Genomic DNA, 72,089 nt, shown 5'->3' on the forward strand with positions numbered 1-72,089 from the left:
ATTGTAATTGTGTTATGGTTTGTTTTTCTTATATAAAAAAAGATAAGAATCATTCCTCCTTGTCTTATCACAATGTTTTTTGCTCAAATATTGTGATTCCGGTTGTAGCTTTTCAAACTTTAGTGTTCATTTCAAAGATTATTTCACTAGGAATCAAAGAAATATCCCATAGATGGATACATCTACTGGAACTCAAAGATTGGCCACCACCGGATCTAAGTAGTAATTAAGTAGTAAGTGAATTTGTTCTGTTGAATAAAATGCTGCAATTCACATTTGTGTAAGGTTAAAAGCCTCTGAGCATATCAAGCCAATTCTATTCTAAAGTCTATCTGGAGTCATCTTAATCCAAAATATTATCAATATATTCGAGGCGTCTATTTTTCGGAAAAAAAGAAAGACACCAAGATTTGCTTAGCTACCTAGACCAAAAGGTGAGACGCAAAAAAATATATACATTTTCCACGAAAAAGTCACCAAAATTGCTAATAGGGGTACCAAATTAACTAGGAGTGTACCAATTTTCATATAAAATAAAATATTAAATGTCTTTGAAATGGTGCATCCCCAACCTATACCCTATTAGCAGCCATGAAAGCGAAAAATGAAGTAATGTGCAAATAAACATTCACTCATTACAGGTAGCCAAATGCCATAAACCTTAATAATGTTGAGTGACCATACAACCATAACTGAAGTCATTCAGATAATAGCAGTACAAAACAACATAAAAGAAAACACGATATTTTACTGATTTTCTTTCAGTACTCAACCATCGTGGTGCATCACGCAGGTTACATTGGCCAAGAGATAATATTTCATTATCATGGTGGAACACGTCAGTGGTGACTTCCCGAGGAAAATGTTGCACCATCATGGCACATCACTAGTAACTTGCTGAGAGCAATGTTGCACCATGATGGCGCATTATTCAAGTTGCATAGAAAAAACTGAATCTAGATTTCATCCTATTGTGGTATAAGACGTATACCATAACTGAAGTAAGACGCTAAAAATCAACAACACGACAATAGCCACTTCTAGTTAAAGTTAACGAACTTACTCAATCAATTTATAAAAAAAAGAATCCAAGGAAGAGAAGAAAAGTTTGAGCTTATCCAGGGAAGGGCCTAGCAAGGGGCTAACTCAGGCTATAGCCTGTCCCTGCTTTTTGGCTCAAAAAAATTTTACATGCGAAAATTTGTTTAACTTGTGTTGATCCTAGATAACTTTTAGCCCATTATGTATGTTAAATCAGGGAACCTTTTACTCTATTCTATTTATTTTTCCAGTTTTCTACTATAAATCATTTTTTTCTTCCAACCACGATTTATAATCAATTTAATTTGCGCATTTTAGTCGGTTACATGTATATCTATGTATTGGATAATAACCTAATTAGACAGAAAGAAGTTGAGGTCGAGTCATGCGATTGGTCCTGCGACGCTGACTTAGTCAGACGCTAATCTTCTTCCTTATCTTGAACCGAATCTCAGTCAATTTGTTTGAATCAATTATTAGGCTTTGATTATCTGTTAAATTTGAATATTTCCCATAGTTTTTTTGTTTATTTGAGTTATGATTTCGTGAATATAGGAGAACCCTAATTTTAAAACTCTGAAGTTTCTCGATTTGGTTTTCACAATCAATTTTTGGTTTAATTGAATGATTTCTGTTAAGTTTTAAGTTGATATGCCTTCTGTGAAATTGATTTAAACTCTTAATCTCTATTGATTAATTTTTCTCCTATTCTTTTTTAATTTTAGGTCATGAGCTAATGGAAGTGCACCCATAGAGTTTCAGTCCATCATCATCATGAATCTGCAAGGAGAACTGGCCGTGAAAACTTCATCAACTTCTGCTTATAAGGGGTCTTCTTTATTGGGGGTATGAGCTGAATTAGAATCTTTTGATAACTGATAAGGATACCCTGCTTTGTTGATATATGAGTAATATGAGATCCTACTCAGTAGGGATTAGATGCGACCTCAATAGCTTCTGCAATTTATATTTTTCTAGAGTTAAATTTTTTTTGGATTTGAGACATCAAGGGTTGATTCTCTCTCGGAGTTTACTTCTCTATATGGAAAAGTTGAAGAGTAATTAGAGGTTTAGGAAATGATGAATTACACTGTTTTAAAGCTTGATTAATCAATTCATCTCTCCCAAGATTATCAAAATTTGTGTTATAATTATTAATTAGCAATAAAAAGAAATTTTTTATATCAAAAGTGGATGGAATCTTCATGTATGGATTAGGATATCTCTTTACTACCAATTATGCAGATTTTCTCTTACATTTGGCAATTTTTTCTTAATATCTCTCTGTCTATGAGTTAATCTGAATGGATGGAATAAGAATATTTATATTTTGACATGCATTATACTCATTACTCTGTTGTCCATTGGTTTTCTGAAGTGAGTAATCAAGTCATTTTGTCATCTCAATGTAACCAACTCCTTATTGTCAGTCATCAAAGAAGGTGTTGTCAACTTACTCTCTTAAGCATGCTTATCATTTACATCTCCTTGTCTGGTTTTATCTCTACTTTGTTTGATGGCACAATTAATTATGGTTTTTTTGGCAAAACCCAATTATCTCTCCTTATTCATTGTCATGTCTTGTTATTGATACAAAGATAATCACTACATCTTCTTTTAGACCTATATAAATGCTTAATTGTTTTGTTTAAACTCATCACAATTCAGTTCTTATTGTCCTTTGCAATTTCAATACACTGCTTCAACTGTATACTTCTTCATTTATTAGCTCTAGCAATGGCAATGCCTGCTGATCAAGTTAGGGTACTTGACTTAGATGAAGACTTTGAGGAATTTCCTTTTATGTTTTTTGCACTGTTATGTGATGATTCTAAAAGTTACTATAAAAACTCTGTCAAGCATAACCTCAACAAAATCTGGACAATCAAAGCTTCAGATTTTAAGTTAGCTAAACCGTTTATTCAAGGAAATGGAATCCAGAATATTTTTGTTGTGATGTTCAAAACTAAGAAGGATATGGAGATTGCTTTTGCTGCAAGGCCAACCTTGCTCTATGGCAAGCTTTTTGCAGTGCAACCACTTAGAAGCTTGGAGTCGATTTTTGATCTTGTTTGGGATAAGACTTTGATGCCAGTTTTGATTGATATTCACTTAGACTTGGTAAATAAGGGCAGAGCTAGGGAAGTTTTAGATCAAATAGGGACTTTTGTTTCAGCTGAATCTCCAGTTGGGAATCATTTTGAAGCTAAGCTAATGGTCCCTCTTAGAACACCACTGACTAGGAAAGTGGTTATTAATACTCCCAAGAGAGCTTACATTATGCATGCTTTTTATCCAAAGTTGCCTTTCAGGTTCTGTAAGACTTGTTTTGTACTGCATCACAATCTTCCTCTTTGCAAGGATATCCAGATGAGGATCTTAGTAAGATCCCTACCAGTTCCTACTAGAAGGGCTTCTCATGTGGCGGTATCCAATTTTCAATCCTCCTCTGAAGCTGAAGAAAGTGCTTTTCCAAAGGATAGCTCTGACACTGCTTTTGTGGCCAAAGATGCAGCAGCTCACAATCAGTCGAAGCCATCTGCTTTCTCTCTCAGCCTCAAGCCAGTTGCATCTCTCAGAAATTCGGGTTCTTCCTTTTTCTCTCTTGTTTCCTCTTCTGCTAGATCTAAGTTTGCTCCTCTTACCATTAGGGAACCAGTTAACAAAGCTCCTTCAAACTCGGTTCCTTCACTCTCTTTATTGAATCGTGATGTTTTAGTCATTCATGTGAAAATATTTCTTTCGATGCTGATGGTCTCATGCATGATAGGAAAGGGAAAAGAACCAGAACTTCTTTTGAGTCTGTTTTTCATGAAGTTAGTTCAGGTTCATCCTCCTTTACTATGATTCCGACTCCCCGTTGGCCAGCATTATCTTCAGCTCCCCCTTTTAGCCCCCCTGCTGATACTTCTTTCAATTTGGGCTCTTCAAACTTTTCTGCAAATTTGTCTAATGTTGATGCTAACATGGTCTGGTCTACATCGACTTCAGTTTTTGCTCAGACTATATGCTCAACTTCAGGATTTATTTACAACTCTGCTTCTAAGATGAACTACTGTCTGACATGTTTATGCCTTTAAGCTCAGTTGTTGGAGACTCTTCTACTGTTGTTTATGAGGGAGCCCCCATTGTGCCAGTGATGCTAAAGCCTATGCCCTTATCAATGTTGCCACCTGAGCCTGAAATTTCAAATGAAGAGTTTGAAAAGGAAATTGATTTGATGATGATGGAAACTGACTCTATGGATGCGGAACCCTCCGGTGCTCATGACCTGGTAAGTTTTTATATTTCCTCTCTGATTGTTCTTGCTCGCTGATTGGCTTCTAAATTTTTTGCCTTTGATATCTACTTGTTTAATTTCCTTAAATTCTGAATTTTGTTAGTTTTCTAGTTAGAAAGTATGAGATTCATTTGTTGGAACATGAATGGTTGTTGTTCAGATAAGAAATGGTTGCATATCTTGAGCATGTTTAGAAAGTTTAGGCCAAACGCTATTTTCCTTCTCGAAACCATGGTCGACACTGATGTAGTTAATAGATATACGCATCACCTTCCTTTTGATTCTTGGTATATTGTTCCAGCTGTTGGAAAATCAGGGGGACTAGCTTTTGGATACTTTAAAAACTCGAATATAGAAATTATTGGAAATGCTTTTAACATGATACATGTAGTTTGTGACATTACGCCAGCCATTAAGAATTGCTTTGTTTCCTTTGTATATGGATCTTTAAATTCTTTGGGTATTAGGAATCAATGGAACCACTTGAATAACTGGAATACAGATAATAAACCATGGTTATTACTGGGAGATTTCAACTTTATCTTAGATGCTTCTGAAAAACAAGGAGGGAATGCTGATAACTCTCTGGCTCCAGATTTTGTTAGAAACTCCTTAACTCAACTAAAAATGAATGAAGTTTTTGCCTATGGGAATCCTTTCACGTGGAGTAATAGAAGATTTAGGAATCCTTCTGACTTGATTTTTGAAAAACTAGATAGGGGTTTCATAAACGATAAATGAGTGTCTTTGCTGCCTCAGACTAGGGTCACTAATTTGGGAAGAATTTTTTCATATCACTGCCCTATTCTTCTACGTTGTTCATGATCAAAGTTTAGCGATTCCTTTTAAGTATTTTAAATGTTTGCAAGCTAGTCCTGACTTTAAGAATGTTCTTGAAAATTCCTGGGAAAAAGGATCGAAAGGTTCTCCTAGTTTTATAGTTGCCGAAAAGCTTAAATCACTGAAGTATGATCTCAGTAAGTGGAATTTGAATACTTTTGGTCACATCAAAACTACAATAAATAGATTGAATTCAGAAATTGAAAAGCTGCAAAGCATGAACTATACGCCAGCTCTGGGTAGTTTCATTTTGAATTATTCTAGACAGTTGGACTACTGGTATGAAATCGAAAAGTCCTTTTATAAACAAAAATCGAGAATTGAATATTTTACTCAGTATGATAGAAACAAGAATTTCTTTCATAATTATGTTAATCTGAGAAACATGTAAAACACTATTCACATGTTGAAGGATACTCAAGGGAACTGGTTAGAAAGTAGGGAACATGTGGTCTCCCTTCTTTCTAATCACTTTAAAAGTATTTTTTTCCTCTTCTTCTCACATCGCTACATATATTGAAATTTTGCTTAAAGATATTAAGCCTATAATAACAGATGAACGTAATGTTAGTCTAGTAGATGTTCCTACTAGTGAGGAAATTCATTCTATTGTTATCAGTATGGCGCCATGGAAATCCCCGGGGCCTGATGGCTTTCCGGGTGGTTTTTTCAGGGATAATTGGGACCAAGTCTCAGGGGAAGTTATTAATCATGTGCAAAGTTTTTTCCGCAGTAAGTTTCTTTTTAAACAGTTAAATCATTATTTCATTGCTCTGATTCCCAAAGTTAGTAATCCTTCTACGCCTAATGACTTCAGGCCGATCAGTTTAACAAATACAGTCTACAAAATTATTTCTAAAATTTTAACAAATCGATTGAAACCTATTTTGGATTCTTTTATTTCTCCACATCAATCTGCATTCATTTCAAACCGTAACATTCAAGATAACATCATAATCAGTCATGAAATCTTGCATTCTTTTAAATATAAAAAAAGGAAAAACAATAAAGATGGGTATATGGCTGTAAAATTGGATCTTTCAAAGGCTTTCGACAGATTAGAATGGTCCTTCATTTTGGCAGTGTTTAAGAAACTCGGTTTTTCGGATGATTGGTGTCAAATCATCTCTCAGTGCATAAGTACGGTGTCTTACTTCATTCTAGTTAATGGTTCTCCAGGTGAAGTTTTCGTCCCTTCTCGTGGTATTAGGCAGGGAGATTGCCTTTCTCCCTACATTTTCATAATTTGCATGGAAACTTTGTTGCAACTGTTACTCAATGGTGAAAAGAGTAAAGTTATTCAAGGGTTTAAGCTTAGGAAGGATAGCCCTGAAATCTCTCGCTTATTCTTTGCTGACGATTGTATGATTTTCTCTAAAGCTTCTCTTACTTATGCTAGGAATCTTATGAAAATCATTAACACTTTTGCAAAAGCTTCTGGCCAAGCTATTAACTTAGAAAAATCCGGTTTCTTTACTAGTAGTAAGCTGCATCATAAGCATATTAAATTACTGTCAAAAACTTTAGGTATCAAATTTCTTAGCAGTTCTGAAAAATATCTTGGAACTCCTTTATTTGTTAAAAGAGATAAAAACTAAATCTTTTCAATTCCTAATTGATAAGTTTTATTCTAGGCTTAGCAATACTAAGAGAACAAATCTTAATGTAGCTGGGAGAACTGTGGTTACCAAACATGTTTTGTCTAGCTTAGCTGTGTATCATATGTCTTGCTTTCCATTCCCTAAGATGATTACTTCTAAAATTGATTCCATTCAGAGAACATTTTGGTGGTCTAAGAAATATCCTAGAAAAGCGGCTTATTTTCGATCTAGCGGTGACATTGGTAAATCTAAATTGAATGGTGGTCTTGGCATTAGGAATTCTTTCACTGTGAACAGAGTTCTTATAGCAAAACTGGGATGGATACTTTTAAAGAATCCAAATCAGTTGATGTCTAAGTTTCTTAAGGATAAGTACTACCCAAATCAAAATCTCTTGGATATTGATAAGGCTGCTGCCAATTTTTCGTGGATTTGGAAGGATATTTTTAACAGTTTAAATTTTTAAAAGCTAACATAGTGTACAAGATAAATGATGGTAATTCCACTAAAATTTGGTCTTCAAGCTGGATTCCAGGTAGTTCTTCTCTTCCCTTTTCAGCTAATCCTAACTGTGATGATTATAAGTATGTTGGTGAACTTATTGATGTTGTTGATAATAACTGGAATTTAGTTACTCTTTCTTCTCTCTTCTCCTCTGAAGATGTAATTAGAATAAGATCTATTAGAATTAATACAACCAAGAAAGATGAAATTATGTGGACTCATACTTCTAATGGCATGTACATTGTTAATCAGCTTATAAAACCTTCTTAAATGAAGCTTATTCAACTGATGAAGCTTCTTTTTGGAAGAAAATTTGGAATCTGGATTGTTTACCTAAGATAAAATTCTTTATGTGGAAAATCTTCACGCAGATGTTACCTGTTAATTCTGTTCTTAAGCTCTACAATCCTGATATTGATGATTGTTGTCCTCTTTGTAAAAATGATTATGAGTCTGTGATGCATCTGTTCTTTCTCTGTCCGATTTCCTCCCATATCTGGTTTGCTCTTTCTCTGCAACATTTAGAGTATACTGATAAGAACTGGGTTGAAGACATCTTTATATCCTGGTTTGATAATTCTCTTGGTGTTTCTCCTTACTTTGTGGGTTGGCCAACTGTTGGAGCCATTGCTTTATGGTCTGTTTAGAAGCTGAGATCTGATGTTGTGTTTAAACATGTGCAAATCAATCTTGATAGTTGTGCTGGATGTTAAAAGATTTATTAATACTTATATATCTCCTTCTTTGTCTCTTAATTCAGTCAGTATGGAAGTTACTTTCCAAAAGCAGGATTTTGATTATATCATGTTTATGGATGGTTCTTTTAAAAAATTTAACTTGGGTGTTGGTGTTATACTCTGTGATATTGCAGGGACAATAAAGAGTCTTAGAGCGGATTTTGGACTGATTTCTAGCGCTGTTGGGGCTGAGACAACCGCGCTCATTTTGGCGATCTCTTGGGCAAGAGATTTGAATCTGTCTAAAGTCCTCTTAGTTAGCGATTGTCTTCAGATGGTTGGTTATGTAAATAGCGGCAAGGGTGATCTGGATTGGCGAAGTCTTGATCTCTTAGAAGATTTTCGTCTTTACCTAACTAGTTTGTTATCTTGTAAGGTTGGCTATATTAAGCGTTGTAAAAATAAGTTGGCAGACAAACTTGCTCGTAGGGCTAGAAGGTTTAGATTGAGTAACATTTGGGATTCGCCTTCTCTATTCTTAGAAGATGTTATGAGGAAGGTATCTCTAGATGCAGTTTGTAATAGTCTTTTCTTTTAATGAAATAGTGTCTTTCTCAGCAAAAAAAAAATGTATTGGATAACCGAATCCCGATTACCAATTTTGGTAGTATTCCAACCCTACCTTAAGAATATTTCTGAGTCGGCCCTGAATTTATCTACTCCTTCCGTTTCTTTAGGCTGGTTTCTGTGTAAATTCGCACACAAACCAGCCTATTTTTCTAAGGCGGAGGTAGTATTTATGTGGTTCCCTCGATCAATTTTTTTTTTTAAGAACTGATTTCGTTTTAAGTTTAGTTGGGTAATGGGCTTGAGGGGGCGCAAACATTTTTGTGGGCTTTGAATCTTTTTTCCTTTTCTTTTTTAGTTGTCGCGCAAACTTGTATATTTCTGACTTAGGGATTAAATCAAACCAGCTGCAGCTGCTGCTGCTATTCAGTGTGTCCTTACTACTGCTGCGGATAATCTCATTAGTGGACAAATGGTGAAGCTTGCAACTAGCTGGTTTAACCAAGGAATCTGATGTGGGCATCCAAGGGATATTTGTATCATGCTAGAATCATAGGTATAGCTGGTTTTAACTTGACGTTGCTGTATTTCAAACTTTAAATGCTAGTCATTTAGAAGTTGGGCTTCTGTTTGGGATTTGGGTGAAGAATCGAAAGACAACATCATTTGGAAATATTGGGATTTGGGTGGTCGATAGGAATCATTCCTCCTTCTCTTATCATAAGGTTTTTTGCTCAAATGGTGCATCCCCAATCGATACCCTATTAGCAGCCATGAAAGCGAAAAATGAAGTAATGTGCAAACAAACATTCACTAATTACAGGTAGCCAAATGCCATAAACCTTAATAATGTTGAGTGACCAGACAACCATAACTGAAGTCAGTCAGATAATAGCAGTACAAACAACCTAAAAGAAAGCACGATATTTTACTGATTCTCTTTCAGTACTCAACCATCCAGCAGGTGGATTATTTTTTTCATATTTCGGAACCTTAGTATCATAGTACCTTCTAGTTTCTCCTCCTGCAGGAATGAAAGTTTTCAGAGAAAGGATGCTTTCAGCTTGAACGTGCAGCTGTCAATCCGCGTACAGGCGATAACTATAACCATCATTGCCAATACCATTGAAGGGGGGAAATCCATACATCTTAATATCAAAAAGTAAACTACTTTGCTCATCACAGCAGGAAGAGGATCCTACCACATCGACATGTTTTGTCTGCAAATTGTAAATTTTAAGACATTTTCCATCAAACCAATGCAGTAATACCTGATCGGAGACGCTCAGAATTTGCGTAGGATATCTCGCAGTAGTAGTAGCAGTAGTATCAAAGTAACAACAAAAGGGAGCTGGTGGTGAACCTAGATCGCTAACTTGAACACCATAACTCTCCCCCTTGATCCACACCTGCTTTTCCTTGTCCTCCAATAAATACAGTTGAACCATAAAGCGACAACAGCCAGAACAAAAACTGCTCTGACCATCACGGCAACAACAGGCCATTGCCTTTTCGGACTGTGCAACACAAGGATATCCTTTGACCTTTATGCTCCAGAAGATGATGTTCAACTACTACATTCATTGTTGTCGGCATTGGGGCCGTCAAATTACATTCATCCGGGAGTCGAATGAACTGAATCTTCTCCTTGTGAATGTCGAACGAGAGCAACATGCCAATCCTATTATTATTATCACGAACTTCTTCAGTATGATTATTAGCAACGACTGTCGCCTCTTCTTCTACTGCACTGTTAGCAGTTATCTTCCAGAGAAGATCGCCCCCGCAAAGAGTGGCTGCTCTGCGTGTTACCAATCGACTAGGAAAAGGAGAACAACCTGGTGGCGGGGAGATTTGAGCAACACTTGTAACACTCTTTCTCCATGATCTAGTACCCAAAGTAAAGACCATACTTATAAAGTACTCCTCAATGTCTTTGGAAGTAAAAATGATTACAACCTTGTATTCGTCTGTTGATGAATCAAAACCAAAACCATGACATAAATATTGGCATTCCCCTCCATCCTTAGGATACGTATAGGGGAGAGAAAGTATTTCCCTCCTGATAGGGTTGATGATATTCACAAAATTACGACCAGACCCTTTTTTACGAACTAGTGTAATACAAGCAAACCCATTACAGTAACCTACTAGTTCAGCTCTGCTTTGGTTTTCTACGTTCATTAATAATCTAAATTTGTAATCACTGTCTAGACTGAAAAAAGCAGCTCCTCCTTTAGAAGTCCATACATTAAGTAAATTGAAGACTAGATTTAACTTACGATTTTTGTTGTGAGCAAAGTGAGTCTTAGCAAACTGTGCATCATTTGAAATTGAATTGCACCATAACTTACTGATGCAGCTGTATTGAGCTAGAGTCCGAAAAGGTAATCTGGTGAGAATGTTTTCTATTACTAGTTCCTCAGGAAGATATGGCGACGCAGCAGCAGCATCAATATTCATCTCCTCAGGAAGATATGGCAACGCAGCAGCATCAATATTCATCTCTTCAGGAAGATATGGCGCAGGGGCAGGCGCAGGGGCAGGCGCAGGGGCAGCATCAATATTCATCTCCTCAGGAAGATAAGGCTGAGCTGCAGCATCATCAATTTTCATCTTCTTCTTCTGCCTTGACATTCTCATCTTGTTCTTCCTTAAAGCTCTTATCTCTTTCGATGTCATCCCAGAGGATATGCAGCAGCAGCAGCAGCAGCAGCAGTATTATCATTCATCTCTTTCACTCTTCTAATGTTGTTCTCCCTTGACAATCTCATCTTATTCTTCCTTAAATTTTCTCATCTCTTTCGCTGCCATCTCCATAACTTATGGGAATTGAAAATCCTCCAAAATTCAAAATTCATGGGTGGGATGGGTTTAGAATTTCCCCTTTTTGATGAAGGAATACACACCTAAAATAAGAGTAAACTGATAAGGAAAGGTATTTGAATAGGAAATTTTACAGCGGCATCCATTCTTGAAGTTGAAGGCAATTCTATTTCTGGTGTTGTCTTTTTCTTGGTTACGGTCAAAAACCTAGCCATTCCTGAACAAATATGGAGACTGAAGATAAATTATCAAAAACTCAATACAAAACGTAATATACTAAAACCCCACATAATCTTAATTTATATAGAAATTACAAAAATCAAAATTGACAAAAGATGGTACCTGCAACAGTTGCCATGGAAATTTCTGCAAGGAAGAGAAGAAGAAGTTTGAGTTTATCTTTTGTGAAAACTACAGGGAGACCCATTCTCTCATATTTTTCCAATGTCAAACCTACGGAAAGAAAAATTCAGGCGCGCACCCATTTTCCCGTCAAAAATTCGTAGCAGACCCATAATTTATGAAATTCTGCTTCTCAGTTTTTAAAAGGCCAAACTACCCTTTTCTTCGAGCAACGAACAGAGAGAAGCGAGAAGAAAACAATGGTGAACTCCGATTCTTCGTTTTTAACATTTGGATTTTTCCCTTTGTCAAATCTTTTCCCAAATCCTTTTCTGAATAATCTTCTCAATAAAACTAGGGTTTCTGTTTCAAAATCTGCGGTTTAAATCTGGGGATTTTGGATTTCTGTTGTCTTTGATTATTCGAGAAGTAAAAAGAAATTAAAATTGAAGTTGAAAAGGGTAAGAAGTGTGTTGCAGTATTTCGATATCAACTGAATTGGAAATTTTCATACCTTATTTGTCACCATGTTTTTGATCTCAATCGGAAATTTATGATTAGATTTGAATTAAAGATGTTATGCATAATGTCTTATGCATAACATCAGTTTTGTTTAGATGCATAAAACATTATGCATTATTTTGTTTTAGCTGCATAATGTCTTATGCATTACTTTTTCACTTTTCTGGTTATGCATCAATTTAGCTGCATAATGTCTTTTGCATTACTTTTTCACTTTTCTGGTTATGCATCAGTTTTTTTTAGATGCATAATACATTATGCATTATTTTTGTTTTAGCTGCATAATGTCTTATGCATTACTCTTTTTCACTTTTCTGGTTATGCATCAGTTTTTTTTAGATGCATAAGACATTACGCATTATTTTGTTTTAGCTGCATAATGTCTTATGCATTACTTTTCTCACTTTTCTGGTTATGCATCAGTTTTTTTTTAGATGCATAAGACATTATGCATTATTTTGTTTTAACTGCATATTATCTTATGCATTACTTTTTTCACTTTTATGATTTATGGATTTTTATGCACGTGCATAATGTCTTCTGCATCATTTTGTTTAGTGCATAAGACATTATGCCATTATTATTTCTGCACAAAACATTATGCATTATTTTTGTTTTAGCTGCATAATGTCTTAGCATTACTTTTTTCATTTTTCTGGTTATGCATCAGTTTTGTTTAGATGCATAAGACATTATGCATTATTTCGTTTTAGCTGCATAATGTCTTATGCATTACTTTTTTTCACTTTTCTGGTTATGCATCAGTTTTTTTTAGATGCATAAGACATTATGCATTATTTTGTTTTAGCTGCATAATGTCTTATGCATTACTTTTCTCACTTTTTCTGGTTATGCATCAGTTTTTTTAGATGCATAAGACATTATGCATTATTTTGTTTTAGCTGCATATTGTCTTATGCATTACTTTTTTCACTTTTCTGATTTATGTCTTCTGCATGACAATATAAGGGAAAATTTAGCTGCATAACTTTTTTTCTGTTTCTTCTACTTGATTTTTTCTTCTTCGTCTGTTTCATCCATTTTTGTTGAAATGTATTCTAGGGTTTAGTCAAAAATGATTTACTTCTTTGAATCATCGATTTTAAATGATTTATTTCTTTAAATGATGGAGAAAAAATCTTTGCAGATCCGTTACAGAGATTAATGGAGGAATAGGGAAAGAAACCGGCGGAGAGGAAAAAAAATTATGCCCAAAAACGATGAAGGGTAATAGAGTCTTTCAGTACGTTTTAAATATTTTTAAATAATTATGGGTGCGACTGTATCAAACATTAATTGTGGGCCTGGCGGTAAGAATTTTTTTTTTTTGGGCCTGCGCCTAAGTTCCCCATTTTCTGAAAGGAAAGTTTAAGTCTAAATATTTGTGAAACCTGTTTTGAGGCATACTCAAATTTTTTGAGGCATACTCAGTCATTACACCATCTAGGGTGGGTTTATAAAGGGTGTCTAAATGTAGTTCAATTACCTATATATTCTTAAACAATTTAAATTACAAGAACGCCCTTATCCTCAAAAACCTAAAATCAAAAATCAAAATAAACTTTAAACTTAAACATCTTGGACTCTAATTCAATCAAGAAATTGATCAAGTAAAGCAAACACGAATCAAAGTGAGCGATATTGAAGTACGAAATCCAAACCTCAATTGCTCTTAGATGTATTTTAGAATGTATGTGTAACAAACCCATCTTGTTTTTGATTGATTTTATTTTGTTTGATCGATAGAATATGATTTCAAAGATGAAATTAGGGTTTTCAGAAGATCAGTTCGGCTGATCTTGGAGTATCAATTTTGAGCCGAACCTAGTGTATGATTTAGAGAAACACTATGTTCGGCTCACGCGACTTTGCTAAATTTTGTTCGAATCAGCCGAACCTAAATTTTTCAGTTTCAGAGTGAAGTTCGGCTGACAACTTTTCAGCCGAACCTCAATTTTTTAAACATATACCTAGGTTCGGCTGATAACTTGTCAGCCGAACCTAGGTATATTTTCAAAAAACGGAGGTTCGGCTGCAAAGTTATCAGCCGAACTGTTCATCTGGTCAGTAGATCTGGGTTTTAAAAATTCATTTTTTTGAAAGATTCAACTTATAAAAAGAAATTAAACCTCGTATAGAAGTCTACCTCTGATTTGAATCACCCATTTTGGTCACTTCTAATCACTAAAATCTCAAAATTCAAAACCCAAGTTTTTTCACTTCTTCTTCTTCCTCTCAAAAATCCCAACTCTCTCACATAAATTTGATTTATCTATTAATTCACCACTAATAATTTTATTTTTAATCAATCCTTAAAATTCCTAGCTAATCAAATCTAATTATAATCATTAACATTAATTATGTAAGGGTAGTTATGCCATTATCAAAAAGGGTGGATAAGGGGCGATGTTTTTTATTTTGTGACCCTATTTTGGTATTATATAGTATGCCTCAAAAAAATTCAGTATGCCTCAAAACAGGTTTCTTAGTTGAACTACAGAGTTTAGTTAGGAACGATTTTTTTGAGATCATGGTTTTTTTTGGGGGACCATGGTTCTATTTTTAATAAGATATTTAGAAGTAAATCTAGGTAACCCCTTGTGTAGATATTTATACTAATACCTAAACTGCCCTCCTGATTAATTTTGGGTAATGATTAGTTAGTGTTAATATTAGTTAGTATAATCATTAGTGAAATGATTAAGTTAAAGATAACTAGTTAGAAAATCAGATGAGTTTTTTTAAAAAGAAGTGGAATTATTGAGTAAAGTTAGAGAAGACGAAGAAGAAAAACATGGAAAAAAAATTGAGTTCACTAAGCTTGAGTATTCAAGTGATGATTCAATTGATGGCTCATCTGAATCATGTAACCGAACAAAACCGGAGGAAGAGTATTTGGGTACCCAGGTATGCTTCAAACTTAGATAATGTTGGTTGAATTGCTCCAAATTTTCAAAAAAATGTAAATTTTTGAAATAGATTGGCCTTGTTCGGTTACCTTATGTGAAGAACATGTAACCGAACACATCTGAAAGTGTAGTTCGGTTACTTTTTCCAAATACGCAGGTTACCGAACTCGCTCGTTAATGGAGGTTTTTAGTCGTTCGGTTAACAGACATGTTACCGAACTTTGTTTATAGGATTTACAGAGTAGTGTTCGGTTGGTTCGCATTGTTACCGAACTTTAGGGTCTAGAAGTTCGGTTGGTTCGCAAAAAATATCTAACCGAACTTTACGTGAACATAAGATTTTACAAAGTGTACATAGTTCGGTTGGTTCGCAAACTCCATACCAACCAACTATCTAACCGAACTTTACGTAAAAAAAAATTTATACCAAGTGTAAGAAGTTCGGTTGGTTCACAAACTTTTACCCAACATCATATCTAACCGAACTCAATATCTGAGTGAAGTTCGGTTAAAGTAAAAACTTAACATTTTTGCGAACGAACCGAACTTTTGGACTTCTCATTATTTTCGTAAACTAAAGTTTGGTGATATCCTTATTTTGCGAAGGAACCGAACTTATGGACTTGTGTTGTTTTAATACAAGGAGTTCGGATAAAAGTATTTTTTGCGAATCAACCGAACTCTGAGTTCGGTTAAGAAAAAATTAATTCGTGATAACCGAACTTTTCGCGATGAAATCGAACGTTTTGCGATGTAACCGAGCTAAAGGTTCGGCTGTGACTTGTTTTTTTGCGACGTAACCGAACCTTTCTCTGAAAAAAACCCTCCATTAAACCTCTCTGCAACTTCCATTTTCAACTCATTTTGATGATTACTTCTCATTTTTTTCAACCAAAAACAAATGACAAGTAATGGGTTTGTGATAATATCTTTGTTAATGATTTAAATCAAGTTATATATAGAGGTGGTGGTGGTTGGTGGTGGTGGTAATCGGAGGTGGTGGTGGTTGGTGGTGGTGGTAATCGGTGGTTGGTGGTGGTGATAATCGGAGGTGGTGGTGGTGTTAATCGGCGGTGGCGGGTGGTGGTGGTGGGAGGAGGTGGTGATGATGATAATCGGTGGTTGGTGGTGGTGATAATCGTACGTGGTGGTGGTGGTAATCGGTGATGGTGGGCGGTGGTGGTGGGAGGAGGTGGTGGTGGTTATATATATATATATATAGGTGGTTATTAGGTTGATTTTAAACTAAATTAGGTTAAGGATGAGTTAGTCATTTCAACGCTTTAGGATACCCCTTATAACTATAGGGAAGGTGGTCTAATAAAACCATCGTCCCCTCAAAAAAACTATGGTCCCTAGAAAATCGTCCTTAGTTAGTGGACTCAAGTTTTTCCACCAATGCGCCTTTGTCCTAGTGGTGGTGCAGCATTGAACTCTTTCGTTATGGTAGAATCCAAAAGAAAGAAACTAGAGAGTATGAAAAAATTAAGGTGTGGATCCAACATGTTGGGTGTAGATCCAGCATTGAACTGTTGAAAGTTGCATCTAAAAGATCTTTTTTGCTCTTCTTCCTTGTTATGATCCCTATAACACTTGCTGCATGAATTCATATTTGCTGATGTTCTAAAAGTCCCACATCCAGTTGGCAAATCCAATTGGCAAAAAATTGATGTAAGAATACAAAATACAAAATCGGTTTCAAGAATCCGACGTCTTACAATTTAACTAGGCTAGCATCCATGATTTGGCCCAATATAGGTCCAGCACGGAAATTCCTTCGTAAATTCTCACAGTAAAACAAGAGTACCTTCATGTAGTTTACTAGCTTTTGATGATTATGTTGTCAATCTAGAATTTTGTGATGGTCAAAAGGCAGTCTTACACCATGGTTGTTTACAGCTGATTCGGCCGGATCTGACAAAAATCACCAGTCTGAATTAGATCTGACTCAAAATGAAAAAATAAACAATCCGACATCTGATTCCCCAAGGGTTGACTCAGATCAAATCAGATGCAAACGCAAACAAACGTGGTGTTAGATTGTGTTTTTGTTCATTGAACTTCCGTTTCTATTCGAGAACAGAATCAATTGCTACTCATTTTATGCCAAGTTGTCGGCATTTAGAAATTTGGTTAATGTTAATAACCAAAACAAAATGGTAATTAGGAAACCATTAATTATGTAACAGACCTGGTTTAATTAGGAACCTCTTCTTTCCGGACACTAACAGGTTTTGATTGCAAATCTTGAAGCGCGAGTTCCAACATGTAAGTTGAAGCGATTGATTTCATGCAAATCAAGCATAAGAACTTCGGGCTTTGTAAATGGATGTCCCTCAAAGGGTACTAGTAAATGATTACAGAAATGACCCATTCCGAAACCCCCTACTCCATCTAATCCTTTAAAATCCTAAGTCAATGGAGCCCCACGTTGAATGATGAGCGTCACCGTTCTCTTAGAGAGGAAAAACGATCAAAGACGCTCAGAGAAGAGTATTAGAGTATTTAGAATAAGCCTGGAGAGGACACTTGGCGAGACTCTATTGGTCTGGGCCCGGGGTTAAACCTAAATAGCATCCGCGAAGAAACCTAAAATCTTTACCACCAATTCTGCACTTTTCGTCTCCAAGAAAAATGCGACTCTATTCTCTGCCACCATTACTCAGTGATGTATGTAATAATGGAGTTGTTAACAGAGACGATGGCAGTGTGGAGTGGTTAACAGAGACATTGTAGTGATCGATGATGGAGCTCGAGGGAAGTTGATATGTTGGGTTGGTGATAACTGATGAGAAGCAGTAAAGATGGCGACATCAATTGAAGACACGTAATGATCCATCCATGCTGCCAACAGGGAATGCCCCGTGCTCCCAGTATCATCTAAGATGAAGAAGATGGGTTTTAGCTGCTGTTCGAGTTAGAGAGAACAAGGTATATTTTTTACCCAGCGAATATCAAACCTAAAAAAAGAAAGAAATCCTTACGTCTCAATCAGCAGAAATAATTTATCTCCGCAATTAAACCCTAATATTCAATCTATTTTTCTACTGAACCCATTCTCTATTTGTATTTCGTTGTGCTGTAAGGTCTAACGATGTGAAAGAGTATGATCCGTTTATGTTAGGTTTTCTCTGTTATACTGAGAATCATAACTTTTTTTTTTAATACTGTTATTAGATTCAACGAAACCCCAATTCTCTCTCTTCACTCCTGCCGAAGTCTACAGTCAATCAATCCTACACAGTTTTTTGGTTTTATAAGTCTTTGATTTGTTTCAATGTTTTTGATATTGCAGTTGATGATAGGTTAATACGATTAGGGTTTTTGCTGTACAACAATCGCCAGGTTAAACAAAGAAAAGGTTTGCTTACCATCTATCCCCGGGCTGATTTTTGTGTTTGGTTATTTTTTTTATTTTTTTTTCTTGGACAGTGGTTTCACTTATTTTAGAGACGAAGGATTAACTGATGTTTATTAAAATTTCTATGGTCAATACTACCCAATACATGTTGATTTTGTTAGATTATAGGGTTAATAATGAAAATGGAAGTTCCGGAGAAAAATGGTGATAGAAATTCATTTGGTTTATTTTGAGAGGTGCATTCTAATCTCTTATTGTTGGGTATGCAGGTTGATGTTTTGTTGTCCATACACCCTTTCTTACAATGAATACAATGAAGAAAACAGGTTTTGTTTGTTTCAAAGAGTTGAGTGGATTCACAGGGTGATCTATATCCTAACAGGTGCCCAGTTGTTCCTTAATTGACATTTTTCCGGCCTCTCAATGTCTTACAATTATGAACTTATATACTGAAACTCAATTTGTGCTATATCAATAATTACATGCATATGATATATGATATCCAATAGTATCAATAGCATCTTTTTTTTTAATCTCTCTTCATATTGTGATAACATGTTTCAGTTATTATCCTTCCAGATGAGACGTTGGTATGATTAGAGCAGATATAAAGAGTGTGTGCGTACGTGCTTCAATTTGTCAAAAACGTGCAGCAGCTGAGAAGAAGCGGTGGGATTGTTGGAAGCAGAGAAGAGACTAACACAAGCTAGGTTAATGGAAGTGAGACGTGTTGCTAATTTTTTTTATCACCAACGTGAAATCGAGAGGAAAAGAGTCAAGGACCAGTTGGAAGATCGACTATAAAGGGTATGTTATTATCAAAATTCTTTTGAAAACGCCATTCCTGTAAATATTCTGCTCAGATGAGATAATTAAAAAAAGTATTTTAATTATTTTTTTCGTTTTCCACCAGGCAAAGAGAGGAAGTCTTCATACTTCTGTTCGTGTTAACCGGTATGAGATGCACAAGCAGAGAGATGTCCTTTCACCTCTGATTTTCTTACTATTGGCACTAAAACATCTTAATTCTAGGAAAATAGCCTTCTTTGTCTCTTTCTGAGAGAAATCACTAAGCGTGGTGGGATATCAAGCTTGGTACTCGCCACATAGGTCTAGATGTATTTTTTAGTTTTGAGTGGATATGTTCCTTTTGTCCTTAGTCCTCTCCTTTTGTCTAGATGTATTATCAAGCTTGGTACTCGCCATATAATCATGTTTTCTCATATTATTTCTAATGTTTAAGTTTACAGGCCTCTCAAATTTGACATCTTTGAATTTTAGAAGAAGCAATGCCATCACTTCTGCCATTGCATATATGTGGTCACTTAGCTTATACATTTTCCACAGTAATAAAGACGAGTAAGTGATCTTTTTTTGAGAGTACGTCAGTCTGTTACTTAAGCTAATAATTTGAAGTCTTTGATTTCGTTTATGCGCACCTCGATAATTTTCTAAGTCATATAATCATGTTCTCTCATATAATTTCTAATGTTTAAGTTTACAGGCCTCTCAAACTTGACATTTTTGAATTTCTAATGTTTATGTTCTCTCATTTAATTTCTACACTCACGCGTATACTTCATTTATCGTTTTCTCCTTAATGGTGAAATCAAGCTTCTTGGGTGATTTTAGGATTTTTCTTTAAATCTTTGATTTTAGCTTTGAGTTTCAGAGGCCTTGCTCACAATGTGTGAGTACAATTTTATATCTGGTACAATAATATCAGCTGCGATGTCAGACTAGATTGACGATAATTTCAGCTGCGATGTCCAGACTAGATTGACGATAATTTCAGCTGCGATGTCCAGACTAGCTTGACAGTAATTTCAGCTGCAATGTCCGAACTAGGGTTTTTCTTTTTCTTTCTTTGAAGCATTTGTCCGAACTAGGTATCTTGACGTCTGAATATATAAAGTATAAAATGACCACCTTAGTTTTTACTTTTATCCGTTTCACTTTTACCCATTTAAATTTGTATACTTTAATAGGGTACAAGCATATCCCGTCCCAATCAGGCAGAAGAAATGGAAGTGATAGTATGTTAGGGTCAATCACATGGAGGAGAGAAACAAGTCCCATTTCATGAGCATGAACAATGGTAAGTGCTTTGGTTCGATTCTTTGAAACTTTCTAACCATAAGCATTTCAATATTATTCCTTGATTTCATCTCTTCAATTGCATTTTTTTTTCTCACGAAATAGTCTTCTACAACCATTCCAATTGTGGCGCTTGGAGCCTTTGATTCCATCAGTTTAGATTAGATATGTCCACAATGATTTATGTTCGAGTTAAGGGATCCCGTCAAAGTTCTGTAGAAACGCTATTTTAATGTGGCTGCTATGGCTGTGGCGGGGCGAAGTCGAGCAATACCAAATCAAAAATGCATCGGTCCGGGATGAGGCGAAGCCGAGACACACCTAATAAAAAAGGAATTGGGACGAGGCGGGATGTAACCATGCAACACCAAATCAAAAATGCATCAGGACGGGGCGAGAAGAAGCCAAAGCCGAGCCACACCTAATCAAAAAGGCACGGGGCGGGGCGTAGCCGTGCAACACCAAATCAAAAATGCATCAGGAGGGGGCGAGGCCGAAGCCGAGACACACCTAATCAAAAATGTATCGCGACGAGGCGGACGAAACCCTACGACACCTAATAAAAAATGCACGACGGCACGAGGCGAAGCCTCATCACACCAAATCAAAAATATGGCTAAAAGAAAAAAAATTGCCCGAGCGTAGCACGGGCACAAAATCTAGTAGTATAAATACAAGAGAAATGAACTTGAAAGGACTCTGAACTCTCGGAACTTCTCTTTGCTACTTTTCAAACATGAAACATCCAACCAAACCCAGAAACCCTATTTCGTTTCATCTCCAAAACCAATCGTGAGTATCAATCAAAAGCTAACATGAGGCGTGGATCTATAGAAAAGATCCTCCAGAAATCTCGCAGGTACTATTTAATCTAGATTTTTATTTTATTTTTATGTTTCCTATCATTTTCTTTTATTAATATTATAATTTGGTTCCTTCATCAAATTCTGCAGGATGACGTCTGATTTTATGGAGATCATTGATAAGTGTCGTCGGGAGGATTATAAATATTCTGATGCTTACAGGTAAGATCTTGAACCTAGGCTTAGGCTTCTCTGTCGGCTCCGGCTGCATCCGGTCATCTAGTATCTTTACTTCTTGTGTTTGCAATCGGCGGCTAAGTTGTTTTTGATTTTTCCAGGAAGCGTATGAGGGATATTCTGAACAATCCGACAAATTATATTGAGGATGAAAAGATAAACACCCTACTAAGCTTTCACAAGGATATATGTGCCAATCTACTTTTACAACTTTATCCATCCTTTGCTGATAATGTTCTATGTCAGGATGCAATAACAACCTCCAAAATAATAGGATAAAGTACGCACTCACTTGTGACTATATATCTGACATAAAACGCCTCACTGGAATTATGGAAAGGGATTTACATACAAGTACCACAGCTGAGAGCATTGGTGCTCACAAACAACTAGTTGAGAAGATCCAAGGGAATCTAAAGGGTTGTACTGTTGGACAGTTAAAATCCTTTTTAGGATCTCTTAACAGTGGTGGTTCTTCCCCGCAGGATGTCACGAACGCCCTTATTGACGCACTTTTTGGAGGTGTTGTACACAAAGGGTTTTCCAAGGAAGTGACGAAGAAGAAGAAGTACCTTGCTGCTGCAACTCATGATAACGAAGGATCGCAGATTCTTCTCCTGCGAGCTATTGATTATTTCTGTCAATAGGTATAACTTCTTCATACTTCACAAGCATATGACGACATGGAAGCCCCAATGAAGACATGTCGAGACAAATACACACATCACCCGGTTTTTCGTAGTTTATCTCTTTTTTCATTTCTCTAATCATATGTTTTATTGCCCAATGCGAGACGTTGAATTATATTCATTGGAGCAAATTACCATATCGAAAATGTGATGTCATCTTTTCCATTGATTATTTTTGTCAATAGGTATAACTTCTTCATACTTCACAAGCATATGACGACACGGAAGCCCCAATGAAGACATGTTGAGACAAATACACACATCACCCGTTTTTTCGTAGTTTATCTCTTTTTCCATTTCTCTAATCATATGTTTTATTGCCCAATGCGAGACGTTGAATTATATTCATTGGAGCAAATTACCATATCGAAAATGTGATGTCATCCTTTCCATTGAGCTTTTCTCAAAGGCCTTCTTGATCCTATCGATATCGGCCTTAAAGTATTGCTCCATTGCCTCGGTGACCGTAACCATGTTTCCTTGGATGGACTGGATGAGATCTTTAAATCTCCCATGAGCGGACTCCTCTATACTAGTTGATTCATTCCCGTAGTGTCTATACCGATTTGTCCATGCACGCACAAATTTTTCCTTGAACTTATCCAACAATTTATCCCGACAATATGAGACGACACTTGGATACACTTCGTTATATTTGGCAATAAACATGTTCAGTCTCTTTTCATATATATCCTCGTTAAGAGACCAATAAACTTTCTCTCAATCCTTTAGAAATTCCAACCACCTTTTATGATTTTCATCGTGTTCTTTGTCCACTCGCTTTTTAATCTTTCCTCTTTCATCTTCTTCGGGTGATAGTTTCTTCTTGCGAACATCGTCCTCTAGTTGAGCAACCATTCTCTTCTTAATATCCGCCTTAGAGGGTTCAAACAAAGCATGACAATGTTTTATCACATTTTGACCTATATGATATGTACATAGGAAATTTTGCGCATCCGGAAATACGTCGGATATAGCATTCATTAGTGCGTCATCTTGATCGGTTATGATGACCCTCGGAAATTGATTTTCCGGGAATAATAATTTCAATTGTCGTAATGCCCAATGATAATTGTGATCCCTCTCGTTTTCCATTAAACACCAAGCCAATGTGAATGATACCTTGTTTGATGTTTGCCCTACGATGTTGAACAACGACATCTTGTATTTGTTTGTCTTGTAGGTGTAATCCATCATAAGAACACCACAACAGGTATGAGCCAATTGTGAAAGCAAAGGATGCGCGATGAATATTTGAAGGGGCTTTTCGTCCAGCCCTCTTTTAATGATATGTGTGTAGTTGTGATCCCAAATTATCTTCTCAAATTCTTGCATAACGGTCCTCCCTTCCCATTCCACCCTTCTAATGGTTGCTTGTGCGCTATAAATTGTACTTAGGGAAGAAACGTTCCGATTATCCTTTTCCTTTAAGCCTCTGAGAATCACTCTTGGTTTGATACATGATTTGGTCATTATCTTTACATCCTCAAATTCATGAGGTTTTAGATTCGCAACTAGGGAGTGACCAACAAAATATTTCGGATCCTGGTGGTTATGACTGCCAAACCACACCGTACAATCCCATTCCTTTTTCTTTGTCTCTTAGATATAATACAAGCTTAAAGGGGTAATTATCCTTCCTCGTATGAGTCTTGTATACCCTATTAGTCTTCTTTGGATATACGTAACCCTTTCTCTTATGGCTATCCTTCTTATTGTATTGCCCACTTCTCTCACAAACCATCTCAAAACGATTATCTGAATGTTGGGTATTCCTCACCAACACACACATGTTCTTAAGAGCCGTCTTTTTTTCCCAAACAATTGCTTCCTCTGGAGATTTTATTCCCTATATAAGGAAAACAATGGGAGATTATAAGGTTAATTACAAGCAATCCCCACATAAAGTTCTAAAAACTAGGTGTTTGGTAACATACCGGAGGCATTTTATAGTATTCGGACGTATCCGGACCAAGCTTGGAATTTGTTGGATCAATGTATGTCACAATCTAAGGGATGAATGAAAAGAAAATTGAATTAGTTCCAAATAAAATTAAATTACTATGCCGGGTACTTGTTCCAGCATGCTCGACGACAGTACCTCCAAAACAATCAAAGTCGGAAACATGTGACGGCATTCTCGATTAATGTTCCGGCATTCCGGAATTGCACTTGAAAAAGAGGAGTTCATTTTTAACAGTACCGGCATTGATTTTCTTGAACATTAATGTCGGGATTCGCCACGCCGGCATGCTCGATAAGTAAGGTTCCAAGCCGGTACTTTGTGTCGGTTTTGTCCGTAGTTTACAAACCACGCCGGTACATGGTGCTGGCGTGCTCGAAATTTAATTATTACGCCGGTTGTTAAGTTCAAAAATCTTTAACTCCAGGATGTTTTTCTTGTGAAACCGGCATAGTTAAGTTAGGAGTGAACCATGCCGGTTTGGATATTCCATGGAATTTTCGGTGGTAGGTAAAAAGTTAACTGCGTGCCGGCATGGAATTGTTGGGTTGAAGACCACGCTAGCGGTTGATTCAAAATGGGAGATAATTTCCGCCGGCATGAAAATAGTATGAATACCGTGCCGATTCTGTTGGTGCCGCAGTGGTATTCATACTACGAGTATGCCGGCACCAAGCTTTTTCAGAGAAAAAATGGCGGTTTAAAAAAAAAATCAAATTTTCGACCTCTTGGCAGCATTACCTGTGTGTTGGGAATGCTTGTATGTTGAACTTGTTTACTTTCTTGGGTTGGTTCTTCAAAAAACACTTCATGCTCACGAAAATCATATTCCAAGGGTGTTGGTTCATTAGATAAGTCCAATTGTGAGTTGTTATCATTAACCGAAGATTGAAGACATGCTTCTTGTTGTAGTTGAGCTAAAGATTCAGCAACAACAATTCTCTCCTCACAATCATCTTCCATTTTCACAAAAAAGTTTCAACTCAAAAATATTTTTCCCTCCTTCTACTCTCACCTCGCACAAATTCAAATAAAAATATACATTAATTTATCCCCCAAATACTTAAGATTTTACTAATTATTATTAACCACTAAACCAGATTAGTGAGGGCTAGATTAGGAATTAAAAAATATAATTACATAAGGGGTGACCCAGATTTGATATTTGGATCCAGTTTTTGCCATGTAGCTATATCCCCCAATTAGTTTTGATATCCCCCAATCGCGCGTTCTTTAAAATTACGAATACTTATTTATTTAATTATATATAGACTGAATTTTCTACCCTGAACTCAAATATTTAAAACGAATTATACAAGTATATATCCCCGATAACGTATAATTGGCCGAATAATAGACCAATTTTATCTTCCGTCGAAAAAAATGGTTGACCGAACAATGGACCGAAGTTATCTTCAGTCAAAATGAACAATGGACGGAAGTTATCAGCCCAATACATCCCAACGGGCTGGATCATCGTACATAGGTACCCAATAATCCCGAATCTATCTATTCTAGGGTTTCGTATTTACATAAGCTATCCTGAATAAACACTACACATCACAACTCTTGGCTTAGGGAGAGGCCGCCATTGTTTTTCTTCGTTCCAGCAGATTGGTTGTTTTCTCATTCAACTCACGAGGTAATATCAATCTATTGCTTGAACTCTATCTTTTTGATCTGATTAGTCATATGAATCTAATTGTATCTGTATTTTTCTTGTGTTTTCAAAGTAATCTGTTGTTATTGAAAGCATTTAGATGTAATCTCTTTATCTGGTAGTGACTGAAATGTACTCCTGAAAACAATTTTAATCAAGGCTTGAATCTCAGAAAGGGCTAGTTTTCACATAACCATACTGTGGTTTTGGAGAAAGATAAACAAACTAGCCTGAGAATTGGTACTCTTTTGTGCCATACGCCTTTGGTACAGGACCATTTTTAGTTACTTATTGGACTTGGATGTTACATCTATATGTTTTCTATTCGATTCAACAAAAAAAATGATCTTAAATATTTCTTATTTTTCTACATATAAAGGTTTTGAGAAAAAAATTTAATGTGTAGATTTATTCACATCTACTTTGCTAAGAATGTTGTTTAATCTCTATTTGATATGGAATGTGAACATTATGTTGTAGTAGCAATAGGTGTCAAAAAGAATAATGTGATTTCTGATTGTTAGAATGTGGGGGTACTGGATTTGATTATCTGTCCTCGTTGCTTGCTTTTGGAATCAATGTGTATTTGGTGGAACTGGTTATGTGTTTTCTTCATTCTGTCTTTGATCTGACTATGATCCGATTATTTCATTTTTATTACATTACATGTAAATGATCTTAATACTCAGTTTGGTTCTGAATAATGTATTTTGTCGAAGAATGCTTTGATCTTAATCACTCAGTTTGGTTTTGAATAATGAGTTTTGTCGAATTGATCACATGTTAATTTGTAACCTGGTCAGTGAAGGATGTTAACTGAACTGTATTTGATTTGAACTGTTCATCAATTCTTGCTGGACAATGTAAAACCATGTTGTAGTAGTTTGGATCAAAAAGAACAATGTGAGTTATGGTTGATGACATATGAGGCGTAATATTGGTTTCGTCTGCCTTTGCATTATGTTTTTCAACTACTTGTGTGTTCTAATATTTTTTTCTATTCTCTATCGTTTGCAATTTGCTATGTTGATGATGTTTCTTATTTCTTGGTTAAGTACATTTGCATATAGTTTAAGAAACAAGATCCCCGTGTTAAAATAAACATGCTCTGCAGATGTCTCACCGAAAGTTTGAGCACCCAAGACATGGTTCGTTGGGATTTCTTCCTAGGAAAAGGGCTGTGCGGCATAGAGGAAAAGGTTGTTGTTTTCCCTAATCTTTATTTTGTTCAGTGCGTTCTTGGAATTGAATAGAGTAGCTTGTCAACCTTGCAACTTCATTTAGTTTTCATGCTTGTTAATGCGTTGATGCATTTGTTCTTAATTCACGTTTGATTATTTTTTGTCTCCATGAAAGTTTTAATTAGAGCTTTAAGAAACAATGTAGTGGCAACCTTATGCTTAGCTGTGTTCATTACTTGCATTGTTGCTATTCCTCACAGTTTGATGATGTTTGTGCAGTGAAGTCCTTCCCCAAGGATGATCCATCCAGGCCATGTAGATAAACTGCATTTCTAGGATACAAGGCTGGGATGACTCACATTGTTCGAGAGGTTGAGAAACCTGGTTCAAGTGAGTTTTTTTTTTCCCCTTCCATTTTATAATAACAACCTTAGTCACAAGGAGCAGGAGCGAGGTCAGGAACAGGAGCGAGATCGAAATCGAAATTCGTAAAATTTTCAAAAATGAAATTCGAGGAGCGTGTCGGGAGCGTAAATTAGGTTTCATAGATATATTAGTTATACTGCTAATTTTCCTAAAACAACATAGTAAAACATTAGAAAATCTTAACAAAGTGTCTACTTTCTAATTTCCTACAGACATATCCCAATCATTCACTTATTGTTTCGAGCTTTCTGAAGTCGATTTTGTTCTCATGTATCCTGTGAACTTGGGGTTAGTAGTGCAGGTGATTTTGTTCTTATGTATCCTGTGAACTTGGGGTTGGTAGTGGATGTGATTTTGTTCTTATGTATCCTGTGAACTTGGGTTGGTGGTGGAGGTGTAGATGGTGTAGGGGAGGATGGAATATTTCCTTATATCCATTTATATAGGAGTCAGAGATATACAATGATCCTAACTTCTTGACAAGAAAAATACTAAAACATAGCTAGGTAAGTAATACAGCTGTTATATGAAAGTTAACCTAGAAAATAAAGGAGCTAGCTAGATACATGATTTACCAGATAAAGATAGGAAGATATGAGAATATACGGTTAGTAGGATATGAAGCCAGATATTAGATATGCTTCCGCATAATTATTACAGTTGGATAGAGTGAAACGTTTCTCGCCCGATAGGAGGGCGCTCCCATCACGAATTTCAATAAGGGGCGCAAATTCGCGAATCTCAGGGAAATTCGTGAGGAGTTTCACGAATCTGGTGACTAAGATAACAACTCAGTGTTTCATATTTAAGTTGAAGTCAGTTGTATTTACTTGGACTGTTTGGGCTATCTATCACGTGAATTGCTTTAAGCAAGTAATAACAACTAGTCAGCTGAAGTCAGTTATATTTAAGCAAGTCAGTTGTTTTATAACCATCCTTAAAGCAATTCACGTGATAGATAGCCCAAACAGTTCACGAGTCATTTTATAATAACAACTCAGTGTTTCATATTTAAGTTGGAAGTCAGTTATATTTAAGCAAGTCAGTTGTTTTATTTTTACAGAACTGCATAAGAAGGAGACCTGTGAAGCAGTGACAATCATAGAAACACCACCTACGGTTGTAGTTGGGGTTGTTGGATATATTAAAACACCCCGTGGCTTGCGTTCACTTGGGACTGTTTGGGCTCAGCATCTTAACGAGGAAGTGAAGAGGCGATTTTACAATAATTTTGCCAAGTCCAAGAAAAAGGCATTTGTCAAGTACTCCAAGAAATATGAAACTGAGGAAGGGAAGAAGGATATCCAGTCTCAATTGGAAAAACTGAAGAAGTACTGTACTGTGATTCGTGTCTTGGCTCATACCCAGGTATTTTATTTCGTCTAAAGCTGTACATTGCAGTCATTTGTTTATCAACAATTGCACCCATTACCAATTCGGGAAGATTGACTGGAGATAATGGGTTGGGTTGCTATACGTAATTGTGGCCATTCTGATTTATGTATGGCTCTTCAGTACCATGTTATCCGGGAAACTCCACCCACATCATATGCATTTTTTAAAATATGGATAACCATTTAATCCGAATTCAATTGGCTCTTTGACTTTGTTAGATTTTTACTGAGCCTGGATTTGTCTGTTTGTAGATTCGAAAGATGAAGGGGTTGAAGCAAAAGAAAGCCCATCTGATGGAGATCCAAATAAATGGTGGAGATATTTCTCAAAAGGTTGACTTTGCTTACGGCTTTTTTGAGAAACAGGTTCCCGTCGATGCCATATTTCAGAAGGACGAGATGATTGATATAATTGGTGTGACAAAGGGTAAGGGTTATGAAGGTGTGGTTACTCGATGGGGTGTTGCCCGTCTTCCTCGTAAGACTCACAGAGGTTTGCGTAAGGTTGCTTGTATTGGTGCTTGGCATCCTGCAAGGGTTTTCTACACAGTTGCTAGGGCTGGTCAAAACGGATACCACCACCGGACTGAGATGAACAAAAAGATTTACAGGCTTGGGAAGGTTAGACAGGAGTCTCACACAGCACTCACCGAGTTTGATAGGTGAATCTTTTTGATCTAGTTTCTGTTTTCTAGTTCAGTTTATTCTTGGTCGTTGATTTACCCATACTTTGTTGCTGACCTGGTTCGGAAATTCAGTAGGACGGCCGTTTAGTGCGGGAACGACCTGTTCGTAAAAATTCGCGAATGATTCGGAGAATTGCTAACTAGGCCAGGAGTTGGGTTTTTTTTTTTTTTGAGACGGAAGGGGTAAAATTTTATTAAGAAAAGGAAAAAAGAAATTTACAATCCAATTGATTCATCCCAAAATCCACACTACAGCTCAAACCCATCCTACAAAAGGTGAAGCCGAAAACTAGAAAAAGCATACCTTTCTCGGCCTTTTGGCTAAGATCAAGTGTAGTATCTGTTCTTATCAGTTTAGTATCTGATATGTGAGCCATCAACGGCACATTTCCGCAACTGACTGCATCCAATACCTTGCCTGCAATCTCCTACTAACTTAAGTTTGACACCCCACATTATGAGATCACATTTCTCGCCTTCAAGTACACTCAGTCAGAACCTCACACGGATCATTAAACTCTGCAAGATCATATTTTCATCTGCCTCGGACATGAGAGCACTTTCTAAATGAACAGAAACCAGTAATTCTGTGAATAACAAGAGCAGTTTCAAAAAACACGTTTCAACTTCGGATATTTCTTTCACTGCCAGCTATAACTAATTTCAACAGAAAGATTTACTTTCACTAATTACTGATTCATAGCAAGCTTAAAGGTGGAGCATTTGTTTTCAGACTTGACTATAAAGGCCAATCATCACAGCTTCACAATTTGTGGTGATTTTAGGAGTGCCATTGAGATAGGCCTTGTTTTCAGGTGTGTGAATTTATTGATCTGGATGTGGGAAAGGAGCACTATTCTGAGGTTGCAATATTCGACAGTTTGAATGAGAAACTGCAATAAAAAACTTGAGGCCATTGGGAAGCAGTGTCCCTTTGAACTTCTAAAGCACCAAAGGAAGACTCCGAGACTTGCTTACAACGAAAAGTTCAAATGGTTTTGAAGTAAGCTCTATTCCTGAAGGTTAACACTGGATTGGTACCATGACTTCTTTGCACACATTCCCAGTTAATTCGTTGAACCTGAGTGATGGTTAAATTCTTAGCCACAGAACAACCAAACGCTCAACCTCCGCAAGCAAATATGAGGGGAAAAAAGAACAAACAGATATGAGGAAAAAAAATGAGGAAAAAAAAAATGAGATAGGATCAGTTAATCTACTTTAAGATAGGATCCTCTGAAACTCTTTAAAATTTCATGAAGCAAGAAATGGATATATGTCTGGGACCAGTTAAGAAGCTGCCTCGATAGAATGGAAATTATAGGGAAGTTGTGCTTCAAGATTTGCAATCAAAACGGCCGAACATGGACTGAAATTGGATCGTTAAATCTAAAGTTTCAAGGTTAAAACAGTTTTTGTCCTTGTCCGAATTTGAACACCCCGTCCAGTTGGTAAAAATATTGGATTCTTAGTTTTGACAGAGAAAGGCTTCACCATTCAGTGTGTTCTTACAGTTGCACGGAGTGAATCCATATCGAGAAAGCTCTGCACCCAGGAAACACGTTCAAGCTTTATGGCTTTAGATGTGCGCACACCTGCTAACCAAGCAAATAGATTTAGGGAGTTTATGTTATCTGATATCGATAGCAGGCTCAAATGAAGGCGGTGCATCTGTTTCCAGACTTGACTATAAAGGCCGCTTTGCTTGCGTAGCTAAATCACCGCAACTTCACAAGCAGATGGCAATTTGTGGTGGTTTTGGGTGTGTCTTTATTTGTTTGCTTCGAAGCATTTTGATTTCCACTGGGAACCCAAGTTTTTCGAGCACATGTTAACTTTGTTACACTAAAACGGAAGGGTTGATGTTTGAGATTTCAGTACGCCTAAATGCAGTTAGCCAGTATGATTTTTGCACAACTAGGCTTTTGATGTTTTCAATAATCTGTTGATGCATAAGACTCTCATATTGCCTTGGACCCTCATATTGGATGGAACATTGCCTCACTTTCCTGATCTTAATTCATAACGCGTTAGCATTGGTTGGCACTGTCATACTTTTGTACTCCAGTTGATATGGCCAAAGAGATGTACTGCTTTTAACGAAACGTAACAATAGTCCCACATAGACCGTTCAGGAAAGAGGAGAAGGAAAACGATCCTATAAGTGACTTCCATTGCACTTATAGGATAGACTTCAATCCCTCTATTCCCTTCTCCCATGTTTTAATTTGGATGGGGCATATATCTTAATTCATGTTAGAAACATCAATAAATCAGGTAATAGTTCTAATTCTTGCTTTAAAAATTTAGGATGTAATGTTAACAAAATACGGCACATGTACAATACTTTGGGCTAGACATAAGTTTAGGACATTGTCATCGTTTTTCTAGTACCCTTCGAGGGAGATCCATTTACAAAGCTCAAAGTTCTTATGCTTGTTTTACAAAGCTGGATTGTTAGAACACGCCAAAAATTTGTCAATTGGATTTAAAGAAAAGAATTGAGCTCATATTGGCACGTTCACTTCAGAAGATCTGAAAACTATGGGAACCCTTTCCACATCGCGCCTGTTATATCATTGCTCGATAGATACTTTCATCCCGGTATTATTTAAACAAACAAAATTCACTCTAACTGTTCAATGTGGGACTACAAAGGTGGAGCATTTGTTTTCAGACTTGACTATAAAGGCCAATCACCACAGCTTCACAAGCAGATGGCAACAACTTTTGGTGAATATATTTGGTCTCGATGTAGAAAAGGAGATTAAGGAGCACTATTCCGAGGTTGCAATATTCGAAAGTTTGAATGAGAACTGCAATAAAATCCTAAGCCAATATTACTGCAACTGTACTTTACTTGTAGTTAAATCCCTTTCCATGATTTCAGTGTGACGTTTTACGTCGGATAATGGGAATCACATCTTCAAAAACCTCAACCATTTTGTCCGACCTCCTTATTACTTTCTTAGAATTGTCTTTACTGAATGCTATTCGGATTCAGATTCAGCACTCTCCAACCACACAATCAAGGGCTTGACATTCTTCAATATCTGTGATTTTTTGCTACCACTAGCAGCAATCCCTTCATTGAACCACTGAACAATGTGCTCTTCCTCCAACACATCCTCATCATAGAGTGTTTTCAGAACTAATGGTATCACTATCTCCTTCACAACCTCGGGGCCAGACTTTTCACAGAAATAACCAATAGCTCGCAGGAGAAGAATCTGCGATCCTTCGTTATCATGAGTTGCAGCAGCAAGGTACTTCTTCTTCTTCGTCACTTCCTTGGAAAACCCTTTGTGTACAACACCTCCAAAAAGTGCGTCAATAAGGGGCGTTCATGACATCCTGCGGGGAATCAGAACCGCAATGGGTACTTGTAGGTAAATCCCTTTCCAGTGAATCAAGAAGCTGAATAAGCTCATTGCAAGCGTATTTGATACATGTGATGTATCATTTTTAGAAATGTGATTTGTATTTAAAGCACATAGTAGTTGTTAGTCTTCCGGCTAATTTCCCCTTGATATATCAGTGCCGTGTCTGTAGCAGTGTAACATTGACCTTGAACTACACAGTACAATCGATTTGTTAATTTAATGGAATGAGTTTAGTAGACTTAAGTTTTTCCACCAAATGCACCTTGGTCCTAGTGGTGGTGCAGCATTGAAATCGTGTTATTGTAGAACCCAAAAGAAGGTATCAAATTATTAAGCTGCAGATCAGACATGTTGGGGATGTAGCTCAGATGCTAGAGCGCTCGCTTAGCATGCGAGAGGTATGGGAATCGATGCCCCACTTCTCCATCTTTATTTTTATTTTCTTCTTTCATTTCCCACTTCTCCGTTTTTCATTTTTTTTTCTCTGCTCAGACTTTAGCTAAAACAATTCATAGTTACATGAATATGAGAAAGGCAACAGAGAACAAAAACAATTTTATGCATACAGGTTATCTGTTACATAATTAATGGTTTCCTAATTACGATTTTCTTTTGGTTATTAACATTAACCAAATTTCTAAATGCGGACAACCTGGCAGAAAATGAGTAGCAATTGATTCTGTACTCGAGTAGAAACGGAAGTTCAATGAACAAAACACAATCTAACACCATGTTTGTTTGTGTTTACATCTGATTTGATCTGAGTCAATCCTGGCGTATTAGACGTCAGATCGTTTATTTTTCAGTTTGAGTCAGATCTGACTCAGACGTGTGATTTTTGTCAGATCCAGACGACTCGGCCGGTAAACAACCATAGTGTAAGACTGCCTTTGACCATCACAAAATTCTAGATTGACAACATTATCATCAAAAGCTAGTAAACTACATGAAGGTACTCTTGTTTTACCGTCAGAATTTACGAAGGAATTTCGGTGCTGGACTGGGCCAAATCATGGATCGCTAGCCTGGTTAAATTGTAAGACGTCGGATTCTTGAAACACATCAATTTTTTGCCAACTGGATGTGGGACTTTTGGAACATCAGCAAATATGAATTCATGCAGCAAGTGTTATAGGGATCATAACAAGGAAGAAGAGCAAAAAAGATCTTTTAGATGCTGCTTTAATACAAGGGGGTCGTCTTCATCTGTTTCTATTTAGTAAATAAGACGTGTCGATCTTGCTTCAAAAGTGCAGCACCTCCATATCGAAGGTAAAATACCTTCTACTAAATTGAAACTGTGGAATACTCTACAGACCAGCAGAAGAGGTCTAATTGGCTAGTGGCTCAAACATACAATGCTTAATAAGCATGACCCTCTTTTGGACCTAAAAATAACAGCCTGTTTGTTTTCTCCTGACCTAAAAATAACAGTCAGGACTAACTCCTGACTCGGACACATTTCAGTCGGGGAACAAAATACCCGTGACTCAAAATCCAGATGAGTCCAGGAAAAAAATATTACAAAAAAAACAAACATAGGTTAAGGTTCTCGTGTTTAGTGGCTAAGGAGCCCAATAGCCCAACAGCTTAAGTCCTGGGGAAGTCATGAAACTTTGTGCCAGACTGGCTGCTGACAATAGACGCTCATATCTTGAGAGTCGCATGAAAGAGCATATCGAAAACTACATTCCTGGAAATAGAACAACCAAAAGTTGCCCCACCGAGACAATGCAATATGTACCATAAAATCTGCACTTGTAACAAAAAAAATGACCATCCCCTGTAATCATGACACTTTAAAGAACTCACAATCTGCAACATGCGTAAATCAAAGCTGAGACCTGTTAGAACATTCCATCCATCTTTATAGTATGCATATCAGCTATTGTATAGAAGAGTCCATCACCTCTCTTTGCCTTCTTCTTTCATCAGAATCAAACCCTGGGTTCTAAATCTCTTAAACAATATTTTTTTCATCATTCGCATCCAAGTAAATCAAATCCTCATACATTTACGTGATGGGTTTCAAGGAAAAAAAATAAAAAAATTATACAACCGAGATTATAGATGTGATGGTTGTAGCAGAGAAAGAAAAAAGAGTGGAGAAGAATTTGTGGTGTGAATAAACCACCGCCCACTGATACATATGAAAAAGAGAAAGATTAATCGGGGTAGACTTGTAAACCCAGAATTTCACAATATTTTCATTTTAGAAAATCAAGTAAAGTTTGGTCATAAACAGTCAATGCAGGTCAACGTCCAGTCCAGATACCAAACCCTAACATTAGACAAATGTGAGATCAAAGTCCAGTGTTGCTCTAAGCTTGAGTACCCAATTATCTCTAAACAGAATCCTAACCTAGGGTTAGTGGTTTTTGGTTTTAAAGGTTTTTTAATAAAATTAGGTGAAACCATTCTCACTAATTTGTCCTGGAATCACAACATACCATTATTCTCATCATAATCAGTAGATAAATAATTTTTAAATCTTTAGAGGAATATTTGGTTTATCCCAAGTAAATTATAAGGGGAGTCGTGATTTACACTAAATCTAGAAATTAAAAATTATGTGCTTCAAATTTTTAGGAATCTATTAGTATGGGTAGATTTAGAAAAAAATTATTTTCTCCATTATTTTTTAGAAAAAATTTATTCTCTCCATTATTTCTTAATCTGCGTGAAAAACTCCAGAACATCGAGTAAAACGGAACCGAAGAAGTAGTCCTTTAGAAATTGGGCTTCTGTTTTACCTCGAAGGGTAGTGGGGACGAAGAATCGAAAGCTAGCTAACATCATTTACGAATATTGGGATTTGGGTTGTCGCGAGACCATAGCTTCCATATGCAAAAGGGAAGTTTAAAATTGAATACAGTCTGCAACCAGGCACATGGAAGCAAGATGCTCATTTCCATGGTATTGTTAATGATGTACAAACTGCATTAAATCTTCAAGTCATTTGAGTCTCGAGAATATTAACTTATACTAGTGCCAGTAGTAAGTGACTCACAATGGCTCTAAAAAGTATACATTATTTCGTCGTGGCAAGAATTTTCTCTCGCAAAAATCGATTTTTTGAGTTCCTCAAGAAGTCCCTAATCTACAATGATATCCCAGTAAGTAAGTGCTAGTAACAGCCGAAACTACTGAGCTGAGCAATGCAAGTGTGAACCGCGGCGTCGTGTTATTCAACTTATAAGCTGATCTAACGGATACAACAATGATTCATTTCCTTGCTCTTGATTGTTTCTGAAATACACATACCAAAGATATGTAATATGGACTCATGTCACTCATCCCATGCCCATACTCATCAAATCCAAACTTAGCTCATCTTGCCTGTGATTTAGTCCCACACAGACCAGTTAAAGCAGAGGGACGGAAACAGGAAACTACAAATAGAGAAGCTGGAATCGAGCCCAAACATACCTTTCTCTACCTTTTGGCTAAGATCAAGTGTAATATCTGTTCTTATCAGTTTAATATCTGATATCCATCGGCTCACGTGATATTAAATTAATTTTTTTACGGGGGAGTTTCCATAGTAGCTTGCTGTTGGGTTCTCATCATGTGAGCCATTGGCTCACGTGATATTAAATTAATTTTTGTACGGGGGAGTTTCCACCATAGTAGCTTGTTGTTGGGTTCTCACGCGTCGTTTCTGCGTTGCACTACTGCAAAGGCTTGGCGTGGCGCACCCTTACCAAAACCATATTAAACTAGGCACACCCCTATCCAAAGAAAAGAACGATTTTTTTGGGACCATGATTAAAATAACGATCTTTTTGGGACCAAGATGTTATTTTGGGTTTTTTTGGTACCATGATTTTATTTTGGGTTAGAATTAAATTTATTTTGGGTTAGAATTAAATCCAGGTCACCCTTATCTAAATATTTATATTAATACCTAAATTACCCTTCTGATTAATTTAGTTAGTGTTAATAATAGTTCTAAATATTTATATTAATACCTAAATTACCCTTCTGATTAATTTAGTTAGTGTTAATAATAGTTAATGTTGATTAATTTTGGGTGATGATTAGTTAGTGTTAATAATAGTTAATGTAATGATTAGTGAGATGATTAAGTTAATTTTGGGTGATGATTAGTTAGTGTTAATAATAGTTAGTGTAATGATTAGTGAGATGATTAAGTTAAAGATAATTAGTGAGATTAAAAAATCAGATGGTTTTTTTTTAAAGAAGTAGAATTATCGAGAGAGTAAAGTTAGAGAAGATGAAGAAGGAAAACATGAAAAACGATGGATTTTACCAACCACAACCGTAGGAAGGGTATTTGGGTACCCAGGTAGGCTTCAAACTTAGATAATGTTGGTTGAATTGCTCCAAACTTTCAAAAAAAATGAAATTCTTTATGTAGATTTGGGCCACTTCGGTTACCATATGTCAAGAACATGTAACTGAACACACCTGAAAGTGTAGTTCGGTTACGTTTTCCAAACACGCAGGTTACCGAACTCGCTCGTTAATGGAGGTTTTGGTCGTACAGTGTAATGTTCGGTTACCTAGGATAAAACCAAATTTTGAACTTAACAATTTATTTGGGTACATCTTATGTGTTCGGTTAGTTCGCAAACTTCAACGCAACCAAGTTCCCAACCGAACTGCAGGTTAAAAGTAACCTAGTGTTAGAAGTTCGGTTGGTTCGCAAACTTCAACATATTTTGCGAATCAACCGAACTGGGCTTATATATGCATATATGCAATTAGGCAAACGTTCGGTTACTACGAAATTTATTTCTTGGTGAATTAGGTAGAGTTCGGTTACGAAGTTTCAAAGGTCGAGTTCGGTTACAAAGAAAACTTAACATTTTTGCGAACGAACCGAACTTGTGGACTTCTCATTATTTTCGTAAACTAAAGTTCGGTGATATCCTTCTTTTGCGAAGGAACCGAACTTATGGACTTGTGTTGTTCTAATACAAGGAGTTCGGTTAAAAGTATTTTTTTGTGAATCAACCGAACTCTGAGTTCGGTTAAGAAAAAATTAATTCTTGATAACCGAACTTTTCTCTAAAAAAAAAACCTCCATTAAACCTCTCTGCAACTTCCATTTTCAACTCATTTTAATGATTACTTCTCATTCATTCAACCAAAAACGAATGACAAGTAATGGGTTTGTGAGAATATCTTTGTTAATGTTTTAAATTAAGCTATATATATATATATATAGTGGTGGTGGTGGTAATCGGAGGTGGTGGTGGTAATCGGTGGTTGGTGGTGGTGATAATCAGAGGTGGTGGTGGTGGTAATCAGCGGTGGTGGTAATCGGTGGTTGGTGATGGTGATAATCGGAGGTGGTGGTGGTGGTAATCGGCGATGGTGGGAGGTGGTGGTTATATATATATATATAGGTGGTTATTGGGTTAGTTTTAAATTAAATTAGGTTAAGGGTAGGTTAGTCATTTCAATGGTTTAGGACACCCCTTATAACTATAGTGTAGGTGGCCTAATAGTACCATGGTCCCCAAAAAAACCATGGTCCCTAGAAAAAATCGTTCTACCAAAACCATATTAAACATAACCCAGTAATTCTGCGAATACCAGATTCAATAGTAGGCGAGTCTGGTTTCTCCATGACTACAACAAGAACTCAGTAATGCTCTCCAAGACATTGCTTGGTCTGAATGGCTACATGAAGTTGGCATTCTCAGAATAATTTCTTTCGCCTCAAAAAGCTCAGCTCGACCAAGTAAATTGATCATACATCCATAATGCTCACTTTTAGGTTCAATTCTGTTGATCAACTTCATTCTAGGACTTCACTTTGCTTCTCCAAGTGCCTGCAAAAAGTTGCATTTAGACCTCACTCAGGTTTAAACATACGACAAAGAGATGATGTGAACAGAAAGTAAAAGGAGAGCTCTCTTGAACATCTCCGCCAAGTACTTGCCCTCCATTTCTGGATCAAAATACCGAACTCCTATAGTGTAGGAAATTTGAGCAAACATCATTACTTCAAAATAGGTTTAAAAACTAAAGTGAATTATCCTAACTCTAGCAGCAGGACTAAAGTATCTGTAACTAATTAGACCACTATAACAAGGTTTATTTTGTCTAAATAATCCTCCCTAAGATGAACTCTAGGATTATTTCATCCTCGCAAGAAGAAACATACATGCGATTCAGCCTTGTGTTAATTTATTTTAGACAAAGAGAAGTGAAAAGAGTCTTCTACTGCTTGCCTTAACAAATAGATGTCGAGTTTACTATTCATAAGACTACATTGTCTAGATTTTCAGTCTAACAGCAAAAAAGACTTAAACAGCTTAAGATTGGAACCCTAAACAGAAGAAACTTGAAACATCACAAATAGAGTAATCACAAGGGTAAAAAGTAACTCGAGGGACTACTTGTGATCATTCATATCCGGTATAAAATCATGTCAAATGTAAAACCAATTAGAAGAAACTATGAGCATATAATCCTCAGCAAAAATAAGCAGAGTACGTAGTATAATAATAAGAGAGATACCGTGGGGTAAATACTGTTATGCAATTCTCTTCCTGTGTTTTGAGTGTAACAATGATCTTGTAAGGTCCTAGCTAACCTGATAGACAAATGGTTAGCTAAGGGGGAAGGTTGAGGGTAAAATTTGGCCTCCAAACTACATGGGAAACAAAATCAAGTAAGAAGAAAAAATAAAACGTGAGGTGATTTTGTTATACATTCTCATAGTAATCCAGAATCACACTTAGAGAAACTCATGCATTAGAAAGTATATCTAGCAGCAAATATGAATAAGAAACTACCTGGAAAGAAAGAGCTGTGATCCACTGTATGAAAGCAGAATCTACGAGGCTAAAAGAAAACATAAATTTTAAACCAGGTGGCCAAAAACTCAGTTTTATTGCTGCACCAGGTGACGCAAGAAAGTCACATTTTGCATCAGAGAGGAGCTAACTCATGGGGAATGGCGAGAGGAGCTAATTCATGGGGCATGTCCTTGATCCTTCATCAAACTAGTTATGACTCTCTGTATCTCTCTAGTTTAAAATTGATTCAGAAGTTTTGATGAATGATTTAAATTGAAAATTTTAGGCACTTGCATCATTTTGGAAATGAACCTGAGTTTGGTTGGAATTGAACAATGTCAGGTCCAACCTGAGCAAACAAAAATAAACACGACCAAAGGCTGATTGTGGCATCGTTGATGTTACTGAGACCTGCCACCAATCTTTCTTTGAGGACTTAATTCTATATCACCAAACCTCAAAAGGCCGGAAACTTTAACTGCTTGGCCTTCATCATCCAGTCAGAAAGAATTTCAGCTTGATCGTTCGATGGCTGTGATACTATGACCCGCTCGATACTCTTACACAATTGCATGACTGCATAAGATAGCCTCCCTGCAACCTCTCTATTAACTTCAGTTTGACAACATGTTACAGAGTCATTCAATATCCAATAAACTCTGCAAGACCATATTTCCATCTGCCTCGGACATGAGAGCACTTTCTAAATGGACAGAGACCAGTAATTCTGTGAATAACAAGAGCAAGTTTCGAAATACCATCTTCAACTTCTGATATTATTTCACTGTCAGCTGTAACTGATCTAACCGGACAACCTCAAGTGACAGAGATGCTTCAGAAAAGAAAGCTCTAACTTCTGATAAGTAAACTAGAACCTTTGCTTGAGGTCAAGTCGCTTGTCACGGTATCACTGGCTGTGTAGAATTGGTTCTCTCACTTGGCCATTTTCCATGCAGCTAATTCACTTACTCTAACATGCTTTCGTATTACTCCAACTGACCATTCATCTTCTCCAAAACTTTATGTATCTCTTGCATCTGAGGACGTGTTTTCTCACCAGCAACAAACTCATGAATAAACCCATTAACCTCAATCGAGCTACAACCCGGTGTCTTCTCTACTCCTCTATCTTTCATATCTTTCCTTATTCTCCTAGCATCGTCATATTTACCAGAACTTGCATACATATTCGATAGTAAAACATACACCCCACAATGACGTTCTAACTGTACGAGTCTCTCAGCAGCAACCTCTGCTAGACTGGTTTCTCCGTGACTACAGCAAGAACTCAGTAATGCTCTCCAAGCCATTGCTTCGTCTGAATGGCTACATGAAGTTGGCATTTTCCGAATAATTTCTTTTGCCTCCTCAAAACGCCCAGCTCGACCAAGCAAGTTGATCATACATCCATAATGCTCACTTTTAGGTTCCATTCTGTAAACCGACTTCATGCTATCAAAAATCTGCAGTCCTTTACAAGCCATACCTGAATAGCTACACGCAGTTAATACCGCGATGAAGGTTATGTCGTTGGGTCTTAAACCATCTTTCTCCATTTGCTCAAACAGTGCAAGTGCATTCTCGGCATCCCCATTCATTGTCGATCCAGAAATCATCACATTCCAACAAATTACATCTCTTTCCCGCATCCCATCAAACAAATTCTTAGCTAAACCCAAATTCCCACATTTTGCGTACATATCTATAAGAGCAGTGTTAAGCTGAACAGACATCGGAAACTGCATTCTCTTCAAGTGCCTGTGAATCCATATTCCAATATCAGCAGATCCTAAATGAGCACAGGCACTAAGTAAGCTAACAAAAATTCCTTCATCAGGGTCTATATCCGTCAACTGCATCAAACGAAACATTTCCAATCCCTCCTTGAAGCAATTGTTTTGCACATAACTAGAAATCATACAACCCCAAATTCCTCTATCCTTGAACGGTGCTTCATCGAATATTAACCGCGCAGAATCAACATCACCCCTTTTAGAGTACCCAGATATCATAACTGTCCACGAAACCGCAGTTCTTTCCGGAATTTCCTCGAACAGAAGGCGTGCTTCAACCATTCTAGCACAAGTAGAATACATGAGCAATAGCGTATTACCTACAAAAATGTCACCATCAAAACCCAACTTGAATACACCCCCATGAATCTGTTCTCCTACTTGAACCTTTTGGGAGTGAGCACAGGCTTTCAATACATAGGGAAGAGTGTAATTATCAGGGTAGAGACCAATGTGCATTATATGACTATACATTTCTAAAGTTTTATCGAGTTCCCCTTTGAGTAAAAAAGCTTTAAGCATAGTATTACAAATACATATAGTGGGTTTGAAAATTTGATCAAAAATCTGAGTTGAGTAGGTTATAGGGATTCCATGAAATGGGTTTGAACAAAAAGCTAAAAGACGACTAATCGCGAAACTGTTGTTTCCAAGTCCTGTAAGGATTATCTGTGCATGAGTTTGCTTAAATTGTTTCGTGTTCATACATTTTTCTAACACTAACAGACATCTACTCTTTGACATCGCTTAAACATACCTACTATCATGTACACTTGGAAGTGAAACTCTGCAACCAGGTTCCTTGTATTTACATTATCGCAATGCTCACAATGCCTTTTTGCTCATTTCTGTCGTGATTTAGTCCCACATTATTCAAACCAGACTCAGGGATGTGAATACAGGTGCTATAATAAGAAGTGAATGCCATCGTTATTTGTTATCTTTTCCCAAATAACGATCAGTAGGCAAATCTTTATAGGTTAATATCAAACGGAGACTGTGTGACGATCAGTAGGCAAATCTTTTTTTTTTTTTTGTAGGAGAACTGCAATTTTAAGCCAAAGAACTGCAATTGTAAGCCCAACAAATATGGTTGTAGATTTACAAACTTGAAGTCTTTCTAACTGTCTTCTTGTTGTAGATCTATTTCATGGTCTATTTCAGAAATGGGGAACTCTTTCAAGGATAAACAACCTGTCGTGTTGGTAAAAATATTGGATTCTTAGTTTTGAGAGAGAAAGGCTTCACTACTCAGTGTGTTCTTACTGTTGCACGGAGTGAAGTGCTTTTCGAGAAAAGCTCTGCAGGCTAGAGAACAGCTTGTTCATGTTAATTACCCAGGAAACAGGTTAAAACTGTATGGGCGTACACCTGTTAACCAAGCAAGTTTTCGCACTCCATGTAAGGTTGAAAATAGAATAAGGCATTTTTGTTATCTGAAAGATTTTGCTGGAACCTATACACAAAATTCATAGAAGGCTCAAGTGAAGGTGGTGCATTTGTTTTCAGACTGGACTACAAAGGCCGCCCTGCTTGCCTAGCTCAATCACCACGGCTTCACAAGCAGATGGCAATTTGTTAGGCGTGTCATTGAGATAGATGGCAATTTTCAGGTCGGATATTTGTGTGCATTTATTGTTCAGGATGTGGAAATGGAGATTAAGGAGCATTATTCTGAGGCCATTGAGAAGCAGTGTCCCGTTGAACCTCTAAAGTTAAAGCCTCTTGGTAATTCACTCCTGGTTTGTTTTTGAATTATGAATATAAGTTCATAGTGTATGAGTCTTGGTTTCAGTTCTATTTCTGCTTTGGCTTGGTGCAGCCGCAGCAACAGCATTTTTCTTTTCAAGGATCTCTATCTTACAAATTTCATGATAACAGTTATGAGAATCATTTAATATAAACTGGAATTCAGAGTTCAATCACAAGACCAACAAGTTTCTCAGCATTCCACCTCAAGTATTATAGTTGAGTACAGATTTAACCACCCATTGGTGGTTCTTCCAGTTTGGTTTAAACTTGTACTCTTCCAGTTTTTAAGCCTAGCTTCAAAAGACTGCACAATAGGATCAAAAGATTTGTCTCAGAGTCAAACAATTGTTCCTGTTGTGCAGAATTGTTCTTGCATTTGCATGAAAATTAGAGTACAAAAAATATATGCCCATTCACATCAAAAAAATATAAGCTAAATAGATGGCAAATTCATGGCCTATAAAATCCTGGATGTGAAAAGGTAACAATGATGACACCAACAGAAAGTAGATTTATTCACTTAACTGGAAAGTTCAGCTTGTGTTTCAAGCTGTTCAGGAGGTGTTAGCAAGCGCAATTTTGGGTTGTCAATTGCTTCAAACAACAGACTGCTAGAGCTAGAGACTCGGCAGCAGTGAATGTTTGGGCTTATGAAATTGGCAGGGGCCGCGCGAACGCGTTCCCCTCAGGAACAAATTATGACGTAGACTCTCCCTCAATGGGGAGATCTTAGGCGAGCGCCCTTCCAAAGTGCAATGGAAGTCACTAACCTAGGCCATGACCCTTCTTGATCAGCCATTGACCCCGTCCAGGTAAGTATGAATTTCAGCTGCAATTCAAGCTATTCTTATAGGGCTGTTTTCCTTCTGCTCTTTCCTTTCTGGCCTATGTGGGACTATCATTATTATTATTTTGCCAGCGACTCGGCATTTAACTTTCTAGCTATCTATACCTACGCAGCAGAGTTGTCATTATTTGTCATCTTTTATCAGTTGAATCAATCAACTAGAATTAGTTCTTCATTTTTCTTTGGTAGTTTTTTTCATGGGTGAAATTAATTCGTTTCAATTTTTTGCCTTATGCTAAATTGCAACGCTCTATACAGTTTCCATAAGCTTATGCTAAGTAGACATTTCGAAGTCCAAAGCATAGATAAATGTTGAGCAAAAAAATGGTATCCAAATATTAACATGTCTTGCTTAATTTCCGGCACAAATGCATTGTATCAGATCAAACCTTTTATGCAACGGAACAAATACGACTATGCCACTACCAGTCCCCAAGTTTACCTTAGTTTTTTTTGGTAGGGATGCACATACCCAAATAAGAAGAACCGGTAATCAGGTGGCAGATACACTGGCGGTGAATGGTACGAAATCTTCTCTCTTCAATTCTTGGAGAGGTGATATGCCAAATTTCATTTGTTACTATATTTTGTTAGACAAACTTAATGCTATTAGGAGAAATGAAAGTAGCTCTGCTACTGCCGTAGATAACACAGGGACTGTTTTGTTGTCGGATGATCATACAAGAGAACTTCCCCTGCATGACACAGAATGACAACATTTCATCTTTCCAGTGTTATGTTTCATGTTCTTTTTCTATGTTCGGTTTTCTCTTTTTCAAGTTTGTATCGCATAGGAAGTCCCAATATTTTTCTTAGTTTGGTAGGAAGCAAAGTTAATTATACTCCCTCCGTCCCTAATAAGATGACCTATTTGGTTTTAAACTTTGTCCCATAAATAGATGACCTATTTCACTAATCAAGGGATATTTCTAAAACTACCCTTTTAATTGATTATTTTTTCTATAAGAAATATGTATAATTTGATAGTCATGTTTATATTCGTTGCGTAGGTGTTTTAAAATGTTTTTCAACGGTATAAAGTTTATAAAAAAACCGTGGTATAGTTTAAAAGATAAATCGTTTCTAAATTTTACTAATTATTGTCCATAAAGATATAATTGTAAAAAATAGTTAAATATACTTCACTTTCCTCCTTGCCTTAAAATTTGTGCAAACTACAAGTAGGTCATCTTATTAGGGACGGAGGGAGTAATATTTTGTGGCCCCTGGACAATGGTTTTGTGCATTAAATGTCCCGTTCATTTAGTCCACAAAACCATTATCCAGGGGCCACAAAAAATTCAAAAGCCATTTAAATGCATTAGATCTTGCCTGTCACATCCTACATTATCCTCAACAGTTTCCAGCTATTGGAATTTCCACTTCAATATTACCCAGGATAGGAACATCTGTTCGAAGCTCAACCATTATCTTCGAATTTATCTCAATGGAATTCAGATGTAATTGGAAACATTCATACAAATATAAAATCCCTAAATAATAGGATTGAATGCCTACATAGATCTGGAAATTTCTCCGAAAACTCAGATAAAATTAGAAATCTCCAAGCTGAATTAGAAAAATGGTACAAAAAAAAATGATTACCACCATCAAAATTCAAGAGATAAATTTTTTAAGGAATACGACTAAAACACTGAGTATGTACTTCTGCGCTTCAGCTTCCAATAGGAAAAGAATCAATGCTGTAAACTCCCTTAGAGAACCATCGGGTCTATGGATTTCAGATAAAGATCAAATCAATACTCTCCTAGTAAATCATTTTACTCAAATAGGCACCTCGCACAACAACAACTTTGTGGAAGATTTATCAAGCTTTATTGAACCTTGTGTTTCCGAGGTTGAAAATTCTTCCTTAATTGTTATCCCTTCAAAAGAAGAAATTTGGAATACAATTTCCAATATGAACCAGTGGGGAGCATCGGGACCAGATGGGTCTCAACTAGGCTTCTTTAAAGCTAAATGGGATATAATGGGCCCGGATATAATTCTTGCAGTTCGAGATTTTTTCAAATCTGGAATTGAACTATTCCTTCATAACCCTGATCCCTAAAATAACCACTCCACAAATCCCATCAGATTTCAGATCCATCAGCTTGAGTAATACAATATACAAGATCATATCCAAGATTCTAGCAAACCGGCTAAAGCCAATCCTAAATAAGATAATAATATCCCCAAATCAATCTGCCTTTCTTCCGGGGAGACAAATCGCGGATAACATGAGCTTATTCATTCTATAAATAACTCAAAATCCATAAAAGGTAACTTCCCTTTGAAATTAGATCTCCCAAAAGCCTTTGACAGAGTGGAGTGGAATTTCGTCAAATCGGCTTTATCAGCGTTAGGCTTTAGTGATTCATGGGTAAAGCTCATAATGCAATGCATATCGATCACCTTTTTTTCTATCCTTATAAATGGTTATCCGGGTCTGAAATTTACCACCTCAAGAGGCATAAGACAGGACGACCCTCTTTTCACCATACTTGTTTTTAATTTGCATGGGTATTCTTACTAGACTCCTAGAAAAAACAATGTCTGGAAAGAAAATTTCGGGCCTTAAAATAAATAAAGATGCCCTGAACATTTCTCACTTTTTCATCGCAAATGACTGCTTCTTATTCACAAAAGTCGATCTAGGTGAGGCAACAAACTTGTTAGACATCCTATCAAGATTTGGCGAGATTACGCGTCAGATGATCAACCTCCAGAAATCCAATATCTACTTAAGTACTAGAATATTCATCTGAAACATTGGAAAATCACTGCGAGAATTCTAAAAGTTCCCTTAATGACAAAAAATGATAGATATCTGGAAACCCAATAGAAAAGAAAATTTCAAACCTTTGTTACAAAAATACTATGTCACCCTTCAATGATGGAGATCTAAATTTCTCTCTCAAGCTGGCAGAACAGTTCTAATAAAGTCCATCCTTCAAGGGTTATCCAACTTACCAGATGCAAGTGCTTGCTCTTCCTAAAGAAACGCTAGATCAAATTGACAGAATCCAAAGAGGCTTTTCGTGGAATAAAGATAAGCCTAAAAGCAAATGAGGATACATAAAGTCTTGGGTCAGCATCTGCAAGCCTATATCCCAAGGAGGTCTAGGAATCAAGAATTCACACTAATTTAGTATTGCTTCCTTACTAAATATAGCAAGCCGTCTCATCTTATATCAAGATCAACTTTAGGCTCAACTCCTCGAAGCAAAATATTTCCCAAACTCTCATCCTCTGGATTCTCTAGGTCTTCCAAATTATCCTGGACTTGGACTAGCATAAAAAAAGTTTGGATCTCATTAAAGGTAATTTTATCTGGCAAGTAAAAAATGGAGCATCGAAAAAAAATTGGGAAGACAAATGGGTTCCTAATACAGATATTATTCAAAAACCCATTAATGTTCAAGAAACGGTTCCGCAGAAGGTATATGAGTTGATAACTCCTGAAGACATATGGGATCAAGACAAACTTGATACTTATTTTGATCCAAATATAAAAGTGAAAATTCTAGCCATTACTCCAAAAAGACAAGAACAAGACAAAATCAGATGGCAACATCATCCATAAGGATTTTTCTCGGCAAAAAATGTTTATAGCTTTCTCATAAATCAAGATCAAGAAAACAATAGATTAGATATTTTTCCTTGGAAAAAGATATGGAAGATCCAAGTAATTCCAAAAATCAAATTATTCATCTAGAAATTAGCTCAAAAAGCCCTTCCAACTAATTCGAGACTCGAAGCGCATAATACATACATAAATACAGAGTTCCCAATGTGTAGTTCCAAGGAGCAAGATCAGAACAACACCTATTTCGATTTTGTACCTTCGCAAGAGCTATTTGGTTTGGTCTTTCTCTAGAAGCGGTGAACATTAGAATTCGTTTGGATTCCATAGAAAATTGGATAAAAGGGTCGATCATGGACCAAGATTTCATCCAATGGTCGGATAAAATCACAACTCTATTCTAGTTTATTTGGAAGAAAAAGTGTTTGGCAATTTTCGAGAAAATCAACCCAAATCCAAATCACCTCATGGAGCAAATCAAGAAATTCTTGAACCAGAATTCTCAGGAAAAGATCCAAAAAACAATAAAGATTAAAAGAAGAAATTTCCCTAAGAAAAATGGTCTGATTTATCTTCGGATTGGATAATTTTTATTGATGCGGCTTTAAAAAGAGAAGATTCGGCCATGGGATATGTTTTTTTTTTACTTTACTCTGTGAACAACGAAACTTTCATGCATATTGCAACTGAATCAGAGTAGGCTTCCTCGGCTTTGCATGCAGAATCAAAAGCCTTGCTAAAAGCGTCTTCTTGGTTAAGTAAAAATATACTATCTAGTCTCTCATTAGTAACGGACTGCAAAATTCTTGCGGAGACGATCAACAAGTCTTGCAAAGATTCTCCTTGGAGCGCGGATAATACCGTACCTGAAGCGATCTCAATTCTGGAAAAACTACCGCAAGCTCAAGTAAAGTATATAAATAGTAAATATAACTCAGCGGCGGATTACATTGCAAAGCTCGCATAGAGCATCTTCATCAGATGTCATCCCACCTTCAGCAAAGAGTTTTAAAATCTAGTGTTATTTTCAATGTTTTTTTTTGATAAAAATGAGCTTATAAATCTTTTGTACTATATGTATTTCTTGATTAATATAAGTACTTTTCCATCAAAAAAAAAAGAAAGAAAGAAAAAACAGGACGGTGGGAGGTCCTATAATATTTAACTACAATATGAACTAAAAAATGTTTCTTGCGCCTAATGGGGGTTGGAAGTATATTACATTTCTAAGTATAGTTGTTTGTAGTGCAGACATTATATATTTTTGTGGTTGCTTGATGAAGGATTCCTAGATTTAGTACTATTTTCTGCGGATTGATGTGTTGTTGTTGCTCGGAGACAAGTTCGGATTACCCGTGACACTACAAATAAAAAAAATCAAACAAATTAATCACACACATATATATATATACTTACTTGAATTTAAATAAGTAAAATGAATCAATTTGAGTGAAAACTAAAATGCCAACTCAGCAAGATTTATTACTGTTGGATGGCAAGTATCATAATGATAGAAATTTTTTTGCAATTATTTTTTCAAAACCATGAGTCCCATGATCCGAAACCCTCTTCTTATTGTCTTTTGTTATTTTCTTAGTTAGTCAAACCAACCCCTTTTAGTATTTTCTTTTATTATAGTTTTGTTAATCTAAATAACATATTGGTTACACAGCTCTTTGTGGGGCGATCCTTACTACATTTATGCTTAGTATTAGTGATATGCTACTTGTTAGTATTAGTGAGAAAAACCTTGAGTAATTTTTTATACTTATGACGCGCATCACCAAGCTACTCTGACTGTTGGCCTAATGCCCATCTAGACTAGGCATCCGTCTTCCCTTGGTGCAAGTATCTTCATCACTCAAGCATGTCTTTGTACCTGCTTGATTTCCCGAGGTACAAATATTTTACAAGTAAATTTCTCAGCTGAGATCACCCAAAGACATCATCACTAGTAATTCATGCTCATTACTGAGCATCATCTTGTTCAGATGGTCATTACATCATCATCGGAGATGGCAATGCAGTTTACTCCTAGACTTACTAAAATTAACCTGCTAAAATCTAAATTATTACTAGTCTTATTATTTCTTGGACTTGACGTTAATCAGTCTACTTAATTAAATACATAGTTGAGCACTTGGTCTCAAATAGTCAGTTGGTCTCAACAAGTCATTACCATGACTTAACCAAAATAATACTAGTCCATGACTTCACTATCTTCTACGAGAGATTAAATATGTCAGATTTCTCATTGGGGTATATTCATAACGGTTTATGACAACGTGTGCGATGTGGAAACACATCCATGAAGAGAAGGTAACAAGTGGTGAGACGGTTAAGAGCAATTGAGAGGATGTGGGAGTAATGATCATACATTCTTCCTGACATAGAGGGCATGACTTCACCACTACCTCCATGGCCATCATTTCTCCAACTTTTCACAACTTCCAGAACTTATGAGAAATCAGTGTGTTCACTACAATTGTAAATCAATGATTCATCTTTTAAAAAGGCAGACATCTCATAGATAACCTTCATCGTAGTTCAACAACTTCATCTTGCAAAATTCAACACACGGTGATTTCTCAACATTTTATGCAATTCCCTACCCTATGATGAACCCATCGTCTCTGCCCAAAGCAAGACGTGGACAGTCATTTCTTGGTTTAGGCTCGTCTTGTATGATATTGATATCTTAAACCTAAAAAAGTACTTTTACAGTACATTGTTTTTCACCCAAAAACAATTGTCATTTTGGGGAGCAAGCAATCATGAATGTTCCCAAAACGGTCTTTGAGGGAATCCATAACTCTTTTGATTTCCTCGAATGATTATACACCCAACAGTATATGATCATTCGAGGAAATCAAAAGAGTTATGGGATGCTAGGTTGGGGTCAATATGTCGTTTGATAAACATAAGAGCATGAGCTTTTTCGTTTTCAATTGGTGGAATAGATGTGGCAGAGGTCGAGGGTTTAATAGTGGTAGTCAAGTCATTTTCCATGAAAGTGATTTTCATATCAATTGTCCAATTGTGTACTCAAGTCATAATGAGCCCAATGGTTTGAATTTGAGTCGAATTTGTTTCATTTACTGTTAGCAAAGGTATATCAAATTAAATATGATTAATTCAGGTACCATATTACCAAAACCAATTTTCTTACTGGTCAAACTGCATTTAGAAACCAAAATTCGTAATGGTTTCGTAAGTGACTTGGTCAAAACAGGTAATATATTAAAATGTGAATAATAATGAAAGCATTTTTTTGATTTTTTTAACATATCAGCATGGTGTCATACCTCTACTAACCGCCGTGTCAAAGATTCCTAATTGTTCTGTCACGGCATGATAGCCACAATTTCCATCTTCATCGACATCATCCGTATATACAATATACTCGCGAATAACCTCAGGAAGTTGGTCTATGTAAGATTGTATCTTGGTATGATAACTTCTAATTTTCCTACCTGTTCTGGGATCCTTATACATCTTCATATTACCCTTTTCTAACTTGATTATATCCAAACCATCCTCTGAAATCTCTACACTTGCACTGTCTTCGATATGTGATGGGAGTCCGTACTTCCTTGGCCAACCCCTTCGCCTTGGAACTAAAACTACATCAACTTTGATATCACTTGGGTTTGTCACCAACTTTTCCTCGTCACCTTGTTGTTTTATGTCACTTGATGATGATACCTTTGGAGGCCTACCTCTTTTTCTTGGAACCTCCGCTAGATCGACTATGGGTATGGCTTCGGAACTGTCACCTTGTTGTTCTTTGTCACTTGATGTTGATACCTTTGGTGGCCTACCCATTTTCCTTGGAACCTCTGCTAGATCGACTATCGGTATGGCTTCAGAATGCTCACCTTGTTGTTATTTGTCACTTGATGTTGATACCTTTGGTGGCCTACCCCTTTTCCTTGGAACCTCCGCTAGATCGACTAAGGGTATGGCTCCGGAATGCTCACATTGTTGTTCTTTGTCACTTGATGTTGATACCTTTGGTGGCCTACCCCTTTTCCTTGGAACCTCCGCTAGATCGACTATGGGTATGGCTTCGGAATGCTCACTTTGTTGTTCTTTGTAACCTGATGTTGATACCTTTGGCGGCCTACCCCTCTTCATTGAAACCTCCGATGAGTTGGCTTTTGGTGTGGATACGTAATCCTTCGTTTGTTGTTGAATTGATAGCGGTTCCTTCCTCGGCCTACCTCTTTTGTTTGGAACCTGCGCTTCCACGAACCTTTGTTCCGAAATCTCACTTGCGGTTAGATCTCTTTTCTTACTTGCTGCGCGTTCTTCTTCACGTTGAGTCATTCCTTTCAATTCTACCCTTTGTTTTCTCCTTGACGTTTTAGTTTGGGGTCTACCTATTGGATCTCCCTTTCCTGGCTCTTCGCTTTGTGTGATCCATGGACGAGTAATTAGCCTTAGTTGGCTCAACAAGACTTGCCGGCTTACCGAGGTGCCACGTGTGTAAGCTTCGTAGAATTCCTTTGCTTCTTTCATATCCCATGGAGATTGCCCAGGATCTCCCGAAGGGGGAGGGTCGAAAGATAGTTGCTTCCAAAATGGATCAATAACCTCAATATGTATCACTTCTTCATACTTCACAAGCATATGACGACACAGAAGCCCCAATGAGGACATGTCGGGACAAATACACACATCACCCGGTTTTCCGTAATTTTTCTCATATTCCATTTGTCTCATCATATGTTTTATTGCCCAATGAGAGACGTTGAATTATATTCCTTGGAGCAACTTACGATAACGAAGAAATCGAGTCATCCTTTCCATTGAGCTTTTATCAAAAGCCACCTTGATCCTATTGATATCAGCCTTAAAGTATTGCTCCATTGCCTCGGTGACCGTAACCACATTGCCTTGACCGGAATGGATGAGATCTTTAAATCTCCCATGAGCGGACTCCGCTGCACTAGTTGCTTCAGTCTTGAAGTGTCTATACCGGTTTGTCCATGCACGCACAAATTTTTCCTTGAACTTATCCAACCATTGAGTCCGACAATACCAGACGGCAGTCGGATAAACTTCGTTCCAATCGGCAATAAACTTCTCCAATCTCTTTTCGTACATAACCTCGGAAGAGACCAATAAACTTTCTCACAATCTCTTAGAAATTCCAACCACTTTTTATGATTTTCCGCATGTTCTTTGTCCACTCGCTCCTTTATCTTGCCTCTCTCATCTTCTTCTTCTTCGGGGGATAGTTTGTTCTTTCGAACATCTTCCTCTAGTTGAACAATCATTATCTTTTTAATATCCTCCTTAGTGGGTTCAAACAAGGCATGACAAGTTTTTATGATATTTTGACGTATATGATATGTACATAGGAAATTTTGTGCATCCGGGAAGACGTCGGATATTTCTTTCATTAATGCATCATCTTGATCGATTACGACCACCCTTGGAAGTTGATTTTCCGGAAAGAATAATTTCAATTGTCGTAATGCCCAATGATAATTATAGTCTCTCTCGTTTTCCATTAAACACCAAGCCAATGTGAATGTTACCTTGTCCGAGGTTTTCCCCACGATGTTGAACAACGACATATTGTATTTGTTTGTCTTGTAGGTACAATCCATCATAAGAGCACCACAACATATATTTGCCTATTGTGAAAGCAAAGGATGCGAAATGAATATTTGAAGGGGCTTCTCGTGCGGACCTCTTTTAATGATACACGTGTAGTTGTAATCCCAAGCCATCTTCTCAAATTCTTGCATAACAGACCTCCCTTCCCATTCCACCCTTATAATAGTTTCTTGTGCGCTATAAATTGTACGTAGAGAAGACACGTTGGACTCATCCTTTTCCTTGAAGCCTCTGAGAATTTGTCTCGGTTTGATAAGTGCTTTGGTCAATCTCTTTACATCCTCGGACTCATGAGGTTTCAGCTTCGCAACTAGGGATTGACCAACAAAATCTTTCGGATCCCGGTGGTTATGAAAGCCACACAAAACCTCACAATCCCAATTATTCATGTCATTTAAACGGAAAACTAGCTTAAACGGGCAATCATTCTTCCTCGTCCGAGTCTTGTATACCCTATTAGTCTTCTTGGATATACATAATCCTTTCTCTTGTGGCTATTCTTCTCCTTGTATTTCCCACTTCTCTCGCAAGCCATCTCAAAACGCCTCTTTGAACGAATTGGCCTATGAAACACACTGTGGGCGTTTGGTTCGACCAGAATTGGCTAGAATCAGCTAAACAATTCACGGGTTGAAAACAGGGAAGTTCGTGTATATCACGGGTTTCACGTGATTTTGAGAAGATTCAACGTGTTTTGTGCGTGCATGGAAGACCTCACAGCCTGTTGGAGCGTGAAGGAGTTAAATATGGTAATTTGGAGGCTTGAAATCGCGTGAGAAGATGAAACAGGAAAGAAAATATTCCCAGAAATATTTTATTTACTGCCGAGTTAAAGAGAATTATATGGAGTGAATGAGCGAGATTCGATGGGTCTGTTGGCTATAAATAGGTTGCTGGGGTTGAGTAGAAAGGGTGTCGAGAGTCTGGGGGGCTGAGGAGAGCCAGAGAAGAAGAAATTAGAGTTTTCCCAAACTCGGTTTCTGCTGCTGCTGCTGCTGAAGAACATGAAGAACGGACCTGCACCAACAGTCGTTTTTCTACAGTAGTAACGACTCACACCTGTGGGTCGTACATCAGGCAGACTTATTTGCTACAACATTTGCGACACAGCTGCAGCAGTCTTATTTTGTCACTGAGGGTCGTAGTTCTCTGGTTTGTAACAATTATATTTGTTACAAACCCGGTTTTATTGTATTTCTCATATTTTCATCATTTGTAAACCATTTTTGAGCATCAATGAAATATTTTGAGAGGTTTTCCAACATGATGAGCGGCTAATTCCCTCGTAACCAAGGCAATGGAGGAAGCTATTCACGCAACATAAATGGGTAACTATTTCATTTAATTATATAATTCACCTAATCGCTGCTTTTGCAGAGTTTTAAATTATTTGAATGATTGTCTTAATTATTTTTTATTCAGTTTGATAGGTTATGCTTGGATTAATCTCTTGATAATCTATGCTTAAGGTTTACAAATAATGTTTGAGAATCTGTATGATTGATAGTGAATTAAAGATAAAAGAGGACTTAAGAATTGAATAGAGTTTTGAAATATTTATCATTCAATTTTGCATAATAGTGGAATCTAGTGTCTTGGTTACCTCTCGCACCCATTGTTAATATTTTTGTATATATAATTTTATCAAATCTTTAAATTTAATCTTCACAAGTCCGAGAGTTTGAACCTCATTACTACAACATCATCAAAAAAATATATTATCACCAGTATCACTTGTTTACTCCATATATTTCTCTCCCTTTTTGTCACAAAATAACAAAGAAACGAAAAAATAAAGGACAACACGAAAAGAATCTTACAAATCTCAAAATAGACTTGAAAACCTATAGAGTTAAGCATGAGGGTTCCACACACCATTTTTGATAACCAATATCAAAACTGAAACTACAAAGTAATTTGTTTTGATATGTTATCAAGGAAACAATTGTACGAAGCAATTTTTCCAATTTAGTTTAGCAAACCAAAAAAATCAACTAAGAAACTTAGTCCCTTTGCTAAACTGATTGTACAAATACAACCGCTTCATTCGATAAGACGAAAGTAAAGATAACTCTATTTTTCTCATCAGGTTCTAATTATCCATATAACTTAGACCTTTCAATTTTAAACAAGACAAGTACTAGGTTAGTTAACTAGCATTTCTTGTTAAGGCATTCGATTAGACTTGAATAACCGAGACCTCCACTTTGATAAGTCTAACTAAGATAAACTTAGTTTCTCTTATCCGGAATCGAATCGAATTGGACTAAACAACTCATCACGTAAACCTTTTCTTTCGTTAAGCCATAAATAATTCATACAAACCAAATAAATTAACTTGCATAATGACTCACCGCAACCGGAAGCAATTGAATCAACATAAGCATTAAAACACCGCAATTGCACCGAAATTTTGTAAGCCTAAACAATTGATACCACACAATAAAGTAAGATAACAATAGTTTTTCTTAACTAGAACCAATTGAATCACACATATATTTATACACACATAATGGAATAAAACATCAATTGTACCGAAATTTTGTTAAGCAAAAGCAAAACATATATGAAATAAACTTAGGCTTTTCTTAAACATGAAAACAATTAACTAACAACATTGTTACCTCAAATTTCGCATCCACTTCTCCAATATGTTTGCATCTTCTTCCAGGGAAAATTGATATCGAAATATCATTATGTTGTCATCCTTATGCAAAAAAAAAGAATAACAACAACCAACCTTTACCAGAGAAAGGTTGAAAATCGGTTTTAACAATTGTAAGCAAAAGTTGAAAACCGTCGAAACACATACGCTTTTATGCTAAACCAAAACCGATTCAACATATTGTGACTTTTTCACATATTGTTTCTACCAGAACCCCTCATGATCCTTTGATAAAGCCTACCAACATGGGATATAACTTAATCCTGCAAATCAAAAAGTCACCCAAACCATAAGGGTTCACAATATTATGAGATCGAATATCAAGGTAATAAAACCGAAATCAAACATCCCATAAACATCCATAGAAATAATAAAGCATTCAAGCACAGGCTATGTAAATCAAAAACCATCACAAGAAAAATTATAAATCAAATAATTTTATTCATAATAGTTTTTATTCAGAATAGACTTAATAAAATCATTGAAAGAAATCAAAAATTGATGTCTATTTTCCTTTTTTAAATTCAGCCTTTTAGGTCATCCTTCAAGGTTGAAAGCGGATCAGAGGATTTTATCGGACTCCAATCATCTTCTATAATCACTAGTCTTGATTCAAGCTAACAACATTGTCATTGACTTCCTTAACTTCCTTTCGCAAATCCTTTTCCATGTTCCTTACTTCACATAAAATTAGATCTAATTTTAGTGAAAGATTCTTGAGAAGATTATCATTTAGAGAAGAGATCTCTTCATTAGGAGCATCCTGTTGAAGTTATGGAGATGAATCAGAATCGCCATCAGATGATTCGAGACGAAGTTTCTTGTTGGGAAACAATATAGTCCAGACTTTTTCGGTTTTGCGAGAGCTGACCTTTTGGTTGTTGAATTTATTCCCTTGAAGATTTCAACATTCTTACATCGTTTAGGAGACATTATGTTTGAATTTTTAGGTTCAATATTTAATCTTGATGTAAGATCATGATGTTCGAAGAACCTATTCTCCCGTTTTGAAGAAATCTCTGATCTGTACTTAGATCTATATTTTCGATTTTATACAGTCTCTCTCTCTGTTTAGTATTAGGACATTGCCTTTGAAGATGCCCTTTTTGCATGCACAAGAAGCACACACCAGAATCGTTGTGTTTTCTGAATCTAGATTTCACAGACTTATTTAGTCTTACCTCCTTGTATCTTGATACATTCATACCAGATGAAGATTATCAAAGCAATTGAGTCTATTTCTCAATTTCTTATTTTCTTCTTTTAACTTCCTTATCTCATCTTGACAAGACTTAATATCGAGAATGAGTTTAGATACTTGTACCTTTTCAAAACATTGAGTAACCTTGATTTTCTTTGGTCGCTTGTTGCATTTTTCTTTATTATTCAGAAGACTCAGTTTAAGTTGATCAAGCGATGATTTTATTTCAATGATGTCAGATTCAAGAAGGTGAGTTCTTTTGTCTTTACATGAAAACAATTCTTTGAAAATCGATGGAGTAAACCCTTCTTCAGTATCTAGTGTCGGAAGGACTTTAGAGTCTGCAATATTTGCAACGTGATCTATCTCATTAACTTGATCATTCTCATTAGGACAATAATCAAGTGTGGCAGCGTAAGCATTTCTTTTCCACTGTGTGTCCTTGGTTGGACAGTCAGGAGAGATATGGCCGAACCCTCTACATTTGTAGCATTGAGGAATAATATCATCATCATCCCAGGTACCTTCACGTTTATGTGGAGGAAAATTTATTCTTTTTGACAAAGGCGATTCTCTTTTTCGATGTCTCAACAGTTTCTTGAATCGTTGAGTAATAAGAGACAAATGATGATTTAGTTCAGCTTCATCTTCAGCAGTTAGATCTTCCTGATCTTCGGAATCTTCCGAGTATTGAGCCGAAACCCCTTTTATGGATTTATAGGCCAGCTTGTCCTTTTGTTTAGACAAATTTTCTTGATCAAATATCTTTAGTTTTCCAACTATGGAACTTATAAATAAGGACGACAGGTCATTAGCTTCAATGATTGCATATTTTTTAGAATTGTATCTAGATGGCAACGATCTGAGAATTTTTCATACTATATCCTTTTCAGAGTTGTCTTTCCAAGAGATAAAGAGGCATTAATTATCTCAGAGAGTTTAAGATGAAACTATTCAAAGGTGTCGTTGTCATCCATTCGAAGGTATTCCCAATTGGACGTAAGAGTTTGAAGTCTAGCTTCTTTCTCTGAAGTGTTTCCTTCGAATACGATCAGAAGGTTATCCCAAGCTTCTTTCAAAGTTTGACATGTTGATACATGATGTTGTAGATCATGGCTTACAGGATGTATTATAGCATTCAAACCATCTGAATTCTTTTTTTCAAGTGCCTTTTCTTCGTTTGAAAACTCCACTAAGCGTTTAAACTCAGTTTCGGAATTTTCTACCATTGGGTAATTATAACCATCAACGACTAATAGCCATGTGTTAAAGTCTCGTGATTGAAGAAAAGATTTCATAGCAGATTTCCACCATAGATAGTTTGTTCCGTCAAATCTTGGCGGTACGTTAATTGAAGTCGATTTATGAGAACTCGAGTTCATTCTTATAGGTTGGATCGCACCAAACACAGATTGTTAGATTTTTTCGTGTTTACCTGCTCTGATACCAATTGAAAAGGCGAGGGTACCCAAATATACCTCAAGCTAAAACTTTCCTACCTATAAGTCCTTTCTCCGAAAGTGATTGTTTATGGACTGAGTCGAGATAATGCAACTAATCGGTTCACACTTCGTGTGATCGTCTATGGATACGAGATCGAGACAATACAACAACGAAGTATGTTTACTTGATAAAAAAGTTTGAAATTAACCAAACACAATAGGATTGCTTATCAAGTAAATAGGAATTAACGTTTGTGTAATTTACTTAAATTATAATAAAACAATTATAATGCAGAAATATAAAGTAAACGACACAACAAGATTTTGTTAACGAGGAAACCGCAAATGCAGAAAAACCCCAGGACCTTGTCCAGAATTGAATACTCTCAGGATTAATCCGCTACACAAAATTAAACCTAACTTCGTATAGTTGAGACCAAGTAACTAAACCTATAGTTCACCTAGTTCCGTCTGTATTCCCACGCCTCCAACTTATGAATAAGTCAAGTACTTGGAACAATTCCTTTGGTTCGTATTCCAAACAGTAAAGGAACAACAAATCTGTTTGGTATCAACTCTATTCAACCAAGTGGTATGAGTCGGACAAAGGCTCTTCTGTTTATCTTAACATAAACTCCTTCATCAGGTTCTTAGATCTATCTTATTCTCAATCACCAAAGGTAATAGTTAAGATTTTGCAATCAATACTTTTAATCATAAAGAATTGTATTGATGCCTGAAAAAGCGGGGGTCTAACAACACCACCCAATAATTCGATTAGCAATCTGTATGGACGAACTCCGAAATACTTTGCTAGAGAATCAAATAGACAGTCAGACTCAATCTAGATTAAAGTATCTCAAGGAGTCAATATCTCTCACTTGTTTTGATTTACTCAAGCTAAAACAATAGCGAGTCTTTAATCAAACACAAGGAATAACTTGGATGGTACCAAAGACCAATATCCAAGGATCAATCAATATCAATCAACAACCAAAGGTTGGATTTCCAATTGATGATCTTAACGCACAACCTGTATTATTTCAATTATATAAAATATAATGCGGAAAAGAAATAACACAGACACCAGAATTTTTGTTAATGAGGAAACCGCAAATGCAGAAAAACCCCGGGACCTAGTCCAGATTGAATACACACTGTATTAAGCCGCTACAGAAACTATCCTACTACAAGCTAACTTCGCACTGGACTATAGTTGAACCCCAATCAGTCTCCCACCGATCCAAGGTACAGTTGTACTCCTACACCTCTGATCCCAGCAGGATACTGCGCACTTGATTCCCTTAGCCGATCTCACCTACAACTAAGAGTTGCTGCAACCCAAAATCGCAGACTTGATAATAAACAAATCTGTCTCACACAGAAAAGTCTATCAAAGGATAAATCTGTCTCCCACAGAAAAACCCTAGGTTTTTTTTCCGTCTTAAGATATAAAATCAAGGTGAACAAGAACCAATTGATAATCCGGTCTTATGGTCCCGAAGAACAACCTAGATTAATCAATCACCTCTCAACAACCTTGTTGCACCCCATACAAGCATCGATTCCCCTTTGTGATGTGTTGCACCTCTTACTTGGATCGGTTCCCCTTTACCCAGTGTTAGGTCTTACAAACTACACAAACTCGATCATACCATCAGGTAATTACTTAATATCGGTTTCACTAATAAAAGTCATACCGATACAAAAGTTAGGCCTCATGTGAATAGTTTTACCAAGAACACAAACAAGTCATGAACGGTTATACTAATCACACATATTGGTCGTTCATAAGATATGCAATGAAGAACAATCCCAATAATGCCTGGCGATTTCCTTTTCGATTCGCAAATAAAGTTCATGAACTTACTTCCTTAAAGCGCATGTAAAAAATTTTTCCTAGGATGAAATCCTCACCTCATACACATACATAATCACAATAGCATTCAAACGATTATGTCGATGTCTTATCTACAAAGTTTAATGGTTAAGCAATAACTTCCTATGTCTATCTAGAGTGTTCGTGCTTCGCAGTTCTGTTTTCAATATGCACGACTTGAAAGATAGGTTAGGGAATGAAACAGTTCAAGTCAAATATCACTAACCTCAAGTGGAAGGATGATGTTGTGGTTGTAGCTCCTTACTTCTTTACTTCTTCAAGTCTTCGCAATACTTGTAATGTCTCATATCCTAATACTTTCAAGCTAACCTATACGAAGTTGACTCTAGTACATTTAATCAAGCGACTTTTAAATGAGTTTTGCTTCACTAAAATATGATAACAAACTTGACATACCAAAGCTTGGTGGGTTCAACCGAGCTATGCTCTAACAAAAGTTCTTATACAAGTGTCTGCAGTGTATTTCATACAAATAAATATCAATAAACCTAACAAAATCATAAGATGCAGTGAACATACAAAAAAAACTAAAGGAATCAACATACCTCTAGTAATATCTGTGAGGCCTTCCAGGAAATACAGCAGGAACAACTTCAAGTAAGCCTTTCTGCCTGTCTGAGATGAAGGTAGGAGGCATAGGATGACCATCTATTGTTGTCTTCAAATCAGTGATGAATTGTGTCCAGTTCTCAATGCTTTCATACTTGCAAATACCAATTCTCAGTGGCACTAATCTGTTTTCTGCATCTAATCCTATTGCAGCAAGTAACACCTCCAAACTTACCAGTTAGATGGCAAGCATCAAACCCAATAACATTCTTGCACCTTTGTTGCCATCCTTTAATTGCTGCCCCAAAGCTAATAGTCATGGTTTCAAATGCATTACCAGTCTTGCAGTAAGAAAAGTTTGCAACATTGTCCTTGTCCTTGTTACTTACCATCTTACAACTATCTTAACCTTCCATGCAGTATGATAAGGAATATTAGTCATGTGAAAAACTTTAAAATCCTCTTTAATCTGTCTTGGTTTTGGAATCACCTTCTTGGCACTATGCTTCAACTTGTCTGCTACAACATCAACAACAAACCTTGGATCTGCATATCTATTTCTACTCTCAAAATTTCCTTCACAAGTATGTATGAGGTTAACTTTCCTGATTTTGAATGTGGACTCTCTCTTAACTCTAGATGCAATCACAAACCAATTGCAATTACATTCTTTTCTATTTGGACACCAAACCCTAAGTATTTTTTTATCACTCTTTTTTACTTTATATTCATGCTCTTCAAGTACACAGTGGGCTCTAAGATGCCTTTGAAATGTATTTTTTATTAGGAAATAATGTACCTACCACCATCTGTGAGGGGTCAAGAGGTTCATCATGTTCTTGATCTGGGAGCAATTCTTCTTCATCTTGTTCTTCAATAACTTCATCAGGGTAGTTCATTGACCTCTCAACTTTAAAATTCTTGAACCATTCAGGATCATCATCTTTCATCTCAGCAATACCTACAACAACAACAAAAAATGAGTTAGTACAAGCAGTGTAACCAAAAGACTTATAATGTAACAAAAATAAGTTAGTACAATAACTTCTAAATGTTACCTCCATTATCTTTTCCCTTATCTCTTTGTTCAATAACTTCATCAGGTAGGTTCAATGCCCTCTCAACTTTAAAGTTCTTGAACCATTCATGATCATTATCTTTGTTCTCAGCATTGTCCTCAACATTACCTACACAACAACAACAAAAATAAGTTAGTTCTCATTCTAGTGCAACAAAAAACAATAAGGAAATAATGTGTAACAGTTAACTTCATCATTTTTTTCTTCAGCATTATCACATGAATCACCACTATATTCTCTTGCATCATCATTTGAATCAGCACTATCTTCTTCTGAATTATACTCCATACAGTCATTATCTTGAACACTATCATATATTGGTGAAGCATCAGGATCCTCTACAGGGTGGCACTCATCCTCAAAAATGTTCCCAAGTTCAACAATATAATCATCAGCTTGAGCAGCTCCCATTTATCTATCTAGCATGGCTTGATTTACCCAATAATCATGATCAAATGCATCTACATGTTCAATACCTTCATTACCTTCTTTATGTTCAATATCTTCAGCTTGAGCAGCTCTCATTTCTGTATCTTCAATATCTTCATCATTATCAAGCACAACTGGTTTAGTACTTGAACCACCTATCTCACCAGACAAATTATTTGAAATAGAATTTGTAACTCCTTTACCTTTAAGTCTAAGGCTTCTTCTCACTGGTACTATTGATGACTTTGACACTGTAGTCTTCTTAGGTGTGTTCATAATACCCTGCAAAGTATACCTTTCTGGATTGAATATCCTTACTTGTAATAGTAAACAACCATTACAATTCTGATCAGCTTTCTCCCAAAATGTGAAGTCGTCCTCATCATTCATTAAGCTACAGTCAACTCCATTTTCCATCCACATCAAATCAACAGTTTCAATATCTTCCAGTTGTAACCTGCTGTGAATCTTTTGCTCAAGCATCTTTAAAGTCATCTTTGTGTAAGTTTTTCAATAAAAATTGATTTTGGCTTTATGTGCAGTAACAAGTTATATCCTTGTATGGTGTATTTCCACTGAAACATTAAAAAACAAGCATACAAAGTACATTATAATCATAAACAATACATTAGAATCATACCCACATTCAAGAAACTTTGTTAAACAATACATTACAAACATAAACAATAACATGCATCAAATATTGTTAACAATTTATCTTTTTATGGGGATTGTTTTATTTATTTTTTAAATGTCACAGATTCGAGAAAAGATTCATCAAATACTGTTAAAAATTGGGAAGTGTTTTTAAACCGTAACTTTATAAACACATTACAGTGAAATAATCATGATGAATAAAGTAACATATTCATCATGCCACAACAAAATCATCATCATACAACTACAGAATCATCATCAAAACGAACAAATCATCATCAAAACGAATAAATCAAAACTAGGGTTTTCATAAAACTAACTTGTCTGCAACCTTCTTCTTCTTTTCGTTTTCGTTCATCGTCAAATCAAGCAAATACCCAAGTTAAATCTCTCAATCACTCTCGATTTCACTTAAGATTACAGAACGATATCTCGATCTGGAAATCTCCCTCTCAATCGTCGCTGCTAACCTTAAACTGAAACCTAAGAGAAAAAATGAAAATGAACTTTCTCTCTCTCTCAGGACAGGTCATAAAGACCAAAGGATAAACACGTAATTTTCTGGGTGTTTTGACAACGTGTTGACCTGGTTGACCAAAAAATATTTGAATAACTTTAGGGGAGTTCTGAAAAGTTAAAAAAAAAAACGGAATCACTTTATTAAACTGGAAATTGGAAGTGGGACAGTTTATCAAAATTCCCACAAAATAATTAACTAAGGTATGATTATCGGAAGTTATATATGCAACATGAATATCTAGACAATAACAGTAAAATTAGAAATCTAGTGAGGGCTGAGCTTGACAAGCTAGTTAGGCTTGCCAACTATCTACACCGGATTTAAGCTTGTAATTTTAGACATACTTTACAACCCAATTTAGAATCTTAGATTACTAAGTTCTTAAAAAAATATATAAAAGAAGAATGAAACTTTTCCGTTATTATTTCTAAAAAGAAAACTCAACAAGGAATACCGTGTCAAAATGACGTACCCTCTAGCAAATTTCCTAGCTTATCAACAATACTTGTGGTTAATATGTGTTACCAACTAACCAACTGAGGATAACACGTTTAACAAGAACATGTCTTTGCCTCAGCGAAATATGCAATCACTAAATCTTAAATTATTGACTGAATCCACAAAATGATTGTTTGACCTCCGTTTTTACCAAGAAGCAAAATTTTAAGTCCTTTACATTATTGTTTATGTTTGTTCGAGAAGTAACATGAATGGTAGCAACATGAATATAATCGAGAAATGACTGCATTTTGAACTTCTTGATAACTGGAGTCAATAGAGCTTTCCAGGTAAGGCAATTATCTTCGTTACACTTCAACTGAATCAGATTATTGAGTTGATGAAAATGAATAAAAGTAATTGAAAATGAGATGAAGATCTTTAATGGAAAAAAGATAAAAAATGTGAAAACATAATCAAGCAAGGAAAAACAGATAGGGTTTTCCCTCTCATATCATTAAAAAAATGCTAGTAAAAGAGAAAAAAATTCTTAATAATAAGATAAAGTACATATTTTGAGCGTATATACTATATAGAAATATAGAGTAATACAACTGACGTATTAGGTATCACAACAAATAGATATCAAGAAAGTTAAATAATCTCTAACGGCCTGAACATTTGCTACTACATATCTATCACAGACTCCACTGATTAAGGGATGTATGTAGCAGAATATTATGTGATTTCTTCTTCTGTATTTGGCCATTAGCACTGCATGTATGTGAAAATGCAGGATACACAACAAATATACACCCAACATCATCTTTTGCTAATACCAACCGACACTGCTACATACCCCCATTCACACCCCTACCATTTCCCCCCGTGATATGGCGTCTCCTCTATGGTTCTAGAGCAAACAGGGGGCGTCAGCATTGGACTGGGCCACTAATGTGGCGACACATCACGAGAGAAATATTTGGGTGCAAACTTTTGGTGGGGTAAAGCCAAAGCAGTCAAGTAGACTGTTCAGCAACATAGACCAATAGAGTGAAAAATGGAAGTATTATTTCGTGATCACGGATCCGCTACGTGTCCCTAGGGCGAGAGTCTAGAGTGTAGTGTATATTAGTGTCTTTATATCCAACACCGTTTGACCTGTGGACTATTGACCCTATTTTCTTGGCTCGATGAAAAAGAAGAAAGAGTTAATTAGTATTTGGGTCGTAGATTTTGATACTTTTTAGTGTTTGGGTCCTAAATTTGTCCGTTATAGTATTTGGGTCGTAAACCCGTTAGTCAAAGTGGTCAAATGTCCAGGACCTGGTTATGACTTACGGTGGTAGAAAAACCAAACCAGACTAGTTGGGAACTTTTGTCAAACATTTGAAAGGCAGGACATGGTAACGAATGATGTTCTGCTGCTCTCTCGACTTCCCTGCAAATTCATATCCCAAACAAACCAGGCATTTATGATCATTTATAAGCCTAAATGAGACAACCCGTCGAAAGCGAATCTAATTAAATGGCAGCAAAACCTCCCCCTTTCTTACTGATTTCTTGCTGTAATCCTATTCCAATCCAATCCAAACAAACCCCTCCCCTATTTCTTATGGAACTCTGACTTAATGGATGCAAACTTGTTTAATCTCTTCAGTTCATTTAAAGTTCCAATGGCAGAAACCTGATTTCAATCCTAAGTATGTAAGGGGCCAAGTTCGAAGACCATACTCACATTAATCTACTTTCAACATAGGTTTGCCAGTTGCAGCGGCTAGTGTAAAAAGAGTGTTCACATCAATATATATTTTACGTAGAAAGCTTTTTGCTACAGAAATGATTTATTCAGATAAGTAATCTGTAATTCTATAAAATAGTTTGAATTTTTTTCTTAGCGATATACTTTTTCTCGCTTATCTTCTGAACAATCGATGCGGTGCAAGGAAGTCTGCAAAACCTGGTGAAATCTCTTCGATTGAGTAGATGATCTTTTTTGTTTTCTGAAGAATAACGGGATGATGATCAGGGATTTTTGAGCAAGGTTATTTAGATTTGCTAAATTTACCGAATAATAAAATTTAACAACCTAAAGTTAACCATAACTAACAGCTTGACCAAAAACGTTAATCTACTTAGTTGACTAACTGGGTCAACGACCCAATCTAACGGACAAACTTAGGACCCAAACACTAAAGGGTACCAAAATTTACGACCCAAACACTAATTAACTCAAGAAGAAAAGTATATTTGTTAGAAGGCCATTATTGGGGCGTCACCATCCAATAGAGGGGATTCACTTGGATATTTAGTGACCAAAAATCTGGTTTTGGGGTACTTTTGATTCAATAACAACTGTCCAAACTACCCTTTAATTAAAATTAAAACTTAAAAACAGAAACAAAACCTAATTTCTATTCTTCATTCTTCACATTTCAATTGCTCTTCTTCTTCCTCTCCTCTTTCTTTTCATCCTTTTCATCGTAAATCCATTTGAATTCATTTCATCGAACAAACCCATGGTGTATGTAAGGTAATAATCGAACATACCCATCTTTGTTTACTTGTTTTTGTGCTTAAAATAGGTTAGATTGAATGAAATCGAAGTAAAATTAGGGTTTTATTTACTTTTTGCTAGCGTTACGTCTGGGTATGTTACTAGATTTTTCAACCGTAATTTAGTTTTTGAAGAACTTACGTCTAGGTTTAGTTCAATTCAACCGTAAACTTTGATTTGCATGTTGTATTACGTCTAAGTTTAGTTGAATTCCAACCGTAATTTTCAATTTTACGTCTAGGTTTAGTTTACTGAATTTTCCTTTCGTCAATCTAGCCATAAATTTCAATTTTACGTCCAGATTCCTTTTAATTTCAACCGCAGAAATTCATTTTACGTCCAGGTTTGGATTGATTCCAACCATAAACTTTGGTTTTACGTCCAGGTTTGGATTGATTCCAACCGTAGAAATTAATTATTATCTAATAAAATTGAATTAAATTAAAATTAACTAAAGGGTTGTTCGGTCATTACAAAATTATTTGAGATAAGGCGTTTTTGATATTACTTATGGGTGACCCGTTTTTGTCCTATTAGGTGACGCCCCTCTAATGGAATGTGACGCTTCAATAATAGTCTTCGGGGAAAGCTAAACTGTTTACAGGGAAACCTAACTTCCGGTCAAATAAAGTTGATTAAGGATAATTAGGGCAGAAATAAAAAAAGTTACCAAAGAACTCAATCATCTTCCATCCTGGTGCTTAAAAAGGAAAATCTTGATGTTTGATTCTCCCCTTTGATTGACATTAAGTCGTCCCCGGTTGAAAAAATACAAATTTATCCTCCCAATAATTTTAGCTTTATGCTTAATAGAAATCGAAAAAATTTATTCACTGATTTACTTCAAAAAGGCTAAAACCTCCAATGAGATTCACGTAGAAACTAATGGTATAAAAAATCTCAGTGTGAAATTCATGAACTACAGTTGAAACATGGACACAATCATAGGTGCAAACAATGCAAACGAATATGTGAAACAATACACGACACGGTAAATTTAAATTAACAACATATATATAACTTAACAACATAGCTTCAACATTATCCTTACTCATTGTAGGTGTAAATAATCCACAGATTCAGGTGGAGAAATCCTAGGTAGTGGGGGCATCGACAACAGATGAGGCGTGAAGCACCAAATCATTCTACCTGGCCTAGGCGCGAGAAAAGAGACACCAATGAAACCCGTGCAGACAATACGTGTAAAGGTCGGAGGTGACAAAAGAGACAGTCATCGAGTACAAGAGCAATAAATACATTGACAAAGTAGTTGAGAAGATAAGAAGAATCTGGTCAAAGTAAGACTCGGCTAAGAATATCAAGGGCGACATCGTCGATACTCACTAACTGATCGACATCGGATGAATGGATGTCGAGAGAAGATATCACCAGGCCTAGACCTACATCTCAGAAAAGACATCACCTGCTACCCTAGAAGGACATCAAGGAAGATACGCCGCGACTTACACTGTAACTTGGATGTATCATCACTTGTAGTTATAAATAGAGGGCCATGTAGAGAGTTAGAGGGCAAGTGATCAGTGAGGAAAGAGAGAATACTAAGAGCTGGAGAGTGAGACTTGTGAGATTGTAAGAAGAGACATTCCTTGTAACCTTGAATCAAGTAATAAAGATCATCCCTTACCCCCGTGGACGTAGGTAATCATACCGAACCACGTATATCTTGTGTTATTGTGCATCTCTTGCTTGCTTGCTTACTTCATTAGGTGTGTGTATGTGTTTCTTTGGAGGTAGTTTTAGGATTTTCCTCATCTACATTCTGGCGCCGACTAAGGGGACCGTATAACATCTTTTGATACCTTCCATCAAGGCCATTAAAGAGAGATTCACAAGCTCCTAAATACATCCTTCGATGTTAGTTTACGCTAAGTGAAAGACTCTTATGGTTGGGAAATATGGGTTGATGGACGAGTCTTTTAAAGCTTTTTTCTTGTCTTCCTTACCTTTTTGAAACTCGGTGTGTTACTTTCGATTTCATTTAATTTTCGTCGAGTTTGCAAAGTTCTGATTTAGACTCGTATCAACAATCAGAGCTGCCGTGTTCTTGTAAAACAAGATTCTCGTTGCATATTAATAAAAATTTCCTTTACCTTACAAGGTTCTCTTGTAAAAAAAGCTTGTGAGGTATGCTTTTGAAAACTTTCTCTTTACGTCAAATAGTTCTGATTAAGAAGTTCGGTTTAAGTTTTGATCGGTTATGGTTTCGGTTATGTTCTCTTTTGTGACTGAAAATCCAAAAAGAATTGTCTTTTATGTTTGGTATAAGCTAGAAAAAACACCACCCCGCTGGTCGTGGGTAACTTAATAACAACAGTAGCAGCGGTAAAATCAGCTCGAAATCGTTGAGTTAGGGTTTTCCAAAAGCTATGGCTAGAAAGGGTGCGATGAGTACTTTGACAATAATCTCATCTTAACCCTGTCACAAGAGCCCTACAACATCATCACAAAGCCAAAAGGAAGAGAAAACTTGTTAGGACAATGTGTGCTGGTGAGACACCGACAGATCGATTGACGGAGGTCATCACCACAAATCTTAGTCAAGAAAAAAAAATTCCGACCGAACTTACGGGTAATTAATGATTTCTGGCACAAAGAATGTTGGGAAAAACGATGATTAATGCATAATAAAAGTACCGAAAGAGATGTAACAAAACAACATTTCTAAAGATTGTCTTATTTGTCAAAAAAACTTTTTTTTCTTGAGTTCAGCAAGATGAAGCAAAAAGGAATCGTACTTGGTTGAACTTTTTCTTTTTCTGAAATTCAGAGTTGTTGTACTTCATCCTTAACTTTTTCAAAAACATTCCAAAGTGAGGTGTTGTCTTTTTTCTGACGTAGGTAGGGAAGGGCGAGCCGAAGAGTATCAATCAGACCCGAGCCGATGGCAAGTACTTCCGGGACGGGTAGGATTCTGAGGAATCGAACTGTAACAGGAACTAGCGCGCAGGAGGGAGTAACAGACTCTCGAAAAAACAGTCGACAACATCAACAAGGAGAGTCTCAGGCACCGGGTGGAGGCATGACAACTGTTAATGAGGAAGTCGACTTAGGCCAAGACGATGAACTCACCCCGAGAGAACTAAGAATTGACCCGAGTCAAATGAGACGAGAGGAGATGATGGACGGAATGACTGCATCGGACACAGAGGAAGACGAGGAGGCACGAATAATGCGAGAGGACCGTAGACGAGCTCGACAACGTGTGGAGTATTATAGGGCTTTGGAACAAGAAGGCGAGAGGCTTAGGCGAGTACACCTAGAATTAGGTAACACCACCCGAGACATCCCACCAATTTCAACCTCTCCCCCCGTATCTCCTCCTGTGGCACCACCAGTTCCACCACCCAATACGGTAGGGAACCAAGACAATGGTCATTCCAGTCACGAGAGAACCGACCCGACACTGCTGTCAATTCTGGCCAATCAGAGGAGACATGAGGATATGATGAGGGAATTATGGAGAAGTAACCTGGCGTTGGAGCATGAAAACTATCAACTTCGAAATCAGAGATTTGGGTCACGAGGGTCATCGAGCCTAGGATCCTCTAGCAGCCACACCCGATCAGGACGAACTCAAACACCTCCCTTGACCCGAGGACATGCACCTGACCCCAACCGGACGAGAAGCGGGTATGATCCACCCGAAATTTCTTCAACCGACGAAGAAGTGCATAATGGGAGATCTGAGGCGGCAACGGAGGCTAAGCTCAAGCAACTTGAGAAGATGGTCAAGAAATTTGCTGGAGACGGCGAGGACGACAAGTTGGCAGAGGTAATTAGCGAAGCACAGAAAATTCCTTTCACCAAGGAACTTGAACGAGCACCGTTCCCCCCAAAATGTACACTTCCAACCTTCCCATCCAGGTTTGACGACACTGGTGACGCAGAAGAGCACATCAAGATGTACAACATGTACCTACTACAATGGAAGAACTATGACGTGTTATGTGTAAGTTTTTCCCAGCAAGCCTAGAAGGCGAGGCGAATAACTGGTTTTATACTTTGCCCGATGAGTCCATTGGAAATTATGGCGTCTTAGTGGAAACATTTCTCGAAACATATATGCATAACAACATTTCTCGCCCAAGGGTGAACAAACTGTTCACACTGGCACGAAGGTTCAGGGAACCTTGAAGATCTCTAACGAACAGATGGAGGAAGCTGTGCATGGATATCGGAAAAGTACCAGTCGACCAGCAGATTTTCGGATTCGAAAATTCATTAGGAAAATCCGACCCTATTTGGATAGCTATGTATACTGAGAAGCCGCAAACCTTAAGGGAGATGAGAAAGATGCAAGAGCATTACATCGCCTTAGAGGAGATACAAGAGGGAGCGCAGGATAGAGGAGTACAAGAAGATAGTGCGTCGACGTAACCTGTTCCTCGAGAAGACCCAAAACGATCAGAGAAAAGGCCGATGGCACCACAGCAAGGCTCGGGCAAGAAGGAATGGGTTGAGAAAGAAAAGAAACCTTGTCATGAACCAAGGACGTACACGACTCTGAATGCACCATTAGAGGAAATATTCAAGGAAGTAAAAAAGCGAAACGACATCAGATACCCAAAGACGAGGGGAATCCAGTTTGACGAGACAAGAAACCATCCCGATTTTTTCCATTACCACCAGTACCGAGGACACTCGACTAACAACTGCCGGGAGGTAAAGGACATTGTTCAACATCTGATCCGAGATGGATAATTACGACATTTTTTTAAGACAGCGCCGACATCGATCCAACAGCCCGATGCTCCCGTACATTAAGTGAGGATCGACCGAGGAACTCAGTTCACCTGCAACACCATTTTACACTCGGCGACCCAACGATACGACTTAGGGGGGGAGTATCATTTTGATAGACACATTTTTGTGTCTAAATTGTACTCAATGTCTCTATTGTTAGTGCTCGATTTTTGTACTAATTTTGATGCTTTGTGTGTTTGTAGGTGTTTTGGAGAAATACACTTGTGTGGAAAAAGTTGCTCAAAAAGTGCTATTTGGACTCCCGGAGAAAAGTATTAAAGGCACCCTCAATTTGGATAAGGGGAACCTCAGTTGGGCACCTGCTATTCGCACCCCCAGTTTGGTTAAGGGGACACCATCTTCAACATTTCAAAAATTCGTTTCGTCGGAAAATTTTTATTCTCAACTGTGTAACTTTCGATCGATTATTGAAGGAGTTTTGGGTAGACTAAAGGGCTGAAACTTAATGGGTAGACGTGATATGTCATAACAAAGCTGGTATGGGTGTTTGTTTCGA

At 36.8% G+C, this 72,089-nt stretch overlaps 3 protein-coding genes, 1 non-coding gene and 3 pseudogenes across 7 annotated transcripts; 4 read left to right on the forward strand and 3 right to left on the reverse strand.

Moving 5' to 3' along the window:
- Positions 1-9,342: 9,342 nt before the first annotated feature.
- Positions 9,343-11,813, reverse strand: LOC113293694 (F-box protein At1g52495-like). 3 transcript variants are annotated; one of them, XM_026542251.1, is made up of 2 exons: positions 11,679-11,813; positions 9,343-11,419 (listed from the first exon to the last, which is right to left on the reverse strand). In XM_026542251.1, the coding sequence occupies exon 2, from the start codon at positions 11,190-11,192 to the stop codon at positions 9,996-9,998; it is 1,197 nt and encodes a 398-aa protein (XP_026398036.1). In that variant the 5' UTR covers positions 11,193-11,419; positions 11,679-11,813; the 3' UTR covers positions 9,343-9,995. The 3 variants fall into 3 exon arrangements, with proteins under 3 accessions (XP_026398036.1, XP_026398034.1, XP_026398035.1); XM_026542249.1 differs by having other exon boundaries at positions 9,343-11,553; positions 11,679-11,800; XM_026542250.1 differs by having other exon boundaries at positions 9,343-11,570; positions 11,679-11,778.
- A 14,007-nt stretch (positions 11,814-25,820) lies between these two features.
- Positions 25,821-31,483, forward strand: LOC113300222 (60S ribosomal protein L3-2-like). The gene is made up of 6 exons (XM_026549426.1): positions 25,821-25,901; positions 27,034-27,118; positions 27,380-27,490; positions 28,590-28,894; positions 29,173-29,582; positions 29,679-31,483. The coding sequence occupies exons 3-6, from the start codon at positions 27,451-27,453 to the stop codon at positions 29,692-29,694; spliced, it is 771 nt and encodes a 256-aa protein (XP_026405211.1). The 5' UTR covers positions 25,821-25,901; positions 27,034-27,118; positions 27,380-27,450; the 3' UTR covers positions 29,695-31,483.
- LOC113300887 lies at positions 28,957-29,074 on the forward strand (annotated as a pseudogene).
- Positions 29,907-30,017, forward strand: LOC113300946 (annotated as a pseudogene).
- Positions 31,484-36,414: 4,931 nt separating the features above from the next.
- LOC113300942 lies at positions 36,415-36,586 on the forward strand (annotated as a pseudogene).
- Positions 36,587-38,651: 2,065 nt separating this feature from the next.
- On the reverse strand, positions 38,652-42,356 carry LOC113293695 (pentatricopeptide repeat-containing protein At5g66520-like). Of its 2 annotated transcripts, none has more exons than XM_026542253.1 (3): positions 39,763-42,356; positions 39,485-39,560; positions 38,652-38,793 (listed from the first exon to the last, which is right to left on the reverse strand). In XM_026542253.1, the coding sequence occupies exon 1, from the start codon at positions 42,300-42,302 to the stop codon at positions 40,752-40,754; it is 1,551 nt and encodes a 516-aa protein (XP_026398038.1). In that variant the 5' UTR covers positions 42,303-42,356; the 3' UTR covers positions 38,652-38,793; positions 39,485-39,560; positions 39,763-40,751. The 2 variants fall into 2 exon arrangements, with proteins under 2 accessions (XP_026398038.1, XP_026398037.1); XM_026542252.1 differs by having other exon boundaries at positions 39,485-39,617.
- Positions 42,357-43,969: 1,613 nt separating this feature from the next.
- LOC113300724 lies at positions 43,970-44,130 on the reverse strand. Its single transcript, XR_003335906.1, has one exon. It is a non-coding gene; the product is annotated as a U1 spliceosomal RNA (small nuclear RNA).
- Between the last annotated feature and the right edge of the window lie 27,959 nt (positions 44,131-72,089).

The sequence above is a fragment of the Papaver somniferum genome, chromosome 7 (genome assembly GCF_003573695.1).
Source record: "Papaver somniferum cultivar HN1 chromosome 7, ASM357369v1, whole genome shotgun sequence".
Classification (NCBI taxonomy): Eukaryota; Viridiplantae; Streptophyta; class Magnoliopsida; order Ranunculales; family Papaveraceae; genus Papaver; species Papaver somniferum.

Excerpts from the sequence above, each read along its gene's own strand:
- LOC113293694 (XM_026542251.1), bottom strand. The coding sequence starts at position 11,192 with ATGACATCGAAAGAGATAAGAGCTTTAAGGAAGAACAAGATGAGAATG.
- LOC113300222 (XM_026549426.1), top strand. The coding sequence starts at position 27,451 with ATGACTCACATTGTTCGAGAGGTTGAGAAACCTGGTTCAA. Across the intron at positions 27,491-28,589 it reads GGTTGAGAAACCTGGTTCAA|AACTGCATAAGAAGGAGACC; the intron begins GTGAGTTTTTTT and ends TTATTTTTACAG. Across the intron at positions 28,895-29,172 it reads GTGTCTTGGCTCATACCCAG|ATTCGAAAGATGAAGGGGTT; the intron begins GTATTTTATTTC and ends GTCTGTTTGTAG.
- LOC113293695 (XM_026542253.1), bottom strand. The coding sequence starts at position 42,302 with ATGTCAAAGAGTAGATGTCTGTTAGTGTTAGAAAAATGTATGAACACG.